At 33.0% G+C, this 72,089-nt stretch overlaps 2 protein-coding genes across 4 annotated transcripts in view; one reads left to right on the top strand and one right to left on the bottom strand.

Annotated features, from left to right (window-relative positions):
• LOC127730062 (uncharacterized) overlaps positions 1 to 1,784 on the bottom strand; it is a 5,938-nt gene extending 4,154 nt beyond the window's left edge. Inside the window, exons 1-2 of one of the 3 annotated variants that reach the window (XM_052238113.1) lie at positions 1,669 to 1,784; positions 1,263 to 1,551 (exon numbers count right to left, since the gene is read on the bottom strand). In XM_052238113.1, the coding sequence (XP_052094073.1) occupies positions 1,263 to 1,518 (256 nt within the window). In that variant the 5' untranslated portion in view covers positions 1,519 to 1,551; positions 1,669 to 1,784. Of the gene's footprint in view, positions 1 to 1,262; positions 1,552 to 1,655 lie in introns of all 3 variants that reach the window. The other 2 variants (XM_052238114.1, XM_052238116.1) reach the window with 2 other exon arrangements.
• A 20,912-nt stretch (positions 1,785 to 22,696) lies between these two features.
• LOC127728995 (type I iodothyronine deiodinase-like) lies at positions 22,697 to 33,214 on the top strand. Its single transcript, XM_052236570.1, is given in 3 exon segments — positions 22,697 to 22,906; positions 32,122 to 32,763; positions 32,766 to 33,214. Coding segments are annotated over 3 exon segments (990 nt in total). The 3' UTR covers positions 32,904 to 33,214.
• Positions 33,215 to 72,089: the final 38,875 nt, after the last annotated feature.

Raw genomic sequence — 72,089 nt, 5'->3', positions numbered from 1 at the left:
ACATGTAAATGATTTCTTTTATTGAACATTTTCCTAGTCAAATCAAGGACATGGACATTTTTACCTAGGAATATTGATGAAATGGACATAAATTCCTAGGAAAATTAGTCTGGGGGACATAAATTACTGACATCAGACTAAATATACTAGTAAATTCTGTAACCATGGACTTTTTATACTATTAATATTTGTCCGCCCGGTTACTTTTTACCAGGACTAATTTATCTCTTACAGTTGCTTCCTCCGTTGCCTCATTGCAAGCTACACCACTGAGTAAATTGAAACACTTTCAAACTCCCCACTCCTGGAAGTTGTTCCTAATGTGACCATTAAAATAAAACAATAGAGTTTCAGTGTCCCCTCTGTTCCACATATTTTAATCGGTCTAAGGACAATAACTAAAATTATTATTTAATTTTTTTTGTTCTTTAAAACTTTAAAATGACAGAGAAATGTAGGCTTGGGAGCACTTACATGTACTTTGTAGTTTTCCATATATAATGAATACTTCCAAGGTGCATAACTCTTTTAAAAATAGTTGATTCACACTGATTTTCGAACTTGTCCAAGACGATGCTGATATAAACCTTTGAAATAAATTTCATAAATAGCTGGCAAGGATTGTACACGTTAGAATGCTAACAATGCAATTTTCCATAGCATAAATATTACCAAGCCTGAAGGGGCATAACGTTTTAAATAATAATTGATCAGCACTGATATTTTTACCTTTACAGACATTGCTGATATATACAGAATACCTTCTATATATATTTCATATCAATCCTTAAGAAATGTAGGCTTGAGAGCGCTAACAATGCAATTTTCCATACAATTCAAATTTTTCTTTAAAAATAGTTGATCGGCACTGACATTTTAACTTGTCCAAGACATTGCTGATACAACTAAAATCTTTTACATAAATTTGATAAAAGTCTGGCAAAAACTGTTCATGTGAATACAATACAATGTAATTTTCCATTCATATATTTCCAAGGGGCATAACTCTTTTGAAAATAATTGATCAGCTCTGATTTTCGAAATTGTATGAGACATTGCTGATATGAACCTTTGTTATACAATTGATGAAAAATTGGCACGAAATGTAGGTGTGATAGGGCAAACAAGGCCGAACAGACAGACACCCTGTATTTCTATGTCCCCTAAAATGTGTCATGTGATGTCAATTAAGCAAAAATAAAGTCTATATGTTCAGTCCACAAGTATATACTTAAGCTAGTCTTACTGATAAAAATACTTACGACTGACTTGTGGATCTGACCAGATAAAACCTTGGCATTCAAAATCTCCTTTCCCTAATCTAACATCAGCACACTTCTCCCACAAACCATTATACTGAATGGTGCCATGAGCATCTGTTACTGATACAGCCCAGTGGTTGGTGGCCATGCCTATTGTGTGGAAGAGGAAGGCTGCTAGCAGAACAACACATCCCGCTTTAAACAGAGAAGAGATGTCCTCCAATTTCAAAGTATCTAAATCTTCTTCACCACCCATTATTATTTACACTTCCGGACTTTTGTTTACTAACTGCAATGAACAACTTCAAATATAAAAAGGAGTTCAGGTAAACAGTAAAAACGGGAACAATTTATTGAGAGTAATACTTATATTATGCAATATTATTTTTATACCACAAAATGATACCTTTGTCTGTGTAATCAGTCAAATATTTCAAATTTTCTATATCGTCGCCATTTTTGAAATACCTGTATTTACAACATGTCAATTTCACCTGTGCGTTTGATTACTCACCTGGACACACCTGAATGAATTTGAAATAAGGGAGACTACTAACTCTTGTCGTTGAGCCTGACTTGTGTTTCGAAAATTAACAATGCAGCCCAATAAACATACATTGGGGGTTGGACCCCTTATTTTCTATATATTTTGTTTTAATGTTTTTTATCTTATTTTCTCACTCATTTAAAGTGTCTCTTCTTAAAATTAACTTCTGTGGGTCATCCTAAGGGATTAAGCTGCAGTGGAAATCTAGTCCATTTCATCCACAGGCACTTGTTTCTGTCAATGGGGGCTTTACTATCCACACTTGTACGATTTTATGCATTTGAATAATTATTTACAGTCTAGTCAAAAGTTAAACTAAAGAAAATTTCCAAAATTTCATCTTTTAAATTATTATTTTTAGTGATCATAACTGTAAGTCATTTTAGTGTCTGTAACTGTAAAATCATATTTATGTCTAGTGCTATATTTTTATATCATTTTACTGTATTGTCCGTCTGTCAATTTTATGCCTTTTATCTTGAATACATATGTATATTCTTCTCACCCATACGATTTTACAATAGATGTAGTTTAATCAATTTGATGCCCCTCAATTCTTATTTTTCACGTAAAAAATAAGAATAGAACGGAATCATATATTTTAAAAACTACATGCAGTGTTATTGTAAAATCGTATTGATAAGATTAAGAACACATTAAATTAGTGTACATTAGTTAAAATATTAAGGAATATTTACAAAAAAAAAAGTAAAAAACAGAAGAATAATATATATGTAGAAAAAGGGAGTCAGTCTATTCCTAAAGTGTCTGTGGTCCAAAAAATTATATAAATCCATATGCGGCCGAAGCAAAGATAGGTCCAGGATATAAGGCTACCAGTGGCGGATTCAGAAGGCGCGCGCGTAGAGGGTATATGCCTTCTTTTAAAAAAAAATGTTTTTTGGAATAAAATCGTTAAAAAATTGACTTGGTACGTTTGGCGATCAATTTTAAATAACATGATAATAATGATGCAAGCCCTTACGCCGCCCTGCACCCCCTGCCTATGATACTGCATTTCTACGTTTGGCACACAGGCACTTGTAGTATTTACCCCAGTTTTTCCCTTTGATTTTGTGTATAATTTTTTTGTGTGTACATATTCTTTAATATTCTAACTTATTTTAACTTATCTTATGTGTTCTTGTTCTTATACACAAGATATAAAATAACAGTAGTCTATATATATGCATCTTCTCTATTCTTATTTTCCATAATAAGATTGAAATAGCAAAATAAGAATACTGTTAGAGAGCAGTATAGATAAACTGAAAAAGGAAAATAAAAATGATTGGGTCGATCCCATCTAGAATAAGAGGGTAGCATATATAAGCTACTGTTATTGTAATATCGTATGAATAAAGAATGAAGCGCAGCATATATAAACTACTGTTATTGTAATATCGTTTGAAAAAGAGCAAGAACACATCAAATAAGTGGAAACATGTTGAAGTATTAAAGAATATCTACTAAACAAATTAAACCACAAAAAGGGAAAAGCAAACAACGGGCTCCATGCCTAAAGCGCCTGTGATTCGGTGCGGACACTGTCCCCTGCATTGTAATTCTAAAATAACTATTTTTAAAAGCTAACATTCGTATTATAGAACTATATAGCTGGTTCACTTTTGGATTTAGATTTAATGTAACCTTTTCTTTTTCAACTTATTCGCTCCTCAGTTTATTTCTATTAAGCCTCGAATTGACCAATGCAAATAAAACGTTTTTTATTCCTTTTAGGGTAACAATTTTAAGCAGTGTAAATGCATTTTATAAATTAATGATAATAAGTAAAGGTGGATTACTTGAATATAAATCTTTAAAAAGTTCTCACGTATTGCATTGAAACAGTATGAATAAACAGACCGACATTCTGGAGCTGTCGTTTCCATATGGAGTAAACGTCGTTACCATATGGAGTAAAACCACAATTGATACCTGTCGTCTTTACTCCACGATTGATACCTGTCGTCTTTACTCCACGATTGATACCTGTCGTCTTTAATCCCTGATTGATACCCCAGTGTCGTCTTTACTCCACGATTGATACCTGTCGTCTTTACTCCACGATTGATACCTGTCGTCTTTAATCCCTGATTGATACCCCAGTGTCGTCTTTACTCCACAATTGATACGTCTTTACTCCACGATTTATACCTGTCGTCTTTACTCCACTATTGATACCTGTCGTCTTTACTCCACGATTGATAACTGTCGTCTTTACTCTACTATTGATACCTGTCATCTTTATTCCACGAATGATACCTGTCGTCTTTACTCCACAATTGATACCTGTCGTCTTTACTCTACTATTGACACCTGTCGTCTTTACTCCACGAATGATACCTGTCGTCTTTACTCCCAATTGATACCTGTGGTCTTTACTCTACTATTGACACCTGTCGTCTTTACTCCACAATTGATACCTGTCGTCTTTACTCCACGATTGATACCTGTCGCCTTTACTCCACTATTGATACCTGTCGTCTTTACTCCACAATTGATACCTGTCGTCTTATTCCACGATTGAAACCTGTCGCCTTTACTCCAGAATTGATACCCGTCGTCTTTACTCTTCTTTTGATACCTGTCGCCTTTACTCCACAATTGATACCCGTCGTCTTTACTCTTCTTTTGATACCTGTCGCCTTTACTCCACAACTGACACCCGTCGTCTTTACTCAACGATTGATACCTGTCGCCTTTACTCCACAATTGATGCCTGTCGTCTTTACTCCACGATTGATACTTGTCGTCTTTACTCTACTATTGACACCTGTCGTCATTACTCCACTATTGATACCTATCGTCTTTACTCCACTATTGATACCTGTCGTCTTTTCTCCACGATTGATACCTGTCGTCTTTTCTCTACTATTGATACCTGTCATCTTTATTCCACGAATGATACCTGTCGTCTTTACTCCACGATTGATACCTGTGGTTTTCACTCCACAATTGATACCTGTGGTCTTTACTCTACTATTGATATCTGTCGTCTCTACTCCACGAATGATACCTGTCATCTTTACTCCACGAATGATACCTGTCGTCTTTACTCCACAATTGATACCTGTGGTCTTTACTCTACTATTGACACCTGTCGTCTTTACTCCACAATTAATACCCGTCGTCTTTACTCTTCTATTGATACCTGTCGCCTTTACTCCACAATTGATACCCGTCGTCTTTACTCTTCTATTGATACCTGTCGTCTTACTCCACGATTGATACCTGTCGCCTTTACTCCACAATTGATACCCGTCGTCTTTTCTCTTCTATTTATACCTGTCGTCTTTACTCCACAATTAATACCTGTCGTCTTTACTCCACTGTTGATACCTGTCGTCTTTACTCCACAATTGATACCTGTCGCCTTTACTCCACAATTGATACCTGTCGTCTTTACTCCACTATTGATACCTGTCGTCTTTACTCCACTATAAAGATCGTACATTGCCACATAATCTAAAGACGTATATTGTTAAATAAAAACTAATAATTACATTACACGTCTGTTTCATTATAATACGTTATTTTGATTGGGTAACAGCAATCTCGCATTATTCTGAAATTAACCTTCATTTCAAAATGAAATGTAACATTCATGATGACACGAGCTTCCACAATAAAGTGCACATGTAAATTAAAGAAAAACTTGATAGAAATCGTGTTTTCATGATCCTAGCAAAAAAATGTAATTATAAGTATTGAATGCTTCTTTTAGTCATCTTATAAGTTAGTAAAAGCGTTGACCGTGCGCACATTTTTATAATGAAGCGCTTCATACAAAATGTACTTCGGTCAACGCTTTTACACCCCAATAAATTTACAAAAAGAAACATTCAATTCTTAAACAACACAATGACATGGGCATATTTTATTCTTGCACGTACTAAATGTTTACTTTTTCAATTGGAGAAATATTGAAAAACCAAAGTAGATTTTGTAAGTTTCATTCCTATGCAAATAAATCTCTGATGAAATTATCCACCATTGTTTTCCCGGTTTGATTGATTTATAGTGTGTGCTCAATACTGAAGGTGAACATTGAGATAGTCCAAATAATTGTGAAATCTTTAAAGGCTATTTTATTTTTTGATGTGACGCCACAGCAAAAACAGAAATAGCATTTCAAAACGTCATAATTATTTGGACTAACACTGAGGATGATATTTTGAACCCTGAAATTAGACTGAACAAGCGAAACCTTTTTGAAAAGAAATGGGGATATGAAACACAAAATTAATCGTCGTGTGATGCAATATTATCGTATGACTCATTTGTTAATAGTGGTATAAGTTTCAATTAACCTTTGGAGTCCCTCTTGCCATCTAAAGGATTTTGGTATCGGGCATGGGCATGCATGATCCGGTTAGACATTTTCATATGCCTATGACGACAGGAAACCTTTTTGAGAAGGGGTCATCTCAATGTGTACAACGACCACAAGCATTTGTGTAATATTTTTTTCTAATTTACATTTGTTTTGAATGATTTGCTTCTTAATTGGCTCTGTTTAGTAGCTGAGAATTGACCGATCTTAATATTGTACGTTGTAAAACAAAGGGTGTGTGTGTAAATGAGTAGAACATTTACTCCGGTTTAAAATGGAATTAAGAATTAAATTATAAGAAATGACTGTAATATTTTTTTCTGTCTATTCGAAATAACATAAAAAATGTGGTGCACACTGTAAAATAACGCGCTACGCGGGTTATTCAGTGTGCACCACATTTTTGATGTTATTTCTTCACAGACAGAAAAAATATTACAGTCATTCCTTAATTACACCAAGAAAACGAATCAATTTCTTATGAATTTTGTACCTGGGTGTAGAATTGAAAAATTCTTATAAAACTTCCACTTCACATTTCAACACCGATGTTGCTGCGCGTCAAATATATATTTTTGTTGGAGGAGAGGGAGGGGGTATAACAAATTTTTTTTTAAGCTTGCTTATTTAGAAATAAGATACTTTATTTAGGAGAACAGCTGACGTCGACGATAAACTAAGCCTGCTCAGATATCACCAATGGAATATTTTTTGTTCATTGGATGTCTCCATAGTGTTCCGAATGCTTTCTAGCAATTAAATTCGACAATTGTTTATTCTACCGTACATGCAACACTGTATTCCGTTTAAATAGTTGCAAACGGAGACAATTAAAAATAAAACAGATGGAATATCACAAATTCATTATTTAGAATAATCCAAAACTAATGAGCTAGAGCATTCAGTGTTTTCTAGCTTCAATTCCGAATAAAAAAATTGTATAAGAAAAATTACACTAGTTATTTTCTACCTCTGCAACCAAGTTTTACAAGGTCATTCATTCAGTATGTTTCGACATTTTGATCGGTCCCTCTATTTTTGTAGTCAGTGTAGGTATCGGTGTAAGTGTCAGTTTAGACGACTTTCGAAAATGTCTATTACACATAACAAGTCCCTTAATCATGCTGTTATATGTGACATAATTCGCTTCTTTCAAACGGAATAATTAAAAACGTTCGGATGGAGATATACCATTTTTAGCAATTTAGCATTCTTTTGGATAATATTGTTTTACATTTTATATTTGGAGTTGTGACACGATAATACTCTATGTTTGAACCACACAGTAAATCAAAAACAAAGTGAAGTATGCGTACCAGATCAGTTCTTTAATTACGTGAATACGATGCGTACGATACGTAATGAAAGAACTGATCTGATATGCATACTTCACTTTACTGTGTGGCTCAAACAAAGAGTATAATCGTGTCAAAACTCCAAATAAAAAAATGTAAAATAGTACGTACATGTTGTTTACGTCATCCTTAAAGTTTGGAAAATGAAAAGTGAAGAAATATCTGGATATAATTTATTTTGATATTCTTTGATAAAGTTAATCAGGAACTTAATTGGATAGATGAATTTTCAGGGTCGAAAACTTAGCCTGGACATTCCTAGTTCAAACTTAACTTGATCTAAAAAATACCGTAAATGAATTAAATGGCGTTGAGTGTGATATTTCATGAATTGAGTCCACTACCTGTATGCTTCTTATTAATGGTTGTTTCTTGTGAATCTGTAATCTTGTTGCTTGGTTGGGGGAATGATGATGAATGATTGACTTGCGACTCAAGTTTGTATAATGTTGAGTGTGACCAATGATGTCTGACTGATGTGTATTGGTATACAGGTAACCGCTGACTGGTTGACTGGAAAAATACAGACAAATAAGAATATGAACTTTTGTTATTGACGGTCACTTTGCAAGAGCATAAAACTATAATATATAATACAATACACAATAGAATGAAATATGAATACAATAAAAAATAAAATGAAATATGAATATGATGATTTCAAGAATCAAAACGATTCTTTATAACGATGCATATGAACTTATTGAACATTTGATCATGCCAAGCAAGAGTCACATTTAATCTGAATAATGATCTGAACATTATTAATGACTGAAATATATAAAAGAATGGGGAAACTGAATATTGAATTACCGGGGGAAATTAGCTCAAAACACAATAATAGAATGATTGAATATGTTAGTTCTACCAGAGACATATAATACAATATATGTCTCTGGTTCTACTTAATAAAACAGATATCAATATATCTAAGCTCCTGTACTACCAAATATGAATTTTGACAGTAAGTTTCAATGCTAAATTTAGACTGACTGTATTTTGCATACTAATATTATAGAACTGGCTTTGTTAGCTTTAACATGAAACTAGGAATCGTGCCTTATGATAATAAAACTGACATACAATTTAAAACAGTACAATAACTAATTAAATGCGCTATTTTCACAAAAACACGGGCCTGCTGCAATTTTATGTACCAAGATTTTGAACATCCTCGTTGATGATCTAATATTTGACCTTTTAACATTTGCGGAACATTGTTTGCGTGTAAACGCATGGTCTTTGACTTGAGATTTACCTACTGAGTCTTTGAAATAATACATTTAGCTTAAAGGATTAACAAAAGAATATAACAAAAATCTGTCGCTTGAGTTTTAGGCTGAATAAGCTCTAATTGAAATGACTAAAGGATTAATTATTCTTTAAGTAAGAAAACTTAAGATCTATGTGAAGCTGTGACTTTATCTATTATTTATCAAAAGTATTATCTTGAAACAGTTTTCCGTCTTTGTGAAAATATACTGACACTTAATTGTTACTTATAACACAAAAATCTTTATAAAGAAAAATCGTTACATGTTAATGAAATTACCTTAACGGACAAAAATAGTGCAAATCAAATGATTTCGATAAAATAACAATTAGTATAACAATATAATGACATTTTATGACCGAGCAGTTTGTCAGTGAAAGTCCAAAAATATCAAGTTAAAGAAAAATACTTTTTAAAAATAGTTTCAAATGAAGATGCACAATTTACACAAATTAGCGCTATCACAAAATCAATCAAAAATAATAAGGTGGTTATTTGAACGCACTGATAATAGGACATAATTAATGAAAGAACTGTAATTTTGAAAAGACGTTTAAACAATAGTTTAGATAAGAGACACAATGGATAAGCGTTGCATCGCTAAACTCACCCTGAGGGTACGTGGTATCATTTTAACGAACCAACGCTTATCCATTGTATCTACTTTAAATAATTCTCTGTTGTCCTAAAATATCACACCAAAATCCACGTAAATGCTGGAGAGACGTCCCACCTTTTACCTGTTTGATATACACAGATTAAAACAAACACTGTTCAGTTTTAAAATTCACTGATTTGACATTAACATCATTGATAATGTAGTGGTAAGTTGGTTTTATCTATTACCTTGAATTTTGCTTTTGTTAAAATAATAGAACAATTTTGAAATTTATTTTGACTGCTGAATACTTACAATTAAACATTGATGCATTCGTTTGTTTATGTTAATTGGAGGGGGACAAGGGGTTTAACTGTTATGCTGTTATGGGGCAATTTAATTCTTTGTTAACTGTTATTGAAAATTGGAATGTTAGCATTTTGAAAGCCAATCTTCGGTAGAATTTGAAGATAATTGAACATTGAGACTCATACCACATCTTCTTATATCTATTGGGGTTTATATAATATATTATTATCCTTTGTAATTCCATTGTCTGTGAACATGTGTTTAGATGACATTTTGCACAAAAAAAATGTGTACAAATTATAATTTGTATTTTGACTTTGTACACATTTTTTGTACAAGTTGTAATTTGTACAAAAAGTGACTAAAATTCACTTATAACTTGTACAATAACTTATAGCATTGCTTTTGTTATAAAAAAGCATTGGTACAAACTATAAAATTTTCATTCAATGACCAAATAATAAACCTTGTGTTGTACAGTTAAACCACTGTCCCTTCAGGAAAGGGGAGGGTTGGGCGCCAATTAACATGTTTAACCTCACCACACTCTGTATGTACCTTTCCCAAGTCAGGAGCCTGTAATTCAGTGGTTGTCGTTTGTTGCTGTGTTACATATTTTTTTTAGTTCATTAATTTTGTAGATAAATTAGGCCGTTAGTTTTCTCGTTTGAATTGTTTTACATTTGTCATTCCAGGGCCTTTATAGCTGACTATGCCGTTTGGGTTTGCTCATTGTTGAAGGCTGTATGTTGGCCTATAGGTGTTAATTTCTTTGTCATTTGGTCTCTTTTGGAGTGTTGTCTCATTGGCTTTTTGACTGCTTCACATAGCGCAAGTTGAAGCTCAGAAATCGTTGTTGCAAATAAAGATGTGTCTCTAACAGCTTCAATTTAATTTCTCGAAAAATGTCCTTTTATAAATTCAACAGCTGTTCCGATGCGGTACCCAAATTCTCCATAGTCAATAATTTCACATAAGATGCAATATTGTTTTACTTGGTGTCATCCAGATTATCACTCGGGCCAATTTCTGTTATATTATCAGAATTAAGTGTACATGTAGCTGGCATGCATGTATCAATTACATTTCCTGTCTCCATCTGGGTATTTTTGTATTTTATAACTAAAGTTTATTATGTGGTCATCAATGTTTTTAACAAAATCCATACTATAAATTGCTTATCAGAAGAAAAAAAAAACGTTCTAAAAATCAAAATTAATATAAGGCGTCACTGGCTTCATTTTCTCGGAAAATTAAGAAAGAAAAAAAACCAAACCACAAAAATTGATCTATCAAATGCCCTTGATTTTAAAATATTACTTTAACAAAAACAGAAGCTAGTAATTTTGTTCAGAAAAATTCAACATCCATACTATAAATTATTGTACAAGTTTTAAGGGAATTTAAGTCGAAATTTGTACAAATTGTAATTTGTACATGCACTTTTTGTACAAATTACAATTCGTACAAAGTCAAAATACAAATTATAATTTGTACAAATCATAATTTGTACAAAATGATGACTTGTACACAACATGTATAAAAGATGTTTCAGTTAAGGTCGTATGGACCTAGGCCTATCCTCTTCAGGTATAGTGGAGATCACCTCTAACGTCTCATCAAATCTGTCAGAATCTGCCAGGAGAACTGTTCTAGGACAGTATGTAGAACTGTCATCCTGACACCTTTTAGACAGTTCTAGCTAGAACAATTCTAACCTAGAACTGATTTGGTCAGTTCTACCTAGAACTGATTTAGACAGTTCTACCTAGAACTGATCCTGACAGTTCTACCCTAGAACAGTTTTAGACAGTTCTACCCTAGAACAGTTTTAGACAGTTTTACCTAGAACTGACCAAATCTTTGGTCAGTTCTACGACTAGAACTGATTTGGGCAGTTCTACCTAGAACAGTTTTAGACAGTTCTACCCTAGAACTGATCCTGACAGTTCTACTTAGAATAGTTCTAGGGTAGAACTGTTATAGGTAGAACTGTTCTAGAACAGTTTAGAACAGTTCTATGACAGATTATTCTGACAGTTCTAATGAGAGGTTAGAAGTGATCTCCACTGTATCCCTAGTCATATGTTTTCCTTTTTTCTTGATATTAAGAATTGTTCGAATTTGAATTTTACATATATATGGGGATAATGTTCCTTGTATCCGCATGTGTACATATTAAATTCAAATCTATTCAATTATTAATACATGTATAACAAAAAGAAAAACATATGGCCAGGATACATGATGAGGATCATAATTAAAATGTATGTATATGTCTCTGTTAAGGCATAGGTATAGGTCCATACAACCAGTTATATAATAAGATCTATTGGATTGGTCCTGGACCGGACTGATTTTAATATTTCATTAACTGTTATCTGTTTTTGTCCCTTTTCAATTCCTTGTAATCTGTTTTAAGCCAAATCAATTAACTGTTTTGCTGTTATTGGAACCCCCCTTGCCCCCCTCTTAATTATAAAAGAAATTGGAGTCAGATAGATATTTTTTTGCATACACTTAGTTATTTGTATACTTCAGTCTATAAAAATTCCCGAAAAAAGACACAGAGCAATAGCAAAATCAATAAGTTCTGTATACCTGTATGATCGCCAGTATCTATTAATATATACTTTGCTGGATACATCTTATATAGACTTGAACATTCAGAGTTTCCTGCATTTGAAGTAAAATTATGGATTAGATTCATCAAAAGGAATTGACAAAGTATGGCTGTGTTTACACCACACTATATACTTTGAGAACAGACAAACCGATGCATCTAGACAAGTTTTAAGCCGACATCGCTGGACCTAGATTTATAAAAAATATAATTATAAACATTTAATGTTTCAGAAAATTTTAAATAACTCGGCTAGATTTTGATTTGCATTTCTTTTCTTTTCAAGTCTGCAGAAGATAGCGGACTTGCTTTATATTCTTGCTGAAAAAGTCAGTATAAAAAACAAAAATGCCATTAATCTCTTTGTGTTCTAATTTTCCATCTAAATAAATATCTATTCCAAAAGTCTTTGGACTCGAGTTAAAATATAATTATTTTGTTTCTTCGAATTTCATTTCGCGCTGAGTTTAACATATCATTTTATTTGTAGATACATTGGTGAATTCCAGTATAAGCTAAAATGTCTGGGTGCATTTATAAATTAACTGTTCTGGTCAGTTTTGTCAAGATTGTAAGTTTTTGGACACTTGTAATGATTCTTCGATGGCTGCCTGGTATAGGAACAATTGTGAATCGACGAATGGCAGTGCAATCAAAGCAATTGTACGGACAAGAGTTACAAATAATCACAAACATAAAAACTTTTCAAACAGTAGTCCAGAAACATTTGTGGGAAATTATATACAAAGAAGCAGAAGTTGGAAAAGCAGCAATTAATACAACAGTATGTAATGTAGAATCGAAGACATTTAGCAAACTTCTAGACTTTGAAAAATCCCAACGCCCGCTAATTATTAATTTCGGAAGCTGCACCTGACCTCCTTTTATAGCAGACCTGGAACGTTTCAAGGAAATGATCCGTGAGTTTGCTTCTGTTGCTGACTTTGTATTAATTTATGTAAGAGAAGCACACCCTTTAGATGGCTGGAACGTCCGTGGTCCTAAATATGAAGACATGTTACAGCATAAATCATTAGAGGAAAGAATTGAAGCGGCAAAACTTCTCAGTAAAGAAGGCATTGACTGCCCGATACTGGTAGATACCATGGATAATAAAACATGTTTGGCATATGGTGCGTTCCCCGAACGATATTACATCATCCATAACAGAAAGGTAGTCTTAGCAAACGGACTCGGTCCACAATGTTATAGTCCTCAAGACGTAAAGGGTTGGTTAGAAGTATACCAGAAAACAATGTAAAATGTAAAAAATTAAAAGTCTTGAGCTTCAGGTTTGAGGCCAACATTCAACATTAGCATATTAGCAAATTAACAAAAAAATGATTGTTAGATATTATTTTCTGAAGAACATTTTGGTCTTAGAATAATAAGAAAATAAGTATACGAGATAATTTAAATAAGGTAACGTTTATTTGTGAATTTTTTTCTTAAAACACATAGTTGTTTATGTGTGTCTTTTTTGTACGTTTTATTTTAAAGAATGACATCGTAAATGAAGGAGTCATATTCAAAGGAAAGGAGAAGAAATGACTTTGGATGAAATAAGATGTTTCTGAATAAAATTTTACATATCAAGATTCAAAGTGTATTAAATAGCTAATTGCATCGATTTGGTTTGTTAAAAGTTCGTGTCAGGCGCATAACTTTTGTATCGTAAATCTTAGGTTGACAAAACTTGGAATGTAGATAAATGATGGACTGGGTGTGTGTCATATACCAAAGTCAGGTCACTCTGAACTTGACCTTTGACCCCTATTTTAGTAAAACCGTGTCCGGGGCATAACTTGTACCGTAGAACTTCTAGGTTTACCAAACGTGGTATGAAGATGCATCATGGGATGGAAGTGTGCCACATACCAAAAGTCCAGGTCATTGTGACCTGGACTTTGACCCCTATGATTGTAAACCGTGTCCGGGGCTTAACTGTTTTAGATCTTAGGTTGACTAGACTTGGTATATGGATGCATCATGGGAAGTGGGTGTGTACAACACCAAAGTCAGGTCACTGTGACCGCTACTTTGACCTTTGTCCCACTGTGACAGGAAACATTGTCTGATTGGTGTCAGGGACGTAACTATGCCATAATGGTACGATAAAACTTATTTCGAATAAACTTGGTATGTGGATTTGATGTAGCTTTTACAGGTTCCGAGATATAAGGGGTCAAACGGGACCAACACCCAACACTGTTACTTCTTTATTGTAAGTTCGATTTCGACAAACCTTTTCATTAATATAGTTGTTTTGATGTGTACAAAAAGGACATGACAATAGAATTCAGCTTTTGTAGAAAGAGGGGCCAAAAAACCGTACTTTTCCAGAACATATAGATTTTTTTATTTTTCATCTTATTTTGATGGGATTTTTTTCATTGGATTTGGCTTTGCACGTGCTTTCAGAATTATGTAAAGGATTTGACACCCTTTCCTAGATATAGTGGGTCAAAAGGTGTCAACACCAAACATCGTTACTTTTTATTATGTCTGATTTCGAAAAACTCACATTTTGAATTTTTTCTTTTTCTTTTTTTTTAATTGACTTGAATCGCATTAATCAAAACTCACATTTTGGACAGTCGTCAGAGATTTGCAATAATAAAACAAGCCTTAATTTCTGAATTTACATTATACAAACCTCAGACTTTGTTCCTGAGTCTGATAGTATAATTGTATCAGATGACTTACAAGTTATATACCATGTGTCAATCTCACACAAACGTAATGCATGTATAAAATGAGCATGCTGAAAAACAAAAATCTCGAAATAACATTGTCTTGATACCGAGTTTCAATCTGCTATTGTGCAACAACTAAAATGTAGATATAATGTGAATTAGTCCCGTTATGCGGACAGTTCTATTTTTTTTAATGATAACAAGAAAACAATTATATATAAAATGATAGGAATTGAAATAGACAAAAATGAGACGGAAGATATCACAGGGACAATGAAAACTAATAAGTTGAAGAGAAACCGACAACAATATTACAATAACGAACAGACGATAGAAAGATAATCGTCTACGTCATAACTAAAGTTTGAGGAACACGAACCCCGTCATAAAACTAAATGTGATCTCCAGAATGGGAATCAGATCCTGCTGCACATGTGGCACCCGTCATGTTGCTTATGGTAAGTACGCATTCGGTAAAAAGCCGATAACAAAATCGAGGAAAATAGGACAGTATTGTTGCTACGACAATTTGAACATATCTGTGGTCATCTGTGACACATATTCAATAACTGTCAACCAACTCATGGCGTACGTAAAACTTTGAAAGGGATTACCTTAACTCTACCAATTAGAACCATTGGTTTAATAGCGTCCTTGTAAGCAGCAACACTCTATTAACGAAATCATAATAGCAAAATCATGCCCTGGAATAAAGCATCAACTGGGAGATATACTCCCTATGCAGGTGCTACAGGAATGTTGCTACATAGACATGGTAAATTCACAATTGAAAAGCTTAATTCATCTCTTTTGTCGTAAGCTTTTGTTCTCAACCGACCCTCATTGTCAATGTCTAGATGTAAGTCAAGATATGAGGCAACCTTAACTGTATCTGTTGTATCCTTTATTTCAACCTTGTTGGAATAGATGCGCTCAACAGTCACCAAACTTTGAATTATTTAGTGAGAGGACATCAATTACATAGCGGAAAGTTAAGTTACATGGTAATGTAATTAGCTTCTTCTCATTCTTTCTGAGAAGCTCTTGTATGAAGTCTGCCTCATATGAATTAAAGAACAAGTCGACAAGAAGACGAGCACAGTTGGTTTCCATAGGAATGCCGATTGTTTGTTGAACGGAACAACTATTTTGTAAATAAACAAGTCAAGCATTCTGATGATGTTAGTATCAAAGAATTTAAAAAAAATTTTTTTTTCAAAGTATGATTCGTCCCTTTCTAAAACAAGATACTAGTATTTAAATCAACAGTGTCCACTCTTTTTATGAAACAGGGTAGGTCTAATTCTTTCGAACTGTTATTGAACTATTCTTTCGAATACTAGTGTAAAGGGTAGGAAGTCAAATGCTGTTTATACTTTTGCATAAGGAAAAAGACTTAGATATTCTTAACAGATATTTTTTATGTATCCAAATATAATTTGCACCCCTTTTAAGTAGATAATTTTACAGTAACTCTGAAACCCTGGCTTTCATTGCTGACAAAAAATAGGTGGGAGAGAAAAAAAGATTCTAAAAGTGGGAGGTGGGAGATAGGGGGCGGGAGGTGGGAGATAGGGGGCGGGAGGTGGGAGAAGGGTACCCCCCCTGTCCACTCCCTCATACCTGTGTCTGTACGACAATGGAAACTAACGCCAACAGTTACACCCCAACTTCAACGTTTGTATAAAGGTTTGGACTTTCAACACATTTTGGCCTTGAACATCTCCGAAAAGACATCGATGGTCGTAATGCGGATTTCATACAGTAAAATTGGTACTGATAATGTAATTGGCATAATTTTAGTCTCTTATCTAACTACTATTGGTGTCATCTGAATATGTACAAACTACATGGAACACATATGCAGGGAATTAAAGATATGCATAGGCTACCGAGGAAGCTATCATAGCCAGTATCATCTTAAAACAAGACATAGCTGTTAAATACAGTATGTAAAATAGCAAACAGGATCCAAATGAGTTTGATAAACATTTAATTTGGAACAAGTTCGATGCAAAGGGAACATGAAAGAAGTAATTATAAATAAATTATTACTACAGAAATATCTTCAAATGGATACATGGTCATTACTCCGTTTACCTTAAATGTTTTTGTTTTCCTTTCGTATCTTTATCTTTGATTTCTTTTTTGACTTAATGTTATCGGTAAAATTTTATGTAAATAAGTATCAAAAAGCTAAAATTTGCGTGTCAAGGAAAATATGCGAGTCTATCAAGTATTCACACAAGACAAACTCGAAGCCTATGATCGATGAATTGGTCACGATTAAGAATATTATTAATTAAAGTAAAAAATGAGTAAAAATAAAAAAGAATTCAATTAAAGTATTTGGCTATGTTGAAACCCGAACAAAATTTTAGCCCCGAAAATTGAACTTTGTTGTACTGAATATTGAACCTCATATGTTCAAATATCAAACACACATAACGCCATTTAAGTACTTTTGAGACATCCCACCTTGTTACCTGTTAGTGGTTATATTTATACAGATTAAACATACGTTGATTTTTTGACATTAAGTTCACTGAATCACTGATAATGTTGTGGCAAGTTGGTGTTTTCCTATCATCTTGAACATTTGCAACTTCTTTACATTAGACAAGAATATATTGACTCCGATACTGGTAGGTGCCATTATAATATACACCAATAAGATGCTATATTTAATTTTAATGTCAATGTCCCGTGAAAAGGATATCTACTAAGTTCCTCATATCTCATATAGCTAGATATGATTTTTTTCAGTTTCCAAGGCAAAAGAAGTATACAAAATTACAGATGGATTCTTTCTACAAAATCAACATTACCATGCCCATTATTTCACATTCATACAGTAGTATGAGTTTAACAACTTTTTTTAGTCGAAAAGATCGAAATTACACTAAATGGAAAGATTATGCATGCGGCCCGATTTCAACAGATTACACATAGCTTGTGTAGCCTTTTCTGCGAGTTGCTTCTGTGCTATTTTAGGATTACCAGTTCTAGATAAGAATATGCGCAAATAGCTAAATTCTGTTACATTTCCAATATCAGTGTCATCTATATTAAAATGTAAATTTGACGACATTCTGCCTCTAGAGACAATCATGACTTTAGTTTTCATATCATTAACTTAAAACTTCAAAACATAACAGTTTTCATTGAAAGAATCCAACTGCTTCTGTAAATCATCAACACTTTCTCCCAATAGGGATGTGTCGTCTGCATAAAGGATTATATTCAGTTTTAGATAAATTTGAAGCTTGAAGTAAATTTTTTTAGAAATACTTTGAAGCCTTCGTAGGCCTTTTCCCCCACAAAAGTGTTCTAGGTCGTCTAAGTATAAGACAAAGAGTATAGGGGACAAGTTTACAAAGATGTATATGAATCAAATATACATCCTAACAAAAAAATCATAGTGGTCCTTGTATGTGGCCAACATCGCTTAAGCAAAAACTATTAAATTTAGCAAAAAATGTAGTGATAAAAATATGATTTTCTTCATACGAATGCACAATTATGACGTCATAATAACATCATAAGTGTTCTAATGCGTCTAACACTTGTTGATTTTGTATATGTCAGATATTTTTTACATATTGCGTCATCAGATGTTTACTATTATTACTGAATTTAAATTTCGCAGAATCATAGGGCCAATATTGACCATCGTGAACTTACTCCTTTATAGATTGTTATTTTTTTTTATAGCACTGAGTCGATACCGCTGCTCTTGGACTATTAGTCCCAGAGAGTATAATCAGTTGAGTGGTCAGTACTGACATGATTTATAACATACTTTTCTTAAATTGTCCTTTACAAATTTAGAAATTATTAAGAAACTATGGTTCCAACTCCCTCCGGCAAAGTTGACTGTAGATGGATTTGGCTGTTAGTTTTAGGTCATATAGCTCTTCACCTGTTTCGGTTCTTATACACAGCTACTTTTGCGCAACCCTTTTGCATAGGTACTATTTTTTTACCAAAAATCTGTAGTACTGGAAATCTACTTTTAATATTCAGTACTATTTTGTTACTTTAAAATTATTGTAATATTTAGGTACCTGTATTTTACAGTACTTGATTTGTACTTGAAATTTAAGTACTACAGATTTTTGGTTACACCGTTACATTTTCAGCATTTTGAAAGTTTGTCTATTTCAAATCTCTTAAAGTTATGATTTTCAAACATGAAATATTGCGATCACTGTTAGTATTATTTCTGTACCAAATTTTTTAGTACAAATCAAGTACTGTAAAATACAGGTACCTAAATATTACAATGATAATAAAGTAAAGAAATAGTACTAAATATTAAAAGTAAATTTCCAGTACTACAGATTTTTAGTACAGAAATAGTACCTATGCAAAAGTAGCTGTATACATCCTTGCAATATTTGGTTTTGAGTGTTCTTGATGAAGGTATATTCTTAAAAACACATCGGACGCAAAAAGAGTATAAAGTGCTATTTTCATTTTTGTTCTCTCTGGCCTGAAAATCTTTAATATGTAGTATATCTTTATACTTTGTCTTTATATTGTGATGTTACACCCACTGTCCCTGGTAAGCGAAGTGTTGTGTGCTCATAAACATGTTTAACCCCGCTGCATTCTCTATGTGCCTGTCTTAAGTCAGGAGCCTAGTATTCAGAGGTTATTGTTGGTTATTGTCGGTCATATTTGTTTTTAGTAAATTGTTTTGTATTGTTATAAATTAGGCCGTTTCTCGCTTGAACTGTTTCACATTTTTCATGTCGGGGACTTTTATAGCTAATTATACGGTATAGTTTTTCTCATGGTTGAAGGCCATACGGTGACCTTGAATTGCTTATATCCACGTCATTTGAACTCTAGTGGATAGTTGTCTTATTGGCAATGGTATCACAGCTACTTATTTTTATATATGATTTTTGAATTCAACTTTCTGTCCTGGATATTAAACTTCATATTGTTTAATCTCAGCCGTCCTAAATATGTCACTTAACAACAATAAAATGCTTAATATACGTTCTACCTTTTCACCGGTTTGTTGATTAAACAAACGTTGATTTGACAGAAAATTGCCGATTAAGTAGTGGTAAGTTGTTTTTATATTTACACCAATATGTCCTTAAATGTAATTGGATATCCTGATTTACCATGCTTTACAATACGTAGGGTCAAATTGCTGAAAGACCCCCTTTTCCTCCTTAATTCTTGAAATATATCATTCTGCAATAGTCATACTATCTTGGTTTAAATAAGATGAATCCAATCGGGTAACATTCTCATGGATGTATCTAATACATGCTAACTTTTTTTAAATTATAAAACAACTAACCTATTATCCGTTTAATTTTTGTTAATAAAGTGATATACTGCCAAGTAATAACTTTTTTACATAATAACCGTGTTAGTTCTTTTGATTTTTACCTATATATGAAAAGGGATCGAACCTGCTATTTTTTCTTGTACGTTTTTCTATTATTTCGGTCGATTTAATTGGTACAAAAAGAAAGACTTAGTCTCTGATGCATGATTTTTTATTATTAATTGATTTTGGCTTTTAACTAGCTGTCAGTAACTGCGAGTACTCTCAAATCATACTTTCTTGTTAATTTGATACTATTTGTAATGCTTTTTTGTTATTTAATGTTTACTTATTCAGGGTTATATCTCGTCTATATACCAGCTTTGATAAGTGTTTGGTATGACTATATTTTTTCACTTCTTCGTACTATGAACAACAAAATTATTTTATTTTGTAAAAAATATTTCCGTTCTCCATTTAAACTGTATACCTTACAACAAAATTATTTTCATTTACCGGAGTATATTATTGCATTTGGCGGCTTTTTGGTCAAGGTTGTTGTTGTTTTTTTGAAATTGTTTAACATCTCACAGCGGTATACTACTGTTGCCTTTATTTATTCACCCCTTATTTTATTGATTTTGTATTTACATTGTATCATAGATCAAATTTATTCGTTCAGTGTATGTTCACTTGTGTTACTATGTCTTTTGATTGAGTTAAGCCATTTCAATTGATATTTTATAGTGTGTCTTTCTATGTTGTGATGTTACACTATTGTTTCAGATAAGGGTGAAGGTTGGTACCTATTAAAACGTTTAAACCCGCTGCAATTGTATGCACCTGTCCTAAGTCAGGAATCTGATGTTCAGTAGTTGTCGTTTGTTGATGTGGTTCATAAGTGTTTCTCGTTTCTCGTTTTTTATATAGATTAGACCGTTGGTTTTCCCGTTTGAATGGTTTTACACTAGTCATTTTGGAGCCCTTTATAGCTTGCTGTTCGGTGTGAGCCAAGGCTCCGTGTTGAAGACCGTACTTTGACCTATAATGGTTTATTTTTACAAATTGTGTCTTGGATGGAGAGTTGTCTCATTGGCACTCACACCACATCTTCTTATATCTATTAACAATGAATAATTGATGTAACCTATATTTGATTTAATAAACCAGTAGCACTTTTAGAATGAAAATCTAGAAGTTTTCTAGTTTGAAAAATTGATTGTCAATATCTAATGAAATATGAATTGCTAGCTATATCATTTACATAACATTCCGAATTTCCTGCGTTTGAAGTGCATTTTTGGATGAAACATTTGCCAAGAACGCCAACAACCGAAAAAAAATGTGTCAATACATATAGGGAGTTACCAAAAGAATAGCCATAGTCTAACATCTTGTGTCTCTTAATATTTGATATTCTATATTTTACGATATCTTTTAAGAGACGTTTCTAAAATATCTTAAAAATTGATATACTAAAACTGTTAAACTTAAAATATGAGGTAAAATACAGACAATATCTACCCTGGTATTTTTTTCCTGAACAAAATTGGTGACTATTGTAGACGTCCATTACCTATTTCAGAAAAGGTGTCATTCCTATATTAACCAAGTTGTGCTTGTATTTTAGAGTGCAGTTAGAATATCTTTTGTTTTAAACCGAGCAATATACAATAAGGAGATTTGATATGATTGTCAATTAGACAACTATCAACCAGAGTCCAAATGACAAAGATGTAAAAACTACAGGTCACTGTATGGCCATCAACAATGAGGAAAACCCATATCACACAGGAAGCTATAAAAGGCCCCGACATAACAAAATGTGAAACAATTAAAAAAAAAGAAAATGACAACAAACCTAGTGTTAATCAGTATTTTTTATATCTCCGTTTATATTAATTTAAGCAACCATTGGGCTCAAGTAGAAACGTATTATGTTTTTTTCTTGGAAGTTTCCATTTCCCGCTATAAGATGTCTTTGATTTAAATTGTAGATACATTGATGAATTACAGTTCTTTGAGAAAACAAACTATGATGTCTCGGTATATTTATAACCTGACTGTTCTTGTCAAATGTTTCAAGGCTGTCTTTTTTATAACATTTGTAACGACTCTTCGGAGTCTGCCTGGCATTGGAATCCTTGTGAAACGACGAATGGCGTGGAAATCAAAACAAACTAACGGACCGGAATTAAATCCAATCATCAACATAAAAACTTTGAAACAAGTTTTGCAGAAACATTTATGGGAAATTATATATAAAGAAGCAGAAATTGGAAAATCAGCAGTTAACACGACAGTATATAATATAGAATCTAAATCATTTAGTAAATTATTAGACTTTGAAAAATCCCATCGCCCACTAATTATTAATTTTGGAAGCTGCACCTGACCTCCTTTTATGGCAGACCTGGAACGTTTCAAGGAAATGATCCGTGAGTTTGCTTCTGTTGCTGACTTTGTATTAATTTATGTAAGAGAAGCACACCCTTTAGATGGATGGAATATCCGTGGTCCTAAATATGAAGATATGTTACAGCATAAATCATTAGAGGAAAGAATTGAAGCTGCTAAACTTCTTAGACAAGAAGGTATTGACTGTCCGATACTGGTAGATACCATGGATGATAAAACATGTCTTGCATATGGTGCGTTTCCCGAACGATATTACATCATCCATAACGGAAAGATAGTCTTAGCAAACGGACTCGGTCCACAATGTTATAGTCCACAAGACGTAAAGGGTTGGCTAGAAGTATATCAGAAAACAATGTAAAATATAAACGAAACACGTCTTGAGCTTTAAGTTTCGGCATAAGCCTAATCATATCTTCTGAAGAACAGGTCGATCTTAAATGTAATTTGATAGATCCGTATGGTATTTCGTGAACGACATGTCAGCTTTTTGCAAGCTTTTTTGTATATTAACGCGATTGGTGTTTTACCACGATTTTGTCATTATTGATATGTAAGTAATATCAAATCGTTCATAACTATGTCGATCAGAATATAAGTAAATGAAGGAATCATTGTTAATTTTTGAGGTAACATATACGAATAAACATTGAATCTAATTCATAATTTATGGTTATATTCTAATGAACATATTTTTATAACAAATAATTATTTATATTTATTTTTAGGCTTTTTGTACGTTTTATTTTAAAGAATTACATCACACAATGAAGAAGTCATATTCAAAGCATAAGATTTGACTTTGGATGAAATATGATGTTTAAAGATGAAATAAATGTAGTACAATTCTATCAGTGTGTATTAAATATTTGAATATATCACGTGCTTTAGTTTATTTATAATGACAATAATGTAACAAAGAACAAGATAACAAATAAATTAAATGAATGTAAATGAAAATAACAATTTGTAAAATTTCGTGCGTCCGATGCACTTTTCTGGGTTAACCTACATCAGAAACCCTCAAGCCCAAAAATTTGAAAGCCAATGATGTATACATACTTGATACTTGAGGAGCTATATGATCAAAAGAGACATAAAAAGAATAGTTAAGTCCATCTCAGGTTAACTTTAACTGAGGGAGTTGGAAACTTAGTTTCTGAATAATTCCTTCATTGATCAGCGGAGAATTTTAAATAGGTACATTATGAATAAGTCAAATTAACAGACACATAAAATACTCACAGATAAACAAAATTCTAAAAGCATGATTATGATAGAAAAAGATATTATAAGTTACACTCTGTAATGCATAACACACTTGAAACAGTTAAGAAACACGAAAAAATGTCAATTATAACAGTTACTATATGTCAAACACAACTTACACCCAACATCATGACAGTGGTTACAAAGCAACTTGTCAAAACCAATTTTATTTTGAACCAGTAATCCACAGCTTCCATAATAAAGTACATTACCTTTTGATGTTGATGTAACTGTGTCCCAAAACTAATACAATGTCATTATATAAATTACATTGTTTCAACTACAATCGCACGCCAATCTATATCATAAAGGACAGTTGATTGGATCATGTAAATGTAATGGATTGCCATGCCTATATTAAACTGATGTCCTATGATAGCTGTCAATATGGGGGATCATATTCCAAACGGATATATTTAGACATTTAGTTGGGAACTAGTATTCGATATTTGAAAAAAAATATTGATATCTCTAATTGTTTCAGTATTAAAAGTGTTGAGTAACGTTGAAGATTAAGTTTGGAAAGTCGTGTACACCCCCTTTTTTTAGTCATTCCACATAAAGAAATACAAAAAATCTGCAGGTTTTGTGGTTTCAGAAGAATTGCAAGTATTTAACAAATATAAATATTCATACAGAATGATTTTTTTTCTTTTTTTCTCAATATTGCCTGCTGAAGAGAGAGAGAGAGAGAGAGAGAGAGAGAGAGAGAGAGAGAGAGAGAGAGAGGTAGGAGGGGTGTCATCCCGAATTTTCTGAAAAAAATAAAAGCTGAATACCGAAACCCCGAAAAATAAAACATTTTTTCCCGAATCCCGAAAAATTAATCATTGATTCCCGAGTCCCAATAAGTGTAAATCCCGAATTCCCGCAAAAATAAAGGCACAACCCGACGTCCCAAAAAGATCTGTTCTAGAGTTATGTTTATTTAGATTTTCAGAAATTAAAATCAAACAAAATATTTTACACAAATTCGTCTTCAGATACGTAAATTGATATAGGTTACTAACTGGTCTGGATTTTGATAGAAAATAGCCAATGAAATGCATATAATATTTTATGCCATGGGTCACGCACGGACTGTCTTACTTTATAGGGATGCTTATGCGACACATCAAAGATAAGATTAGTTTTAACCAGACATTTACCCATTGTACATTAGAATAAATTCACTTGGATACATTGACCTCTTATCTTGTCGACAGACAGTTTGCTTATAGCCACAGTAGAGATCTTGATGAAATTTGAAATTGAAACAACTCTTAATTTTCACGGGAACGAAGTTTTTGCAAGTACGTTGTAGTGATAAGATCATCAATGAAGTATTTTTAAAAATAAGACGTCAAGGTCGAAACTAGCTCTAGCTCATAATAAAGAAAATGTGAACCGTCTTAAAGCAAGAAGGTCTCCTCATGTACCCGAAGTTTTGTTTGTGGACATGTGTTGTTGGCGGATAAAGTCGCACTGACTTAAAGCAATGTAGGGTCTACAGAAAAATGACGATTTAAGGGTTCGAGGTATGTATCATTTGAATAAAAATATTATCTATGTAGAATTATTGCTGTCATTTCAACTTGATTCAAACTCAATTATGTATACTTATTGTTTTATAAAAACAAATTTCACTACCCCAACCCCAAACCCCCTTTCCCCCACCCTGAAAATAATTATTCTTTTTCAAGAAATTTAGAATCAATAAAAGTATCGTAAAAACGTGGCAAACTAATTGTAAAAAAACATATACTTTGCAGTGTTCTGTTCTTTTATTGGGTGATAATTTTCATCCCGGGGTCGTCATATTTTAATGATTTGGAACAGCACCGAAATAAAATAGACAATAAAATGTCCATCTACCGAGTGCAGAAAACCTCCACCAAATTGAATAAAATATGCAAATTGATAGATACAATATTTGGTTCCGTTCCATATTCAAAACATTTCGCATTATTTAGAATTTTCTTTGTTTTAGAGATTTTAATGATACATTTTGTGAGAAATTAAAATTATTTTTTTTAGGGTGAAGAAGATATTGTTTTTCCTTTATTGCACAAACCACCACTGGACTGGAGAGATTGACCTGTTAGTTACTGTTGGAAAAGAGTCAATGTTTATGAATCGACATGTCCAACACTTGCAAGAGTAATTTCGGCAGTGGTTGTGAAAATAATTTCATCTTTTGTGAAAAATCATAATTCGCTGTTTTCCGATAATTCAACCTTGCAGTAATTTACAGTTCAGTTGCTTGCCATACAACTATTGTCAGCAAAATTATTGCACATAGAGGAAGCATACTCTGTAATTTGGAACAGAAAAGGAGCTTAAAATATTTACTGAAAAAGTGATAATTGTTAAAGCCCGTGAAATACATGTGTACATCAAAATAATTTTATTACGAAAATAGAAAATAGAAAATTGTGCAATCAGAATTGTGCATAGCAAATAGTGATGTTTTAGAACTTTTATTGATAAAAGACAATTTTTTTTTGGTGGTCAGAGATCAGGAGGCATTGGGGATAACTTGAAATACAATTTTAGATTTTGTATTTTCTTTAAGAGCAATTTCAATATATGTTTTTTTGTGATATCAATAATAAATTTATGTAGAAAATACACAAATGAAAGAATTGGCTAATGTAATTATTCTGTTTAAAAAATTGATTTGTATTGCAAATTGTTTTACCATACAAAAACTAGTTTTGGAAAGTCGGAATCTTCAAAAGTCTACTTGATACTAAGATGCTGAACTGGAAATATATCATCACTATGAAGGTATACACCTCTTTATCATGCATAGGCAAATGAAAATATTCATCCTAATTTTGATTGATTGTTAACTTTCCTTGTTATATTTGTCATTGTCAATATTTCATATTTGGTTTGCACTGTTTCTTTTATCTGTTTTTTTGTTGTTCTCAAAGGTTAATTCTAATTTCTTCAACATGTGACCTCATCATTCTACATTTGGGCGCCCGCTAACATGTTAGCCCCGCCTCATTATTCATGTGCCTGTCCCAAGTCAGGAGATTGTAATTTAGTGGTTGTTCGTTGCAGTGTATCATATTTGTTATTCGTTTGTTGTTTTATACATTCAGGCTTTTGTTTTCTCGTTTGGAATGCTTTACATTTTGTTATGTCTGGGCCTTTTATGGCTTGCTATGCGGTATGGGTTTTGCTTATTGGTGAAGGCCGTACGATGACCTACATAGTTGCTATAACATCTACGTCGTTTGGTCCCTGGTGGGAAGTTGTCTCATTGGCAATCATACCACCTCTCCTTAGTTTATATTGTACTTATACCAAATCATAAAATGATTGATTAAAATTCCATAAGCTTTCTGAAAAGCTTTAAACTTTATACAGCAAACAGTTACATAAAATTCTTATACCATGTGCAGCTAATTATTTGAAATCGAAACATTTCCCTCTAGGGATTGTAAAAAAAATGTCTTGCAATTTAATGTTAATGTATTTCTCTCTTCCAATATTTTTTTTAAATCAAACAATTTTTGCGAAAAAAAACTTAATTCCTACATCCCAACATCTGTTTGACCTGCGAGTCACATATTTCTGTGCGTTATAAATTACACCACAGACTTTCTTTATTCAAAGAATAAGTTCAAAAGTACATAATTATTACCAATTCACCATGAAAAAGAAGGTTTATAATGTATAATGTCTTTTGGATTCAAATCAATTAAATTTGGTAAGCGAAGCAAAATTTTACAAAAACATGTAAAATTCGCAGTTTTGTAACAAAATATGCCTTTATCAGCGACAGATAATAATTTAGATTGGGAAACAATATTTAAGAAAATGATAAAGACTGTTTGATAATCACTTTCCAGTAGGATTTTGCAACTTTTAGATATTTATCTTGCAAGTTAAAAAAAATACAGGAGAAATTTTCCGCATTTTTTTGCATCGAAGAATATCCGGCGAAAATAATATTTGTTTTATCTATCACATTTTTGTTCATAAAAGACATTGTTAGTTTTTAGTAAAGATTGACATTTAAGACTAGTGTGTGAAATGCATTGCCTCTTTTATAAATGTATATTCACGCACGTAGCGAAAATGTATTAGTTTCAATCGACAAAGAGAGGCACGTTTTTACTGACGTTTATGCAAAAGAAAACTTTCCGTTTATACACAATATTTTCAAGCAAGTACAATGTAATCTTACATTCATACAACTCCTGATCACTCCTCTGTTTTGATGTTTAAATGAAATCAATGGATCTCATAAATTTTACGACTCCTAATATCTTTCACAGTTGATTAGTATTTGAAACATCGGTACTTTTACTGGAATTTTCTTTCTTATGCACCTATTTTTATGTCCTTTTTTCGAAAAGGGATGCATTTTTTAAAAAACAAAATGTTAGACTAAATGTCTTCACAAATTCATTGCTTGTTTTGAAATGGAATGGAAAAAGTAGTTTATTTCTAATGAAAATTATTTTCAATTTGATAAACTTATTTTAAAAATATTTTCATTTTAAGTTGTCCCGAGATGAAGTTCAAAATACGGTTGTCAATCAATCAAAGAAGGCGGGACAAACGGTCATTGGTATCCAATGAATGGTCCACTGTACAAAGTGTTGAAGAGCGGTGATGCTCAAACACATCGAATGACATTGTCATAAATGAATGACAATGTTGTGTAAACAACAAAAGGGGTTACTACATAATAGCGATTGTGTAATCCTAATTCAAAATAAAGTTGAAATTGACAAGTAGCTTTGCAACCACTGTTATAATGATGTGTGTAAACAGTCAGCGATAAAACCTATTTCGGCGTGTATATCGATGACGGACGAACGCCAAAGGGAGGTGATCTATATAAAACAGATTTTGACAAGTAATTAAATTTGCGACATACAATGTATGTATTTTGACATTCTTTATTTCAAGTATAATATTTTGTACTCTTTGAGATTATTATTTCGCCCTGGAAGTTTTAGACTGCAGTTGCAAGTACACAAAGTCGATAAGATTTATTTACAGCACTCGAGCTATTAATAGCCCAATTGACCAACATTAGCTTCAATTATAGATCTAATGAACCTGTCAGTGATATTTACCTGCTCATGTATTAAAGGGTAAACCTACAAAATGAAAAAAAAAATGACAGTGGTGATAATGACACCTTTTTTACCTGAATTTATTTTATTTATCTGGATAATTTTATTTTTAAGTTTGATTTTAAGTCCGTAAAGTTTAACACCAATATTTTTATATTGTAGCATATATCTTTTTTTGTTGGATTTTGTTCAATTCCGCAATTTCGTCTAATCAGAGTAAAGATTTGTAACATCATGCATGCCGTTACCATAGCTAAGCGTCCTATGATTGCATCAGTAAAAACAATGGAAAAATCATGAACATAAAAAGATCTGTCAGGTCACCAATTTTCGGAGTGTTTCACATAGTCCTTAGCATGTTACAATTACCCAAAATATACATTTTTTCACATCTTAAATTTTTGAGCTCTTGTCACGTGAACTTTCAAAATTAAAATATTGTCTTTTCGTGAATGTGACAATTTCAAAGTCGTGTATGTGCAGGTTTAAAAATTAACGATGAATATTTTCATAAAGTAGGTTATACGTTAAAAGATTTTACTAATGTTTTATACAATTTTAAGAAAAGGTCATCTCAATTTATGTGCATGTATTTGCGGTCTTCTCGATCTATTCACTTCTATGTTTACATCGGGATAAGGTCCGTTTGAATTCGCTTAGTAACTTAATTTCAAAAGTGCTTATCTTTGCTGTATATCAATCGATTCCATTGAAATTTTTTCCCTGAACTTCTCTGATCTAGCTGTATAAATAAACGGATAATTGGCATGTTCCAGAGAGGTATACAGCCAGTAGGTTAATAAATTGAACTTGGTACTCAAGGAATTAATTTGCATTGAATCATCTTAAACAAATTTTACACAAAGATCCGATAGACTGCTGTACTCGTCGTTTACCATTTAGGAGGGAATTGATAACATTATATGGAAATTTTATTTTCATTTCTATTCATTTTTATTGTTACTATTTACCAGAGCGTTTTCTAGTTAATTTATAATTAATAGCGTCCTTGCTAAAACGGAACAAACATGAAAAGATCAAGTTTTCATTGTTTACAGGAGAGGTAATATTTTGTCACTAGATTTCCCACTGAGTAAAGTCGTCTGATTTGCAATTTTATCGATTGTGTCCTATTCCTGATTGTGACATTTTTATTCGCACGGCGGATGATGCATTCATATGAGGAAAAAGGAGCAGCGACTTTTCGGAGTTAAGACGATTCACCCATTTTCTATTTGCTCCCCTTGATTTGTCGATTTACGAGATTTGAACATCGGTTAACTACTGTCGCCTTAATATATAGTTGTTTAGATTAATATAAATCTATTAAAATTTTGCCAGAAATACTTCAAAATGATATAAAAAATGTTAAGCTGTGATACTGAACATTTCAGCAGATTTGAAATATTTTTATGAAAGCGTTCCAGGTATGAAACCAATTCTTTGGAAATAACCCTTTCATCTATGGCACTGAAACTAATGTTCTTTCTCCAAAAGGCTAAATGATATTAAAGCCGGTTTTTTTTGTAGTTTCTTAAGCCGTGTTATATGGTTATGTTGTTTTTATAATGGTATTGGAACCAGTATCAATGCCCTACTGCAAGTACATTTCAGTTCAAAAACATGCCAAATTGAAACAAATAAACATTTAAACAATGTATACATGATTTATTTATTACTTGTTATTGGATTTAAACAAGCTTTCAGTTACTTCGAGGACTTTTCGAGCGGTGCTTTGTGTCTTTTGCCTATTATGTTTTTTGTGCTTCGTATCGATCTGATGAGTCAAGACTTTTTTTAAAGATTTAATTTATTGGACATTTTATTTGATAAATGCAAGCCTAGATTTTAGTCATGGTCTTCTGAATTTTAAGTTAGTATATTGTGCATTTTAAATATTTCTATCAGGTAAGTGTTAGATGTACTCAAATGGGTATGTAAAGAGGAAATGTTACTATATTCTATTATGCGTAAAAAGCATGCGAAAATGAAATGTACTGTTTTTTGAATTATAGAAAAAAGTTTTTAACAATATTTTTTATGTAAAATCCGTACATTCTAAAAAGATATACAACAGTATAAATACTCACAAACTTAAATGTCCCTTTGGTATCTTCGCCTCTCTCTTAAATTCACAAACTTAAATAATATTATAAGCTTTTGAAAATGTCAAATTAATTATAACGTTTGAGATCCCCACTTCAATGATGACTCGTCAAATTTACAGAAAACATAGATACAGTGAAGAATCAATAGATTTATGGTTAGTTTTATTAGACTTCAAGTATATGAGGATAAGATAATTTACATGAGGAAGCTTGTCCCCTATCATCGCACATTGAAAGATACTAAACAAAGACGGAAGTCTATTAATATAAGTTTACATTGTTTATTGTTACATTGATCATGCACACCCAAGGTTAAAATATTCATTGACATATAGAAATTGTGACATCCCAGGACAAAAACCATAAAAACAGTAATTCTTAAAGTTGTAATAATCGTTAACGGTTTTATCTAGAACAGTTGATCATTAACACTATAGATTTTCAATAAGTGTCGGACTCTGAATAGACAATTAAAATTACGAGGCGATCTCAAAATGATATTTTAATTATATTATAATAACGCAAATAGAAATCGTCGCAAATTTGTCAAAAGGATATTTTCTATTATGAATACATCAACAAAGTTAGAAATTTACCGCGATGTCGATTGGAATAGGCAAAACCAGAAACATTATTTTAGTAAATATGTTGGTTTATTTCAGAACATATGTTGGTTTATAGCTATTATTGAAATAAGGAGGTATGCTATGATTTAATATGATATGGCATTTTGATATATTTATGAAACTTTATGCTTATTTGAACTTAGCAGCTCAAAAAGTTACATTATACCTTCTACTTTCCAGGAAATAATCAAAATAGTTGGTGAGTCTGCATGTAAGGAAAAATAATTTCTCAACCATGAGAACTTTTTTTTTATTTACGAAAAACTGTTTTAATTTGATCCAAAGGAAACTTCATTGATAAAAGATATGTTTAATTTTTTGCAGACAAGTGTGACAGTTCCAATAAATATGACACTACAAATACTGCAATTTCTTCAAAAATGTTTAATTCTACTTCAAGGAATCATGTTTGCGATATTTTTAACGGTAATTATGATATTACAAAAAATACCGTTTGTATGCAAATTAATGGAATACTTACAGGCCAGAGCAGCAAAAAAACATATCGGTCGCGAAATTATTTCAAATGTTAATCTGTCAGCTGTAAAACAGTGTTCGTGGTTTTATTGTGATGTTATGCATAAAGAATCGGAGCTCGGAAAAGAAGCCAAAAATTCAACAGTATATGATGTTGATACTAAGACATTCCGGAAATTATTAGACTTCCAAATAAATGATCGTCCTTTGGTTATTAGTTTTGGAAGCTGCTCTTGACCACCGTTTATGGCAAAGTTGCATCTTTTTAAGGAAATGATGCGTGATTTTGCCGGCATAGCTGATTTTGTCATTGTTTATGTATCCGAATCACATGCAGCAGACGATTGGAGCATACAAGGCACAACGTACGATCATATACCACAACACAGATCTTTAGATGACCGAATTGCTGCAGCGTCATTGCTTCGAAAGGAAGACATACACTGTCCATTGCTAGTCGATACAATGGACGATAAAACATGCATTTATATATAGCATACAGTGCCTTTCCAGAACGTTACTACATTATTCAAGATGGGAAAGTTAGCTATGCGAACAAGTTCGGTTCTCACAATTACGACCCAGAAAGCGTCATTGTGTGGTTACAGATGCACAGGAAAACATTGTAGTTATCGACGTGTGAAAATTAAATTTGATATGTTGACGTTTAATCCTACTAGCTAGTTTTAGACTTTTACGGTAATAACTATTTAGTATACTGAAATTGAAATCATAAAGATTATAAAACTGCTAATTATCTTAAATTTTATTCAAAGAAATCAATGATGTGTGCCCAACAAACAAAGGACAGTCGATGCTCATATTTTCAATTTTTCATTATTATTTTGAAAACTTTATGTTTTACTTTAAACAATGCGTTGGGAAGTTTTACTTGAACACCTTCATATATAACTATTTATTAAAAGCATACGTTTGAAATACACTTTTTTTCTAATTTTTGTTATTTTAAGTACATTTTTGGTATATTTTATCATTTATTTCTTCCGTTGTATTACACAAAAATGACCAAGAGACACCATTTTCCCATCTAGAAGTTAAGTTTCTTCAGTATCTCAAAAGTAATCAAATTGACCTATTTTCATATTTCCATAATTTTTATATACACTCTTTACTGAAAAAGAAATCATTTAGAATAGTGTTTGTTTAAAGTATAACATGTTCTACTAATATATGAATTGTTTAATTAACATGTGTATCACGTCACACTAATTAGAAAAGTGATAAACGAGAGCAAAGAGAAGGAAAAGTTACACCTAAGTGAATAGTAATGAAAAGGTCATTCTTAAACTTTGAAGATGACTTTTGATGTCGATATTCACTTATTTAAATGCAGGGTTTCTCAAGTATATTTTGTAAAAAGGATGTAGTGGTACAAAAATTCCATTTTAAAATTGTAAGATTGTATCTTTTATCTTAATGAGAGAGAAGAGCAAACGGTTGACAATTTTCTATGGTTTATATTATATTATTTTAATAAAAATACAAAATGTGATTCTACTGTTTTTTTTCCTAAGTAAAATATTTACTTCCGTTTTTACAAAAAGAAAGAACAAACCCAAAACACACTACACATACTAATATAAAAAAAAATCTCCCAACCCCTCAACAAATATTTTACAATTAAGTTCGATTTGCGTACTCACGAGTTTTTGCATGAAATAATCTTAAACTGAACACGACAAACAATCTTTATCACATCTCTTTTTTTGAAAATTTTATTTATCTTATTGTTTATCTCTATTTAGAATTAGGTTTTGACGGAAAATGTTTGTTGGTCTCAGATGAAATAAGACAAAATATGTCTACAAAGAGGCAATATAAGGCTAGTTGTAATTTCTGTGTCATTGGTCTCTTGAGGAGAGTTTTCTCATTGGCAATCATACCACATCTTCTTATTTTTATATTGTCATATCTGGCTTAGACACTTGTCTACTGAACATACTGAAAACATAGTATGTATCATATTCTATGATATGTTTTTGGACCATTCTTTACATAAACTGGTAGTAAATAAAAAACAATGGCAAGTAAATAAGATCAGTATAATTTTGAATTTCCTGAAAATGATATCAAAAACATTTTAATGCGAGCGTCACTGATGAGTCTTTTCTAGACGAAACGCGCGTCTGGAGTACACAATTTTAATCCTGGTATCTATGATGAGTTTATTAATATCAATTGTGATTTAATGAAATAACATTCCAGATATCTGTATTCCAAAACTTTGCGAATCCGACAAATTAAAGAGCGCCCACTCATCCATAAAACTTTTGAAGATCATTCCATCGTTCATTAATCTATTCTGCAATATATTACCTATAGCTATGACTGTATCTTTATAACAGGGTAACTTGCATCTTTTTATCTTCTTTGGTATCGAACTATCTGTCCTTTTGAATATCAAATATCACATGACTCGACTATCAAGTTCAATTTGAAAAAAATAAAACTTATTCTTTATATGTCAAATGAGTACATTGTGTATATTTTGCAAATACACCCACAGTAAAAGCACCATATGAACGAACTTTATATTTGCATTTACATACATAGCCAAATTTACATATGTGCATATTTACATGCAAGTGTAAATTTTCACCAATGGAACGTGATTAAAAGCTCACATGTATTCACTGTATCGTTAGCAGCATTTGCATTAAAATGTAGTATTTAAAATAAATAATGTAGCATTTACTGTATGCTTTATGCATTTGCATAGTGATTCGATATAAATAAGATGTGGTATGAATGCCAACGAGACAACTCTCCATCCAAGTCACAATATATAAAAAGTTAACAATTATAGGTCAAAGTACGGCCTTCAACACGGAGCCTTGGCTCACACCGAACAGCAAGCTATAAAGGGCCCCAAAATAACCCATAAAAGTTACATTACTGCACATTTCCTACCGACTAGAACAGAGCAATGATTAGAGATATAGTGCTACCATGATAACAACTCTGGTAAAAAAATACAATCATGGAAGTTTGAAAGCAGAGTTTATAAATTGTCCATGGTAAATCACATTAACAAAGGTGTGTAGATAAAATACAATGAAGAAGGTATGACGAGGCTTCTTTTTTACCCTGTAATTCCGAAAATCATTATTTTAAATCTTCCAAATAATATCCCTCCGATGTTCAAAAGACATCAGTATGTCAGATATCTGTAAAAAATGCTTCATTTTGAGATCTCGTCATTACTATTAAGATTATCCATCGCTTTACCCGAAAAGATATTGTGTTTCAATATGTTTTATTCAAGATGTTAATGCGGGCAAAGTATCTTTTGCGGTAAGACCTTGGCTCATAAGTAATTTTACCAAAAACTGTTTGTAAAAAAGTCATTTTTTGTTAATCCTTTAAATTTCAAAAGGTTTATGACGTCATAGAAGCATCACAGCTGGTATTTTGAAACTGAAAGGTCCAAATTAGATTATCTTATTCCTTTATCAAAGAACTAAAAAGTAAAATAACAAAAAGACCAAACTCCAAGGAAAATTCAAAACGGAAAATCCCTGATCAAATGGCAAAATCACATATTTATGAAAGGACAGAAGAATTTTGCTCTCATCATACTGTTTCTTCTTCATGGCCTGATCAATTTACTGTACCGAATACCTCAATTTTACCAAGAAGACAATACTTATATACCCTAGTCGATCACCCTTATCCTGAAAAAAGTTTAACTGGTTCCAACTCTGATTATTTTAGGATGCTTGATAAAAAAAGTTCCAATATATACTACTGGACAAATAGCATTCCAACTGTTTCATATACAAATGAATTAAAAACAATTGCAGTCTTTGGAAAGGTACACGCATTTTCATCATTTCGTTCCTAAATAAACTAGTATCGTTCAGGGTTTAGTTTATTTAATATTGATTCATCAGTATCTAATTTATTTAAAAACTCTGATATTTGCTTGTTATATAACAATAACGCTAATAAAAGGAAATACGATGGTACAGTCATAAACCAGCAACCAGGAATGACAGATCACCAATAATGAACATCTACAGCTAACCATACGATGGGAAAACCCTAACCAAGATCGTCTCTGGTCTTGGTAAGTTTCTTAAGAATTCTTAAGAATTTAACGTTGAAAACCGAAGATCTGTGATAAACACTACACAGACAGCAATAACCACTTATCGGTTTTCCCTGTGTAAACACTGTTCGGTTATCGTAAAATCCCATATATCACGATTATGTGACGTCAGATGCGTTTGATCTGGCCTTAAACACTTGATACGGACTTAATCACTGATGACATTATTTTTGAACCAACGTATTTAAGTCTGAACCAGTTTGTAAGACTTGAAAAGACACTTGTTTCGAACTTAAAAAACACAACAACACAATCTGTTAAATCGCGATCATAAATTTTCCTAAAAATTTATTTAAAATACCAGCTTGTCGACATAATCAGTATAATGCTTTTTGAGCTCGTTCCCTTAGCTCACTCGTCGAAGAAGATTCATATCACAACTCGCAGTAGATATTTACAATATTAATGACGATATTTCCGTTGTGGTAATGAATAATTGGGTTTGTGAGAATTCCTTAATTTCCCGATCTTGCCGGTACACAATTAAAATCAAAACTCCAAAAATCACTTTATTTGTCAGTCTTTAGTTTTCTATGTTGTGTGTTGTATATTGTTTGTCTTTTGATCGTGTTTCATTTTTTTGCCATGGCATTGTCAGTATGATTTCGACTTATGAGTTTCATAATTCCTGTGGTATCTTTCGTCTCTCTTTTTTATATCTAACAATATTGCATAACACATGACCAAACAAAAGCAGCATATATCTATCTATTAACCATGAAATTGTGCAATTTTACACACAATATTATTTTGAAAACTATGTTTTCAATAGATTTCATCGTCATAATTGGTATAACAAAGGACATAAAGTAAGCTTCTACAAAACTTGTCTCTACAAAATTACTAAATGATCTCTTTATAAACTTTTTGCTAACAGATAAATTCAATTAAGCGATTTTCTTCGTTTTGAAGCATTTTAAAAGCACAATCTTCATTAGATATACAATAGAGCAACATATGTACTTTTCTAATAGTGTACATACCTGGTGAAACATTTCGACATATTTCATTTAAAATCACAAGAAAGTCAGGTTAAATAATAAGAACCTATTTTAGCGACTACCAAGGTCTTGTTCGTCTAGATAAATATAGAACGCAGTGCAATTGCACGGTTGTTATTTTAGGAATGCTACATATGAATGATTTATAATCGCATTGTAATCTTCCAAATAAAATTAAAGGCAAAGTACTCGCATCTGCAAATATAGAAATATCGCAAATACAGGCAACAGTAGTATACCGCTATTCGAAATTCATAAATCGATTGAGAAAAAAACAAATCCGGGTTACAAACTAAAACTGAGGGAAACACATCAAATATAAGAGGAGAAGAACAACACAACAGAAACTCAACACTAAAATGCAACACACACAGAAACGAACTATAATATAACAATGGCCGTTTTCCTGACTTGGTACAGGACATTTTAAGAAAAAAATGGTGGGTTGAACCTGGTTTTGTGGCTAGCCAAACCTCCCGCTTTTATGGCAATGTTAAATATAACATTAAAATGACAAGATTACATGACAGGACTACAATACAAATAAATGGGAGAACATACAGGACAGACATACACACAAATAATAGCTATCAAAAAGTACCAGGCTTATGATTTATTACGCCAGACGCGCGTTTCGTCTACATAAGACCCATCAGTGACGCTCAGATCAAAAAAATTAGAAAGCCAAAACAAGTACAAAATTGAAGAGCATTGAGGACCAAAAGTTCCAAAAAGTTGTGACAAATACGGCTAAGGTTATTTGCCTGGGATAAGAAAATCCTTAGTATTTAGAATAATTCATACTTTTGCAAACAGTAAATTTATAAAAATGACTATATAATAGATATACATGTTAACACCGATGTGGTGACTAACTACAGAATAAAAACGAATACATAAAACAACCTAAATCAGTACATAAAAAGGCACAGCCGAACAACGTATTATATGTTAGCCGAAGAAATCGACGCACAATGTGACGTCACATTTAAATTTCTATAAATTTCCAAAAAATAGGATAGAGTTCAAGATTAGGTTTGTAATACTGATATAACATGTATTAATAACAATGAAAATTGCAATACTTATTAATATAAAATTGTGGTAGTAACCAAATACATCATATAAATTTAGTTGACCCAAACTAATATCTTATAAATGAACTCGGTGATTTTAAAATTATCTTTACCGTAACACACGAATAGAACAGAAAAAAATAAGATTTACATCTACAAACGATAAGACATTTGACAAAATCCGATGAGAATAACAAATATAACATCAAAACTAAATACATGGATTTTGGATAGAAAATACCGTGACACGTCTTATAGCAATGCGAATTCACACTCAGCAAAACAGTCACAATCGGGAATAAGTCACGTTCGGTACTTAAGGATGTTCGCTCCCCTTGTTTTTGAAATTTCGGAATCCTTTGGTTTTATCCATGTAGTGCCATTAGGAAATGTTCCCCGCTAACCCCTACTTTTCTTTTCATAATTTTATTACATATAGTTTAAAAAGCCATATTTGAAAATCCTATAAAATCCTTGTTATTTTTTCGTATTTTTTAAAAGAAAAAGATTGCCAATGTTAAATATATGAAAAATCTAGAGAAAATTGTTTCCCGCCAAATTTTCAATGGCTAATATCTCGAAAACCAGCACACGGACCCTTCATTTTTTTTTGCATTTTTAGTTCCTTTATTTATATACTATCAATTTATAACAGTCTTTTAAAAAGCTTGTTATTTTGAAACAGAGTAGCGAACATCCTTAAAAGATCAGACGACGTAATGGCAAACCACAATCTAACACGTGGTAAAAATGTCCTTTGTTAGTTTGGACAAAGACACATCGTATGAATCAACCAATTCGTGATGGTGTCCATAAAATTTACGGAGTGTCATTTTTAACCTGTCCTCCTCATAATTTTGTTGGAGCAGTTTCTGCGTTAGGAGCACACTCTTGTATATGAAGTCCGTATAGTGTGAACATGCACGAGCATAACGTATCAACTGAGATATGTAAACAACATACGAAGGGGCAGCGGGTATGTTACTGCTGAGAAATGGGAAATTGATAAATCGTTTAACCTTTCCAAAAATGTACGGATTGCTTCGCAGTATCATATGCTTTTGCAATCGTTTTAGGCGTGTGTTTTTTTTAATAGAAAACGACAGTTTAAAAAAAACATTTTCAGAAGTAGTTGTTATTTTCGAATACTTTTATTAGAGTTTCAGTTTCATATTTAGTAGTTATATAATACAAAATGCGACATTTGAAACTGTGAAAGCAAAACGTAGCATAGTTCAACAAGAAATTATTCATAAGACGAAGGAGGTTATTTTCGGATCACCGTGATTAAACTGACACGATGTTCCCTAACCAGAAAATAATGTGAGTTAGACAGATTAAAACAAAGAAAATATGTAATAATAAATTTATAGATTGTCACTATCAGCGCTAATCCAACAATAACTGATCCTTTAGCAACATTTTCATCGATCAGGTCCCGAATGTCCATACTGTCAGACCATCCGTATATATTTTGTTTTTTTTCCTTAATGACGTGCTCCCAATTTTATAATTCGTTCAAGACATTAGAATCTTAGCCACATTAACAAGCGATCAATAAGAGCTAACTGTTGATTGGCAATAATTACAAGATAGCGTGCATATCGACTGAAACTAATAGCTTTACATCATGATGCAAAGCCAACAAGACTGCGATTTATAGTTGTTCTTAGTCTTACTAAAATGTTTTCAACAACAAAAAAAAGTATATAAAGTATTAACTATAATGCCTTACACCAAGGTCAAGTTAGAGTAAATGGATCATGTCACAGATTTGTGTCAAATTTTGCATACAACTGCTGCTACAGTATGTTAAACTTTAACTTTAAGTTTAACAAACAATGCATTTATCTATTCTATTTTCTGAAACTAGTATTACAGAATGAACTCTTTCGAAATAGGTGAACATTTGTATGTAAAGCACATAAAATTTGGCGAAAATCGTTGTTTTGATTTATATTAAAATCATTTGATCTGTATTACTAATGCATAGATTTTCCTTTAAAATTGACAAATTGTAGATACATACATTCCCATTTGATTATTTTAAAATAATTATAGGGTTGATTTTATGTGCTTTCTGTACAAATATATATCTATTTTGAAAGTTAGTTCAACGGGCCAAAGTTGAATGCATACTTTTTGAGTTGATTGCAGCTTCTTTGTTCTTTAAATGAACACACACGGGATATAAACTTGTGTAACCTCCTCCCGAGGTTTATTTATTCAATCTTTAACTTGACTTTACTACATTTCTCTATTGTCTATTTATTGACAATGGTACATGTACTGCTATTTATACTGTAAAAACACCCCAAAAAACCCCGAACACACTATAAAACAACTTGTCATTATAATATTTGCTGATACAGGGTACATTTACAATACTGAAAGGCAGAGCTGTGTTTACATCATTAGTAATATAGTAGAGAACATTACATTACCCAAAATATATGAAAGCAACCCAAGATTATAGAATTGTTAGCTCCGCTTATCTTATTAATCAACACCATTTTTCGCATTGTTCGTATACTACGTGCATAAGGATTATACCTCGAAGACATCACAAATTTTATTCTTTTAAAAAAAAGCAGTTGGTAATATATCCTGAAAAATGGATTATTGATATACATTTAAATATAACAATAAATTATTAATCTATGATATATATATGTACAATAATGATTGACATTTGCTAAATATTTTACGAACTATCTACTTTGAAATCGACATGTTCAAATGCATATTTCAGCTTTGACTTGTTATGATTGATTTCACATGGTATGATACTGCCTTCATCTCACTAGACAATTTCTGCTGAAGTTTTGCGTTTAAAGTTTTACTATTAAAATATATTTTTATTTGGAAAAATCTGTAAGTATAAGATTTAAATGTTTTTAAAATTTATACAAACAATGAAAGCAAGTGACCATCACATGTTTTAGCAAGAAGCTTAAGTAAAATGGGATTGTCATTTGCTTTCATTTCGAAGAGCCATTCTAAATAGAGGTATGGGAACTATATTTTATATATCGCTAAGCTTTCTCTATTTGTATATATAACATTTTTGGGCTAAATTGGAGTCGTATATATATATATATATATATATTATGGTGTTAGTCTTGTATAACCACGGGTTACCCGATCACAATCACAATCACCTTATGGTTTAAGGTTTTATTCTTTAAACTTAGCTATTACTATGAAGCACCGATTTTTAACTGGTTTCTTTTCATTTTATACAACCACATACATACTCGTTTGTTCAATCTTTCATTGTCAATTTTACAAAATATGGACCATAATATAAAAACAGCTGTCCAATACTTTACATTGCATTGGATCCAGCCCACATTACCGTACATAGATAAATTTGGTGTATATTTCCCTACACCCATAAAATATATATTGCTATATTTTTAACTGCATTTATGCGAGAGAATTCCTTTTCTGCCCATATTGAAGGAGCATTATCTATGACTGATCATACCAGTGTATCAAAAAGCTTAATATAAGTTGAATAACAAAAATCACTATTTGATTAACATCAATAACACAAGAGCTCTACTTGCAGACTTGGCAATAGTTTTTGCCATTAAATCATAATTTAGAAACTCTGTAAGATGTAAACCAATGTAAGTATACTGTGAAGCAATTTCAATGTTACCATTTCCAAGCATACATTTATTAATAAATCTTTGATATGAAGGTGTTCTAAAATGAATAATCTTAGATTTATTCAAATTAATACTAATATATCATATCTATTTCACCATAAACGTAAAGCATCTAAGAGAGTCTGTTTCATTTTCAGCAAGTAAAACTATACCATCAGCATATAGCAAAATATCTATTTTCTCTTCTTAAACTGGAATGCCAAAATTTAAGCTTTTCACAACATCTACTAAATTATTTTAACATTATTGAACAAATATTGAACAGAATGTACAGCTTGCAGTTCAACATGAATCTCGCTCCACTACTTATTTTGTCTTCCTGCGGAATACCCATAATCATTTCCATTTCCTATAACTATTTAAATCCATTATTAGCTCGATAATATCAATAACCACATTTTAGAATAAATGTGATTAATTTGTATAATTAATATGGAATTACTAGTTTTCCTGCTTTATTCAATGTTTTGTAAGTATTGTTTTCAATGTAAACACCCAGAAAAAAAAGGTATGGTAGAAAACATTGTGTAAAAAGCTGTACAGGAGGTCCCTTTAGTAGTTTTCTAATCATTTATCATACATTGGGCAATTTTACGATACAAATAATGGTGTACAAATAAACGTGCGTAATTTTCGCATAAATAGGAATATCGCCTATGAGCGAGCAAGTGTTTACGTTACAATTCAAACCTGTACCCTCTTAGCAGGTGATATCTTCTTTGAAAAATTCGGATAAGAATTAAGAATATAAAACTAAATAGCAATCAACGAACAAATGATACCTTGCGACTGATTACATCAAAACCGTGCAGTTTCGGTTCTTGAAATATCGAACACGTGTCAACCAACACGAATTGTGATGGAAAATTAAAGCAAGTAGTCATATTTGAGCAAATATCAAATTATTATTACTGTTTAATTTATGTGTCTTCGTGTATCGTACTGACGGTTTATTTCCATTTTTCAGATTTCCTGGAATGTTCTGGTCGTGTTTTTTTAACGACTAAGGTTCAAGATGACTTCATTCTGCTGAATTGTACTGTTGAGAAATTATACTACAGAATTTCATTTTATAATCCATCACATAAAGAAAAGGCTTTTTGTTTACCACCAATCCCGTCATCTTACTGTTTGCCTTTGCAAGAAAATTTAACGATTAATCAAACACTATCGAGAAATGAAACTTTACTTGCAATACGAATGAATATTTCGAACTATACGAGTGGAAATTGGACCTGTCTTCATGGAACTAATAACGAAAACGCCAGTGTCTATGTAGAGACAACTACTGTCTATGTAGAAACAACTACATACGAAGGTATGTTGCATGAAAATTTCACACATCGCTGTCATTAAAACATGTTATTTTCCTAGCCACAACCTTCCACAATAGTTCATTATTGTCAGTTTTATCCAGCCATGATTCACATAATTGGTGGAAAAGACTTGTGGTAATTTGGAAATAAGGACAATTTCGTCATGGTATGCATTTTTTTGTTGTTGTACTATACAAAACTTATTTCTTTCTTATATAGAGATGAACCAATTGGCCGATGTAAGATTTCAAACAATGCAACTAAAAAAAGTCATGACATATTAAGGTACCCATAACGTCACAGAAAATTGTTTGAAAACGTTTTGAAATCACTTCATTTATTAGAACGAGTCACTTAACGTGGTTTCCCACACCATATACAGAAACAATGAAATGCTCACTCATTGATAATACGGACGGAAAATTATGTAAAAGCTTCCTTACAAGGGAACATTTACCTCCCCTTCTCGAAGATTTGATGGATGGGACAAAATAGGAATTATATTATCAAATATTTCATGCATATTCGGATGATAACAAATAAACAAAAAGTCAATGGATGGATTCTGGAACGTTGCTTGATCTGGATGAAGGGTGGAAAATTTGGACTACCACTGAAAAAAGGCTATGTAGGATAGTCGCATACAGCAACAAGTCATCTACAGATCCCTCGAAGACTTGCTTCAATGGATCTCTCACATATACAGAGCATTGTAATATTCCTTCACAGGGCATCATTTTTAACTGCCATTCCGATTTAAGACTAGAATGTATATGTATAACATCCGGCACATTAGTAAGAACGTTGCTTGCAGTAGTTTTACTTCCCAGTCTAGAAACTTGGGCCCGCCAAATGTTTGTTAGAAAGTGATTTTTGTGCATAGATTTCTTCAAGGCTGCTGCTATTAATTAAGCAACAAAAAATAATAAGCTTGCATGAAATTATTGCAGGAAATTACTTTCTACTGAAGATAGTGATATCAATTAAAAATGATAAGAAAGATAAGAAAGATACATGAAATAAGTACCGATTATCAAGATGTCTGCATATTGGTATTTTACAATATAAATATGATAAAAATCTGATAATCGATTTATGAGTCTGAGATTCACAGTGTAGATACTATTCTGTACGCTATCTGGAAGTCGCGATTTTCGAAGCGATGATTTCCGACTGGCTAACAGGACGGTTTTGCCTACGGTGACTTTTCTCATCATTTGTTTACTCCTATATCTATAAAGTGCTTTGAACATCTTTAAGGTATGTATAGCATCATAAATATGAGTAACTGTAACAAAAAACATGCATAAGAATATAATATATACGTGTGCATCACACCAACTTGATAGAAAAAAGTGAAATCGATGGACAATTTTGCTCTCGTAGTACAAAGCAAATAATCTTTTAATGCAAATATTTGCATCAGTTTACAGTTAAATATATACTGTTTCAATATTCTTTTCGTATTTAAGTAGAATATTCGTATTTCCCATAAAAAAATATGTTTTCCTTGAGGATCCCAAAATAAATTACTGTACGATCAGTCTAGAACTGACTGTATTCTAGAAGCGATTTCAGATTTTTTGACTGTATGACCAGTCGTGATTTTGAAAAAGAAACAACGGCAATTTGAAGGTATATACGTGTCTATGTGATATTATGAACTGTCCAGGGAACTATAACATGTAATTTCTTTCATCAGACAATACAAATATATTTCTGATGATTTTTTTCTCCTGGATTGAACCCCCTCACCATTTAAAAATGGCTGGAACCCACAATGTATATTAAGTGGTTTATGAGGAGATGCACTTACAAAACCGACGAAACATATTGTACCGGTCCAACGGAAAGACGGACTTCATTATCACTATAAACCCCCGCTTTACAAAGTGATGTACAATTGAGTGTCAAAGAGACAGCTCTACATCCAAAACAAAGTGAATGAACTGTGATCAATTATAGGCTACAGTACGGCCTCGAATGTGTGTAAATACATGCTTTTTTATATAACAATTAAATCTGTGTGTTTGTACAATTTTAAGTATAACGGAGGACATTTCTGAAACTTATATATACAACAAACCTTCCTCTCATTTTAGCAACATTTAAACATCCTTATACTTAATGTAGTAAGTCGAGTACACCCCATCAAGCTAAAACATGTTTCATAAGTTTTCAGGATGTGAATTTATTGAAATATATTTGTGTTATTTAGAAAAATGCCACCTTCTAATGTATCGTAAATAACTTTGAAATCACCACTAGAATACAGTGAAATAAAGACTGATCATACAGTTTCAAAATATACAAACGAGACTGATCGTACAGTGAGAAATTCAAACAAGTGTAATTTTCTTATTTCTGGCTTCAAAGATCTGGTTGAAACTTTTACCACCACTTGAAATATACTTCATTTAGTTGATTACGTCTGGTTTTTACGTTAATTTGTACACTAAGAGGGTAAAAAGATTGTTTTTAGGTTCACCGACTGATTTATCTTAGTGATGCACTTGAAAATCTCTTGATTAAGGCAAAGATACGAATAATGAATGTGCTGAATTTAATTCTAAACCATTTGAGAATATCGATGTCAGCTGAATTAATCATTAAGTAATGTACAGATGATCAACTTACCGTTTAATTCAGTATATCCATCAAATTTAAAATGTGATCCAAAAAGTTCTCGCTTCAAAAATCGCGACTTCCGGATAGCGTACAGAATAGTATCTACACTGTGAGATTGTATTTGTGTATTTTGCATGATAGAAAATAAGTGTTTTTCTTTGTTTCACAAGCAAACCGGAAGATGAATTGATAAGTTGTGGTCAAACTTATCAAAGTCAGTTAGTTCATTATGACGTCAAAGTTATTTATTAAGGCCGGTGTTATATAGCCATTTTCCTTCCGGGGAAATTTGGATCATTGCCATTCTTTCCCCGCGGAAAGTTGACAATACGTATACATATAGCCACTTTTCCCCTATGCTCATATTTCCCCCACAATATAGATTTCACTATATATATACATCAAATTATGGCCATTTGTTGCATATATTTTTCGTATTTTCTTAAGAAATGATTGATTCCTGTAATGCTAAAATAATCTGTTTTTCGGCTTAGATTGCATAGAAGAAATGTTAGGTACAAATTATGTTCGTTTTGTTGACACGCATGTCACTAGAAAGGTCTGGGGTCGGGGAATGGGGTGGGGCACCTATATCTTGTTACTAGGGTTCTGTTTGCATTCGAAAAATTTCCCGATTCATATATGACTGTCCAAAAATTCGATTTATTCGTATGGCTTACCTGAAAACTATCACTTTCACCGCAGGAATAAATTTATCTAATATTCATTAAGATATTATGAGCCATTGATATATTGTTAAATAAAATTGCCATCCATTCATATATTTAACATCATGACAAACGGTATAGAACTTATGGACATCGGTATAGAACTTATTAAAGGAGTTACCCTACATTAACATTAAACATTGAACTTTATGTTTGTTTTGTGCAGTCGTCTATGTCCGCTAGCGTGTGAATGCTAGATAGTATGGTGATTTCATCACATATCCATAAATCTGAGTCCATTTCTGCATGGCCACTCGTCTGTCTAAATGTCCATTAGTACGTCTCCATGTCCAGTAGTCTGTTAACATGTCCACCAATCTGTGTATATGTCCACCAGACTGTGTGTCTCCGCAAGTCTCTCTATATGTTCACCAATCTGTCTACGTGTCCACCAGTCAGTCAACATGTTCACCCACAGTTCAAGCGATGTGTCCACTATTCTGACGACATGTCTACAAGTCTGTATACATGTCCACCATCTGTGTGTCTCTGTACATGTTCACCAGTCCGTCTATGTGTCCACCAGTCAGTCAACATGTTCACCCACCGGTCTAGCTATGTTACCACTTGTATGTCGACATGTCTACAAGTCTGTCTATGGATCCACCAGTCTGTTAACATGTCCCAATGCAGCCTTACTACACACCCACCAGTCCGTGTGTGTGCCCACTAGTCTGTCTATGGGTCCACCAGTCTCTCAATATGTTCACTGGTCTGTTTATGTGTCCACGATGATGGTTTGGTAACGCTAAACTACTTAAAAGAAGGTTGCTATCCTTTAATGTATGATTAATTCCTTACTGACGTCGCCGACGTTACTACAAGGGAAAAATGAGCTTTTCGTGTTAAAAGGGGGAAGAATAGGCTTGATCCTGGTTTCCCCCATCACGCTGCGGGGGAAAAGATGGATCATGCCAATTTTTCAGGGGGGACTGGATCGATCTAGTTCTTACCTAAGGAAAATATTAGCATGGGGGAAAATGGCTATAGGACACCGGGTTAACGCATTTGACGTCACAAAGCCGTGATATGCAATTTTATGAAGAGCTGAGCACTGAGATACATTTGATTGAAAAATATGAAAAGCCTGGATTTTTGCAAGTTTATCAGAACAAACATGTCATTTTGCAAGCATTGATATATCAGTAATTCGTTATTTTTCGCGATGTTGAAAAATTATTTACCACTGTGGATGAAAACCCATTGACCAGCAAACACAAAAAGACAGCACTTAATAGATATAGGAAGATGTGGTATGAGTGCCAATGAGACAACTCTCCATCCAAGTTACAATTTATAAAAGTAAACCATTATACCCTTTCTTTAACTGTAGATCATACATAGAAATATGTGAAATAAATGAAACCAATGTAAATTCAAAAAGAGGGGAGGTAATTGTAACGTTGATATTCATACCTCTTGCACCTGTGTTGAAAAGGATGATTATTGTTATCAAAAACACTCATATTCGTTTTTTCAGGGAAATAATTAAAACCCTAAAAACTTACAGATTGTGACTTTTCAAACAAGTGGTTGAATTATATATTTGTCAAATTTGTTGAGCTGATTCCATACAATATAACGTTGCATTCATAATGATGTATATACTGCAGCTGTACTATTTGAGCAGTCAAATTGCATTGGCCGTATAATCATTTGTGATATACAGTCACTGATCGTATATCGCCTTGTGTATGACGTTGACAATGAGTTTCCGTAGAGTTTTATTTATGACGTCATTAAAAGGTACAGGTTCGCGGAATTTTTACGACGTTCGCTCAAAATTAAAAAATGATGGTTTTTACCCTAAATATTTCATATGGAACAGTTGTAGGATTTGCAGTATATAAAGAATAACCGTACATTGTCTCGAAATATAAATTTTATTTGTACTCGGCTGAAAACAGGATGGAAATGCTCGGCAAAGCCTCTCTTTCTGTCTGTTTCTAAGCCTTGTACAAATAAAATTCATATTTCGAGACAATGTATGGTTACTCTATATGTAAAATCTAGAATGATAATTATTTGTTTGAACTAACGTCTATGACTTTACGTTATCGTATCGAATTAGGTATCTTTCGAATGCAAACATATTTTTGAAATTTTTTAACAAAGACATATCTAAACCTGTCGTTGAACTAAGGATATAGAGGTGTGCAATGAATCATCAAACATAAACTTATATTATTTTTTTTAACAAAGACATATCTTTTAGAACAACCTGTAATGGAATTAAAGGATGAAGAGGTGTGCAATGAATCATCAAACATAACCTTGATATGCTCTTTTGTCGGGAGGTTAGAGCACAGCTTTGACAGATGGACCCATACATTTCAAGGAAGAATCATTCGTTATCTTGATGGGATTTTCACTGACAACACATCGACCATCAATCTGAATTATTGCACGATTGAAGACATGGGAAACTATACATGCAAAATTAGACTATCTACTTTGGAAGGAATCGTTTGGATGAATAAAAGTGTCGACTTGGTTGTTGCAGGTATACTTGATATGTTTTAATCAGTTTTGTTAATCAATGATATTGAATTTTGCCAAAATACACAGGTATAACACAACTTGATATATGAAATCCAATCCTTAATTGTTAAACACTCTAATGACGTGACGCACGATGTTCAGTTTAGCAATGGCAATTTATTCATTTTGACGGACATTCTGTACTATATGTCACAATGTTGCACTATTAACTAGTAAGATTTGAACTATCCTAAATTATCATGGTACTGAAAAAACTTGAATGCAATAGCTCTTTGGTAACCATTAAGGAAGACACGGAAAATGATGAAAAAATTAAACTGAACATGACATGATTAAGATTTATGTTTGTAAACTATATAAAAATCACATTTTTATGTTGAGTCGATATACCTTTTCTATAATGTTTGTGAAAATATTACAATGTCGAACTGTTGGCGGATGTATTTTTGTTTTCAAATTTTCAAATTTAACAGTATAACGGCATGTCGAAAATGGCCACTAGACTTTGAACTGACTTCACAAATGAATTCACAGTTATTATTTCCGCCCTAAACAATTTTATCGATACTCATCAGCTTCTTCGTTTTGATTCGGGTAGTTGGTTTTGAGATAAAAAATTCGGTAGAAATATATTGGATACGAAAATTAAAACCACTGGCACCAATCGGTATAATTCTAATCGTGCAGTGCTTATCACAGCGGTTGGCTGTTTTTTGTTTTCATTTGGGATGTAAACATACGCAGTTTCGTCTATCGTAATTACTTAATTTACGTAAATTTCCATATTTTGAATTCGACAAACGCTGCTCAGTTTTTAATGTGTATTACGCTCAAGATTTTTATGAAAAACAGCATTGATTAATTAGACTCCATTTTACGTGATAATGATGAAGTTAAAGTATGGGTATTCAAGACCCGATCAACAATTATTAATTCATGATCATATTTTGATACATAGTGTTGGATGTGCACTGAAAAAAATTACATTTTGGATAATCAGTTTTTGCCTGTTCAGGTAATATTTATCAGTATCGATATTTGATATGAAATATATAAGAATAAGATATTAAATTAAAAAAAAGAATAAACATCCAACATGAAAATTATACCTTCATATTGACATAGTCTAAACACTACTTAGTGCTATAATGACTTGACTTGCTCAAAATCCGACATCCACAACATCCTGTTTACCAGGAATCAATCACTGTCTGGCAATCGGTACATTAAACAGAAACATATATGTAATAAATAGAATGGCTTTTTTTACATATTGAATATTTTTATATGATTAAAATATAGATATTTTACATGTAATTTACCTTTAAAAAGGATGATTACCCCAAATGTCGACTTTATGATTTAGCCCAAATGTCGACTTTACTTTAGTCCAAATGTCAACCTTATTATCTAGCTCAAATGAAGACTTGCCTCTGACCCAAACATAACATATTTGTAGCCCAAATGTTACATCAATTAGCCCAAACCTACATCTCCCATTGATACTCGTTCCCTTTTCTTAATTAATCTGCATTATACAGGATTCGTTTTCCTATGTACGACACTTTATTATATATCGCCAGTCATACTAATTATATACGAAAGGATAAATAGCTTTAATCACTGATTCGTTTAGTAAGTTCTGATTCATAAATGATTATAAGATATTTATTTTTTATTATTTAACTATCATATTATACAAAAAAAAAGTAAATAACGTCATCTATGTTTGTGTGTACATTTGTAACCCTTGAATCACGGTGAATGCTGCATACATTTAGGTGTAACTAGGGGTATTCCACGGGATATATAGTACTTGTTCAATTGATAATTATGCTTTCTCTAGTTAACATTGTTATATGTCGATTGGGACTATTATTCTTGCATATAGTATTAATTCTCAAATGTCGCATCATACTAGAACTAGTGCATACAGTAACATCAGGATTGACAGAACATCAAAATTCTTTGGTGATGTCATTCCAAAATCTTTTTTTTTTTTATTTCATTTTTTTCTTTTTTAAATTTCTTTATTTCCATCAGTTGCTTGTTACATTGTCTTCAACAAGTCCAAGCTTCTTGTGAAGAATAAATATAATTTTTAATTCTATTATATTAATAAATAAAACATCAATCTAATAAATGTTTCTTAACATTAACTAAAAATTTAACTTCTTCTAACTTTTTTGAATAATACATTCGTTTTGTAAATTCTCTAATGAATAGACAAAAAACATCAAGTCTTTTCATTTTCTGATCAGATACATAGTAGGATTTATAAATTGAAAACCCAATTATAGTAATAAGATAGTTAAAGCCAAAATAATATTTATCAGATATTTTATAGCCAAAAACAATATCTTTCAATGTGATAGCTTTTTCTATATTTACTTTTTGCAATAAATTATGAATTTTTCTCCAAAAATCGTTTAAAAAAGAACATGACATAAAATAATGTTGATAATCTTCTTCAGTAAAACATTTGTTACATAAATCATTGTCTGTTACCTTCCATCTAAACAATAACTTTTTAGTAGGTAATATACCTTGTAAAAGTTTCCATCGATACATCTTCAATTTATTTTCTTCTAAATAGTGAAAAATAAAGTTGTACAATGGTTTCAAATGAAATTCTGTCTGTAATGGTAGTACATTTAACCATACATTCATACCAATCGGTTTCACAACTTTTTTCTTTACTAATCTGTTATATAATAACTTATTTGACAAAAAAGAAATGTCAATATAATTACCACTTATTGACAAACATTGTCTGTTTACATTGACTATACTTCTCGTGGAATTCTCTGATCTAAGACATTGTAACCAATCTTTTGGAATTGCTTTTTTTATGGATGTCAACTCAGCTATCCAGTTGGATTTATTTTCAATTTTTTGCAAAATTACCTCTTGTGAAATTTCCCCATTTTCATCTAAAATATCATTTATATAAATCAAATTACCTTTTATCCAATTTTTGAAAAAAAGACTTTTGTTATTAAATTTAATGTATTTATTCCCCCAAATAATTTGTTTTCTAATTTCGTAAAAGGTTTTTGGTATATCTGTCTGTCCTCCTCCTACTTTCATCCAGCATTTTAATACATTTTTATAAAATTTTGGTAAATTATGTAGATATTGATCAACATTATTATAATCCATATTCATATAAACTGCTAGGCATTTTTTTCCTGAGCCTTGTAAATATTTTAAAGGTATAAGTTGCCATCTGGCAATATCTTTATTTAAGATTCTACCTATCCATGATGCTTTTAGTGATTCAAAGTGACTTTCAATGTCAATCATATTCAAACCCCCGTTTTCATAACTACCAATCATCGTATTTCTTTTAACTTTATCTGGTTTGTCATTCCAGATAAATTTAAAACATTTTCTTTCTATGTCTTTTTTATATTTTTCTGGAAATACACATGAGCTAGCTAAAAAGGTGAAGAGTGGTATAATCAAAGACTTTATTATCAAAATTTTCCCTAATATAGTGAGATTTCGCTTTTTCCAAAGAGTAAGTAATTTATCCATTTTATCTATTTTATTTTCAAAATTTAATTTCTCACATTCTTCATTATCATGTCCAAAATAAATCCCTAAGGCTTTTACAGGTTTATCTGTCCAGCTAATATTTGCAATTTTGTCTTTACTATTTTTGAGTTTTCCTATCCATATCCCTTCTGTTTTATTTTTATTTATAATTAATCCCGAATAAGATCCAAAGATTTCAATTTCATTCAATGCTAGTTCGATGTCATTTTTATCATTAAAAAATAAAGTTGTGTCATCAGCTAATTGGCTTATTTTAATACAATGTGTTTTTCTATCAAATTTTATCTGAAATCCTTTTATATCTTCGTTATTTCGAAGTCTCAGTGCCAATATTTCAACGGATATTACAAAAAGTAGAGCAGATAAAGGACACCCTTGTCTAATCCCTCTTGAATTCTTAAACATTTCTGAAATCCACCCATTATTAATAATACATGTTTGAATATCAGTATACAAAGTTTTAATCCAATTTATAAATGATTCATTGAATCCAAAGTGATATAAAGTATCTAGCATAAATTTCCATTCAAGAGTGTCAAAAGCTTTTTTAAAATCGACAAAAACAATAGCCCCTTCTATATTATATATATCTGCATAATCTATAATATCTTGTATTTGCCTTAAATTAAATCCAATGAATCTATTTTTTATGTATCCAGACTGATCTGTGTTTATGAGTTTTGGTAAAACTTTTTTCAGTCGTTGAGCTAGTACATGGGACAATATTTTAAGATCGACATTTAATAATGAAATTGGTCTATAATTTTCTAATTTTAATGGGTCCCCCTTTTTAAATATTAACGACAAAACACTAGACCGCTGCGAGTAAGTCAATAAATTATCTTCATGACCCTTATTATATACTTTAACAAGTAAATATTTAAGCTTCTCCCAAAATGTTTTGTAAAATTCTACGGTTAGACCGTCAAGTCCAGGAGACTTGTTCAATTTCATATTTTGTATTGCTTCAGAACACTCCTCAAGCGTAACTGAACCATCACACAATAGCTTATCTTCATCATTTAATTTTTTTTCTAATTTTGTATTTTTAATGTATTCTTGAGATAATGTATCATTCGGATTTTGTGATGAAAACAATTTTTCATAATAGTTTTTAATTTCAAGTAAAATCTTACTTTGATCCTTTAAAACATTGTTTTTTTCATCTAATAACTTATTTATCGATTTCTTAATTTGCCTTTGTTTTTCAAGTCCCAAAAAATATGCATTATTTTTTTCTCCAAATTCAACCCATTTTTCTCTGGCTCTGATTTGTGCACCAATGGCTTTCTCATCATAAATATTATTCAGTTCTGATTCTAAATTTTTGATATGATCATCTAAATTAGAGTAACACAAATTTAATTGGTCTCTTTCAACCATCTTTTCTTGTAATTCTTTTTCTAAGGTGCGTGTGACTTCTCTTTTGGTTTTAGCTTTTGATTTACAATATATTAAAGTAGCTTCTTTAATTTCAAGTTTTAATATATCCCAAAAAATCCGACAGTCTGTATCTTTATTTTGGTATTGATTTAAAAAGTTAGTAATCACATTGTTAATTAAACTTTGATAATCTTTATTTTCTAAGACAGAACTATTTATTTTCCAAAATCCACGTCCTTTTTCTGACGCCCCCGTTTTAAATGTTAAACAAACACTCAGATGATCAGTATACTGAATCGTTGCCGGTTTAATTTTACATGTATCTATCTGAGGTCTTAAATTGCTACCAATCAATATTAGATCTATTCTACTTGCCTGAGATTTATCTTTTCTCCTCCAAGTAAACTGTTGTACATTTTCATTCATAACTCGCCAAATATCAATAAGATTATTTTCTTTTAATAACGATTTCAAGCTTGATACTGGTTTACTGTTTTTGTGATTGTTAATTGCACTTATTCTGTCAATATTTTTAAATGTTTCATTAAAATCTCCCCCAATTATTGGGATTCCAATTCCATTTTCTTTCACAAAGAGATCCACCTTTTTAAAAAATGACTTTCTTGCAGTTGTGTTGTTTGGTCCATATAAACAAACTATTGAGAAAATTGTGTCATTAATTTGGATATTTAATAAAACAATCCTTCCATCTTTATCTGTAAAATGATTTATAATCTCATACTTTAATACATTGTTTATAAATATCGAGACCCCCCTGCTTGCTGATGTACCATTACTGCAAAAAACATCAAAGTTAGTTTGATTTTTGATTTCATTTTCAATATCTAAGTCTATATGAGTTTCTTGTATTAAGGCTATTGATATTTTTTGAGATTTTAACCATGTCAAAACCCTGTTACGTTTTTCTCTTGCGTGCATGCCATTTACATTAAGGCTGCACAATTTTACTGTGTTAACAAATAACATATTAAAAAGTTTTCAATTCTATCCACAAAATAAATCATGCATTTTCTCCATACACATATATCAATTTGTTATACACACATGTTGTAAAGAAATAGCAATAATTATAAACATCATAATGCGGGATCGCATACTCATTTTTTTTAATTGTACATACATGCTGATTGATATACATGGATTATTATTATTCTGAACATTTTTTGTGTAACTGTATTCTATGTTTCTACAACAAAGATATTCATAATATTCTCTTGTAACATACATTGTTGGATTGGATATATAAATTTCATTTACACACCTTGAATTTGTGAAACTGGTATACAATATGTGTGTATAAATTTACACGGAAATCATGGAAATTACTTTTGTTGAATGGATGTTTTTGCACAACTGTTGAACAGGTAAGTAATCTATCTCTTTTATTATCAATATTAAACACGGAAAAGTATTTTTAAAAACTATATCTAGTATGTGTGTGTAAACTATTTCACTGTTTGGAGTAAATACCGGTTTGGCAATAACATTATGAACTTTAAATGTTTGAATTAGGCATTTCGTTGTTATAAATAGTACAGGGAAAAACCTATATAATATGTAAACATAAACCAGCTGTTTATACATTGAGTTCACACTTTTTCTGTCTACATATATTAATATCATCACATAACTACGTGTTACTACACTTCGTATTACTTCATTACAACAACTTGCACATAATATAACATACAGCAAAAAAATACATTGTTTCCAAAATCGTGTATATACATACACGTATGTCAATTTTGAAAAACGTTGTACATATGTTAACTCTTTCAGTTTGAGCTTTATATTTTCCATATTTTTTAAATTTTTATATTTTTGATAAGATAAAATTATTTACATTGAGATGATTGTTTTCATTTATTATATTCGTATTAGATGTTCAAGTTTTCCCTGTATTTTGTTTCTTTTGCATTTTGTTGTGACTGTTTTTGTCATGAAGTCTTTCTGGTGGTGGTGTCATTCCAAAATCTTACTCTGGAATGAAATCACATACGAATTCTTAAATCGATAGGATAATTTTCGCTCATTCCTAATGTTGCGTAAAATGTTTTTAAGAATTGGAAAAAAAAAACAAAAGAGATTGTGTACAAATGCGGACGGGCGGACTACGATATACCATAATACGTCCCATCGAAGACGGATGTTTAATATCGCACGTACGCTTATATACACATGAAGATAGAAAACACCTTTCTATACTTAAACAACCACATAAACCACATCTCAACTAAACTGAGTATGACACTCCAAAGCTTTTTAGAAAGTTAAAACTTGTATATATTTATACAATATAAAGTCTTTAAAAACGACTAACAATAAGAATGGGATCGTCTAGAATAGGCGATACTATATATCACAGTTACTTGAATTTCTGTCCTTAATTGAATAAAGAAGATAAAAAAAAAGTATTGGGGAAGTTATGAATTGCGTTTTTTGCGCCAAAATGTAAATAAAGCAGATTTGATATGACAAACACCAAGGGGTACTCTTTTGTCATTTCTCTCAAAGTAGTGTAAAAATGAGAGTTCTACACCACCCCCCAATTTTAAGCACAAATCCTGCATAGGGACCCCAACCTCAAACATAAAGTGTAAATTCATTGTGTTTCAACTAGTCTAAGGGTAAAAACAAAAATATGGCTTTTTATAAACAATTATAGAGACGCCTTAAAGGGGATGTAATCCTAGGGTAGATACAAAATATGGCTTTCGTACAAAACGTCAGAGATACCCCAGCCCCAAACACCTTAGAAGGAAGCACCCCTCCAATTGATATAAATAAAGAGATGGCATCCAATAGTGTTGATATGGATCAGATCAAAGATTTCATTTTTGAGAATGAAGAACCCAAAACTTGTGGCGCTCCACTGAAAAGGAAAAAGGGACAGTTCTGCAAGAGTAAACCAGGAAAAGATGGGTTTTGTTGGAGACACAGTAAAGAACCACGCCAGCAGGAGGAGGAATAGGATACCCCAGTCGGAGGGAACATCATGGTGAAAGCCACCATGAAAGAACTCCGAGAAATCGCGAAGAAGGAGGGACTTAAAGGATACAGTAGGAAACCCAAGGGGGAATTGGTAAAGTTAATCGAGGACAAAACCGCCCACAAGTTTACCCGTGAAGAGGTTTTCACCAAAAAGGAACTGAAGACCATTGCCAAAAGACGGGGAATCACCAACTATTTCCGACTTGCGAGGGCTGCTCTGACTGAGCTGGTGAAACGTGATATCGAAAATGCACCCGTCGAAGAGGAAATCAAAATTGTCAACCGACGCAATGCATTGAAAGGTGTATTTGGTACAGTCACCATTGAACCACTCAAGCAGCATGATTTGGAAACGTTTTTCCAGATCAGCCGAGGAACCATTTCCAATGAAATCAAAAGTACCGTCACCCAAAAGAAAGCATTGAAGGTGCAAATAGCATTAACAGTAGAGTTAGTGAAATCAAACCCTGCAACCGGAGAGAATATCTACGTATATCCCATCTTCAAATCATATCAGGTTACAATCACCCAATCATCAGACCTTGATTTCGAGATTTCCCGCAGAGAAGGTTAAGGAAAATTTGGCAAAATACATGCGAGAAGGTAGTGGATGGACATTTGGAAAGATCGATCAGTTAGAAATTCACTTGAACAAATTCAAACCATTCGCCGGCAGCTCATTCATACCAACCCCATCAGAACTGGCAAAAAAGAAGGCAATCGTAAATGTTAGGAATGAAGATAATCGTTGCTTCCAGTAGGCGTTGCTGTCAGCCCTACATGAAAATGAGGTGGATAAAAATCACGCCTACCGACTGAACCAATATAAGAAGTGGGAAAATGATCTTAATTTTGATGGGATTGATTTCGCGGTATCGCTTAAGGCCATTGATAAATTTGAGCGGCAAAATTCAGACTTAAATATCAACGTTTTTGGCTTTGATGGTGTGAAGAAAGGAGAAGATGAGGAAGAAGATATCAAACTATACCCTTTGAGAATTTCCAAGAATACTGGCACACAACACGTAGATCTCCTGTTTTTGACCAGAGATAACAAACAACATTACTGCTGGATCAAGAGCTTATTAAGCCTTTTGTCGTCTCAGGTGACAAGTCATAATGGAGAAGCATTCTTCTGCCGCAAGTGTCTGTGTCACTTCACCAGACAGGACATCCTAGACGAGCATATGGAATATTGTAGCCAGAAAAAGCCGGTCAGAATCGAGATGCCGGAAGAAGGAACCTTCATCAGTTTCCAAAACCACCAACGCCAGATGAGGGTTCCATTCATAATCTATGCAGATTTTGAGTGCTTTACGGAAAAGATGGACACCTGCCAGTCAGATCCATCGCGAGCCTACACCAAGGCATATCAGCTGCACCAGCCATCTGGATTCTGCCACCGCATAAAATATGTCCACGGTGACAAAGATTCAGTCGTTTACTGTGGAGAAGATGCAGCCAAGAAATTCGTGGAGTGTATGAAAAAGGAAATCGGAGAAATTGCCAAAACCTATGAAACCAAAATTGCGATGGTAATGACGGATGAAGATAATGAGAATTTTGCGGCGATCACACTCTGTCACATTTGTGGTAACACTTTGCATGGTGGGGATAAGGTTCGGGATCACAATCATCTTACTGGTAAATATCAAGGTGCAGCACACAATGAGTGTAATTTAGCGTTTCAGCTACCCAAATTTGTCCCCATCGTATTTCATAATTTGAGTGGGTATGATGCCCATTTATTCGTGAGGGAATTAGGATTCGGGGAAGTAAAGATTAACTGTATCCCCAACACCAATGAAAAATATATCAGCTTCTCCAAGAAGGTTGGAGATATCGAGATGAGGTTTATTGACTCCATGCGATTCCTACTCTCCTCCATCGAAGACTTGGCAAAGAATCTGACCAAGGATAAATTCAAGGCAACGCAAAAGTGTTTTGGTGATCACACCGAACTGATGATTAGGAAGGGAGTATATCCATACGATTATGTAGATAGCCCCACCAAGCTGGAGGAAACAGAGCTACCACCTAAGGAGGCGTTTTTCAATAAACTCAGCGGTGAACATATTTCCAATGAAGATTACGCCCAACCCCAGCTGGTGTTCAAGGAATTTAGTTGCAGGTCGATGCGAGATTATCACAATCTTTACTTGGAAAGTGATGTAGCCTTACTAGAAGATATTTTCGAGAATTTCAGGGATAACTGTATGAAAACGCACAAGCTCGATCCCGCACACTATTTCACATCCCCATGGCTATCTTACGAAGCGATGCAAAAATACACCAGGTTCCGACTGGAACTTCTGGCCGATCCAGATATGCTGTTGATGTTCGAAAATGCGACTGGGGGAGGTGCGGCCATGATATCTCACCGACTCGGAAAGGCTAATAATCCATATATGAGCAATTACGATCCATCGCAGCCAACCAAGTTTATGACCTACCTAGATGAAAACAATTTATATGGGTGAGCTATAGCACAACCCCTTCCCACAGGAGGGTTTGAATGGGCAGATCCAGAAGAGATTGATGAGATGTTAAAATATCCAGCAGATCATAAATATTCGGCGGTATTAGAAAGTGATATGGAATATTCAGCAGATCATAAATATTCGGCGCTATTAGAAAGTGATATGGAATATCCTCAACGCCTTCACGATAGCCATAACGACTACCCTCTCACGCCGGAAGCCATGGAAATCGACGGAGTTCGTAAATTGGTACCTCATCTGGACAAACGTGAAAAGTATATCCTTCATCTTCAGAACCTACAATACTATATCTCCCAGGAAATGATCTTGAAAAAGGTTCATCGGATCATCAGATTTGAACAATCCCCATGGCTCAAACCGTATATTGACCTAAATACCGAACTCAGAGCTCAGGCTACAAGCGATGCTGAGAAGGATTTTTACAAACTCATGAATAAGTCAGTGTTTGGAAAAACGATGTAGAATATTCGAAAGAGGGTTGATGTTCGACTGGTGAACAGTGAAAAACAAGCCCTAAAACTAGTGTTCAAGCCCAATGTTGATCGCCGGGTCATATTCAATGAAAATCTGGCAGCCGTTCACATGAAAAGAACCAAGCTGAAATTTGACAAGCCAGTCTACTTGGGAGCATGTATCCTAGACATCTCAAAGCTCCTGATGTATAAATTCCATTACGGTTTCATACAGGAGATGTATGGTGATAACGCCCGGCTGTTGTTTACCGATACAGATAGCCTTTGAAATTCAGACCGAGGATTTTTACAAAGATATTACCCCCCCACGTTCAGGAAAAATTCGATACCTCGAACTATCCAGCCGATCACCCTTCAGGAATTCCATCCGGCGTCAACAAGAAGATAATTGGAATGTTTAAGGACGAATGTGGTGGTAAGAGTATGACTGGCTTCGTGGGACTTCGACCAAAATTATATGCGTACAAAATGGATGATGGGAGACACTACCACTAAAGCAAAGGGAGTTACAAAGGCTGTAATCAAGCAGCATATTACCTTTGACAACTATAAGAGATATCTTGACACCCAGCAGGAAATATACCGACCGATGAATATTTTCCGAAGTTACCGCCATCAGATCTACACCCAGGAAATTAACAAAGTCGCTCTCTCGGCCAAAGATACCAAGCAACACATTCTCCCCGATGGAATTAACACCTTTGCTCACGGACATTATAAAATTGAGGAGTAACATCGCCTGCAGTATGGGTAAAACTCAGAAAAAAAAAAGAAATAGCTCGAGGTGCACAATTTAGTTCTCCCCCACAAGCCTCTGTCGAATAAGGAATTGGAGAGAGCCGTCACAGCCCTAGGAATCCCAAGTTTTAGAGGGGTGTTTATGCGAGATACCCTACCAGCCAGCCCGCGCCGCATCGAATGTGGAATCTTGAATCATGATAGCTGGGAGGGTCCTGGAACACATTGGACTTGTTGGTGTAAGCGCGGGCCGAAAAATTATTACTTCGACTCTTATGGATTGCCACCGCCTGCAGAAATGGTGAACTATTTACAGCCTGAAATTCGATATAGCACCGATGAATTACAACAGCGAGGCTCGGTGGTGTGTGGTCACTTTTGCCTATTCGTGTTGAAAGTGTTGGCGACTGGAAAATCGCCGGAAGATACAATCTTCTCACTCTATAAATAAATTGATAAGTTTGGATCTCGTGCAAGAAAGCGCGCAACCCTTTTGCGAATGCTGCAGGATTTAGATATGAACGATAATCGCATTATTAGCCTAGGATATCCCAAGAACAGCTCGGATGCTGTGACAAAACGGTGGGTGACCTAACAGTTGAAAGATGGTATAAAAGACATCAATGATCTGGAGGCTGCGCTCGAAGCAATCTCGAAAGAGCTTCAGGTGGAAAAGAAATGTTTAAACGGCATCGAGAAAGATGTGGCGAAGTGCTTGCCTTCGACTGGGGAGGGGTAAATGGTGAAATAGATATGCTGGGATACCCAATCACCAATCTCCCAACTCCAAAATCGGCCAATGAACCTGTGACTAAAGGCTGGTACGCAAAGAACTGGCAGGAACTTGTCATGAGCCTCACCGGTAAGATAAACGATCTCGAAAAGAAGATTAAGAGAGGAAGGTCACGGCGCGAGCTTGATACTGCGTCTGAAGAGGATAAACACATTGATAGGATTAAGGAACTCTTGGGGTAACCTCAACAACCTTTCCCGTCCTGATTGAAAGGATGGGAAAGTTTGAAACTTGATACTGTTGTACATCTGACTCTTTGATCCAAGAGTTAAACTCTGCAGGATAACCCTTCCACACAAACCTCATTAATCCTGTTCTTGGTTTGCCTGCGGAGGATCTTTTCTATGCGGTAGACGTCCTGATCAGTCTTCTGAAGTTCGGGCTCATAGAAGGATCCCTGAATTTCTTCCTCATTTAAATCCTTGAGATGATAAGTGGTCGGCTGGGTGGAAAGACACCTCGAAAACTTCCTCGGTCCAGCGCGGTGTGTAACCCTTCTCAAATGTGCCTTTCTTCTTGGTAATTCGAACCTTATCACCTATACGAAACCGTGCCTGCTGTATGGGAGGGAGGTTTCCATACAAATTCCAATACACCTTGTTTTCATGTTTCTTGAGGCTTGCAATCACAGGAGTCATTTAAATGGATCTATGTTTGGTGGTGTTGTACTGGCGAACAAGATCATCCAAAACATTGAAGTAGGTGCGTGTAGAGTTGGCTGAGAAATGTTTGAACATCTTCTCTTTCATGGTGCGATTCCAGCGCTCATCAATACTCGACTTCTCCTCATTCTCGGTGGAGTAGAGCTCAATATCATGCTTTTGGAGCAGCTGCTTTACATCCTTGTTGTAAAACTCAGTGCCTTTGTATGTCCAAAGCTTCTTGGGAACACGCTCCTTGAACACCACTTGAAAGGCATCCCGCACCGTCACCCCCTTCTTGTTTTTGAGTGGTATCAACCAGCCATATTTGGAGAAGACATCGATGATGCTCAGGATGAACTTATTTCCCTTGTTGTCCCTGGAAAAGGCACTCATATCAACAAGGTCGGCCGCCCAGGTCTCATCCACACCACTCACTACCACACGGCGTTTCTGAAACTTGCGTCGAACAGGTTTGTGCAACTCCTCAGCTAAATCATCGGTCCAGCGAACTTTTTTTTTTAGACCAAATTGGACCAAATCGAGCTTTGGTACCGATGATGGGTCCGACGATGCTGCGGGCCATGCGTTCGCGTGTGATAGGGTTGGGAATGGTGTTGAGCGAGGCTAATATAGCTTTATCACAGATGGAGTTGCGTGCGGTTGTATCCTTGTGCTGGGCAGATGCATTTCCATGGATAATTGGTTGATTAGTTTGTTCATGAACCCTACACCGGTTGTAGCAACAAACTGAGACTTCTTGGCACCGCACACCTTGCAGTGTTTATTTTTTTATAAATTGTGACTTGGATAGAGAGTTGTCTCATTGGCACTCATACCACATCTTCTTATATCTATCATTCGTAAATATAAATCAACATGCAGACATCTTATACGTGCAGGTATTTCACATGCAATCTTTTATGGTAATATTCTATACAAAGCACAAAAATGTCGCCATTCACCTCAAAAGCTTACCAAACCTTTAAACAGACTTATTCAGAAGGGATATAATTACGATACTGCTGTCAGGTCATTAAAGATGGCATATTTTGGTATTAATATTGATTCACTCATAGGGTCTTTGCATCGAAAATAAACACATTTATTCTAAAACCAGTTGTTGGCATGATACGGGTTATGTTCTTCTCATATATTTTATGATGGTATGATACTAAACCCCTAACGAGAAGGATTGTGCTTGCTTTTCATATGATAAGACATAATCTTTCAATCAGTTTAATTGAGGTCTGGAGCTGGCATGTCAGACACTGCTAGTCCTTTGTTAATTTATGTATCATTGTCATTTTGCTTAGTTTCTTTTGTTACCTATTCTGACATCGGACGCGGACTTCTTTAAAACTGAGTTTTACTATGCGTATTGCTGCGTAATTGTTTATTTATTCTACATTGGCTGGAGGTAAAAGGGGGAGGGTTTAGATCTCACAAAACATGTTTAACCCCGCCGCATTTTTGCGCCTGTCCCAAGTCAGGAGCCTCTGGCCTTTGTTAGTCTTGTATGTTTTTTTAATTTTAGTTTTTTTATATGTTTTGGAGTATAGTATGACGTCCATGTTCACTGAACTAGTATACATTTTTGTTTAGGGGCCAGCTGAAGCCATTCTCCGGGAACGGGATTTTCTCGCTGTGTTGAAGACCCATTGGTGGCCTTCGGCTGTTTTCTGCTCTTCGATACGGGTTGTTGTCTCTTTGACACATTTCCCATTTCCATTCTCAATTTTATTTCTTTGTTTGACATTTAATTTGTCCTCCCTGTTTGACTTACGGTTATGCCTTTCTCAAATTATGACTTGCTTATACTGGTTGCCAATGACAACTACAGACATGGTACATCGTGAGATAAAATGGGATAAACTGCATTTAAATCCGACCTTAAATTAAAAAAAAACTGTCGGTCCCATTAGTCCTTTTAAATAATCGGTTCCCATAAGCCCTTTCAACGCATCGATACCCATTTTTGACCTCCAAATATCTTGGATTAAAAGAGTAAAATCGATAACAATTAAATTGCAAAGCATCATTACATCCAAAAAGAATAAAAACATTATTAGATATACATTTTAATGAAACATAATGTTCAAATATCACGAAAACATCATATTTTGTTACCTTTAGTAATCTTTTGAAGACGTAAAAAATGTATAACTCCAGAAAATCTAAAGATTCTTCATGACATAGGTCATGTTGTTGAAATATCACAAGCATATATATATAGCATTGACAATGATAGAAATATATACTTACATATATATAAAGTATGACATAATATTTTTTTTTCAGGATGAGAAGAAAGTTGCACATGTATTTAGAATAAGTTTTATCACGCAGTTAAAAGATTAAAATGATTGAGGGATTAATAGCAGTAAAAGAAACGTATATACCATTGCTCCACAATTCAGAAATTCGTGTTTTTAAGAGAGGGCAGAAGTTTTATTTAAACATGAATAGCGCTAATAGTTCAATTATTCGGAAAAATGACTTTTAGTGAAATAAACAATGTCATGAACAATTTGTACCTAAAGGATTTCTTACCAAAAACAACACAAAACATAGACATGTGACGCTTATACATATATTTTTCTAAGAATGAAGTAAACCTGCAGTTCTCAAAAATGTCTATTGTAGGACTAAAACTTCTTGATTAAAACGATGCTTACGTAGACCCAACCATTTGGCGATAGATTGAACAGAGTGAAGGTTATACATGATCATTGATGTGTCCTCGGTGTATATCCGATCCCTCTCTTCTCATAGTGCCTGATGTCTTATTTCGCTTTTACCCCTTTACCTGTTCATTTCCTACAAAAAAGATTAAAAATGGTTCAATATTACACGAGATAAACATTTTGATTTTCATTGTACCCTGACGGATATACTAAGCAGATAGACATGCATGCCAAATAACTCCTTTTTTCAGACATTTTAAAATTGGAGAAATTGTTTGACTTAAGAAATATTAACATCCCATCGAAGTTCTTATCACGGGTGTCATTCGGTTTATCGAGAGAAATGATCGTGAAAGAATACCTAACGGTGGTCAAGCATTGCGATTGAATCGTGAAAAATCTTGTATCGGATCGTGAATGTAATTAAATGTAAATTCGACTTCAAAATCTGTGAAAAAATCGCTAAATTTTCAAAACGCGGAACAAATCCGAAAAAAATATGTCTGTCAAAATGATTCAAGTTTCTCAACATTACTGTGCAATAAGATAAAGAAAATATGCATTACTTTATGAGAAAACACAAAAGGCGCAATACATGTCTATAAGATTCATATTCCAATATATCATGATAAATTTGAAACTTAATCTTTGGTGTGTCCGATAGTAGAGTAAAATAAAAGTATGATCTTCCCTTGAAACCGTTCATTTGTTTATGAAAACCTTGAGTTTGTTGATTTTTCATCAAAGTTAACTCGATCGTGAAAGATCAGGCAACGCATTATTTTGATCGTGAAAGACAATGCGTGACCAGACTTAGTAATCAGAAATCAATATTTCTTTTACCATTTGATATACTTACAACTGGTTGAAGCGTGTAACTAATTTGAACATTAAAACTTTCATTTTTTTTTTAAATTCAACCCTTTACCTCGAAGGTTAACAAAATAACTAAAAACGTGTCTAGACCAGTTGATTCCAAAATTGAAGTCCTCCAGGAGCGTACATTGTCGAAAAGTAAAGGTATATATGTATCTATATATGCATGTGTACGCATTTTTTTGTAAGGGTTGTTACTTTCAGTTATGTGGAGTGTCGTTCGTGCATACATAGTATTGACAAATCTATTGTTATTTCGTGGCTGCGCTGACACAAACTAAAAAGGTACAAAAATAAATTATTTCTAATTAATTGTTTGTTCAGTCTTTTCACAATAGCTATACGTCAGTGTACCCAACTTATCATTCAACGTTGTTCGACTGGGATGCCAACCTTGAACTGTAATTTAACCGATTAAGTTCTATTCTCAATTGTTACAACTTTTACTGAATCTGCATTAGCATGTCTAGCGATATCATACCTTTTTCAGTTCGCGTGTGAAAAATTCAGCTCTGAGAATCGGTCTAGTACAATTCAGGCAGACCTATTTACTTACCGCCACTATTTAGCCAATAATATGGGTATGCAACGCTTAAACCAAAAAGTTAACCATCTACTATATCTAATAGCGAAAACAGCATCTTTCATTAACAATTTGAGATTGAACGATAACCGACCTTTTGTGTAACAGTACTTTCTTAAGTTCTATGTATCTTTATATACAACGTAGCAGATGTGGAATGATTGCCAATGAGATATCTATATATTACAAACTAAAGAATACCATAGCGCAAATGCTGAAATGTCTCGTCTGCTTTACTTATGATAGTATATATGTTGAAGGTCTGTAATTTTTACTAGAAGTGTCATATACGCTAAAGATTATCAATGATTCATAAAAAAGAGGTCGAGGTCAGATGAACCATGCCATACAGACCGGTACAAACATCCCGTACACCAAATATAGTGGTTCTGATGCTTAAAGTACCTTAGAAACTGACATATCTAAAAGTTATGTATGGCCAATTAATTCGGAACATAAGGTCGAAAGTATATGAACCCTGACCGACAGCCAGACATAGACATCTTACTATCATTCATTATATCAAATACAATTGAACTATTGTTTTTAATATCTGATAAAGTGACAAAACCATGAAAACTAACAAAGACCAATGAACCATGAAAATGAGGTCAACGTCATGTATGAAACATGCAGACAGAAATGTACACCATACACCAAATACAGTGGCCCTATAGCATACAGGTATATAAGCAAAAGACCAAACCACAAAAAATAAACATTGCCCAGTGATGCATGATAATGAAGTCAAGGTTAGTTGAAACCTTGCAAGTCGAAAATGTACACCTTACAATCATAACAACATACAGTTACCCTATAGCTTAACGAATCCGCGATACGAACATGACCACAAAACTAAACCTTCATCCATGAATGACCACAGTCGAGGTCAGGTGAATCCTGTCTGACGGACATGTAGATTATAGGATCCAATATACAAAATATAGTTATCCTATAACTCATGATAAGTGAGTAGTTCACATGACAATAAAAACATTTATCCTGCAATCAGCCAACTATTATACAAATAACATGTTCACAAATAATTTTTTGCAATATTTGTACTTGTACAAATAAAATCTCCTGTTACCCCGCTTATATCTTGAGCAAGCGATAATATGGATATGTCGTTTTGCGTAACAGTTCATTTCGGGGTCCTCTTCGAGATCCACGTTTAAATTATGTCGATTTCTTTGAAAAATTAAAGATAATGATTTGAATTTTAACAACCTAAGGTTCAAGTGCCGGATGTAAATTGCAGGATAAGAACAATATACGTACATTGGTGGATAATATAAAATTTAATTGTACTCGCTACTAAACAGGAGAAAAGTTCGGCGAGCCTCGCTTTTTGTCCTGTTTCTAAAGCTCGAACAAATAAATTTTGTATTTTTAGACAATATACATATATTGTATATATACTTTTTTGGGTCACCCCGAGTGCATAAATTTCATAAAATAGCACGCATTTTGTTTGGGTATGGGTTTCATTTACTCAATAAATTCAAGTAAACCAACTACTCAAAAAACTAATACATAGTGCATTTAATTTGAATATAGTTTCTACCGTGCCTGCAGAACAAAAAAGTTCGGGTTTTTACTTTTTTTGGCGACTGCACTATGTCCTTCAGTGATATCGAAAGTTGGATGGCACCAAATCATCATTCCAGGTAAGATTGATTTTGATAATTTTATCATTTCAACATATATAAGTCAGACAATTTTGCTGCTCTTTAGATAAAGAATAAACTATTGTATGAAATCTTGTTAGCCATAAAAAGATATTCAACATTTGATTTATATTTCGCGCTTCATTCTGAAAAAAGCACTGTAAGCAATATGATATTGAAGCTGGGAAAAATAAGGCACATCTGATTTAGTTACACTTGCGTTCACTTTATATATTTGTTAGCATTAAACAAATGTACTGACCTGTTAATATGGCTATACTAACAATTTTTGACCATTCATTTAATGATGACTTTCCGTTTCATCTATTATAGTCTACATCTAAAACGCAGTTTCATTATAAAAATATCAATTAACATTGAATTTTCAATACAGACTCACACTATAACCATACAAACAAGGTTATAGAGAATTTTGCTCATGTAGGTTTTTTTGGAACTTAGCCATGATTTTGCCGGTCTCTTTTCGATTGAAGAGTCTATTTTCTTTCTTTCGTCTAATATATTCCACCTCATCTTTAGACAATCTTTGTTTAAAAAATTACACTCTACAAAATTTGTAAAGCTGGAACTTATGTATTTGCAGTGTGAAGTATGTGACAAAATATTTGGTCAGAAGGGCCATATACAAGACCATATGCTAACCCATAATTATGTAAAAGAATTCCAGTGTGATCTTTGTAAGAAGAAATTTATATTTGAAAGGAATGTTGCCAGACATCAGAAAAGTTGCCCTAAAATGCGAGGTATGTGATTAAAATAATATTATTATGAGAACAAATATTATGATAAAACTATAACAGTTTTCAAAACCTTCATGATTCTTTATTATCAACCACAGACAAAAAGTGTACAAGATGATTATTACAAATCGATGATAATACTATAATAAATTTATGAAAAGAAAATAAATCATGAACAATCTAAATATTATAATATACTTAAATACATATACAATTGCATAATGTTATATCAATTGAAAAAGAATACTCTTACTGAAATATTATATTTTCAGAAACAACAGCCGTTACATACAAATGTTCTGTTTGTCCTAATGCAACAGTCAAGCAAAAACGGTACCTGGAGGAGCACAAAAAGGCAAAACACTCCAAAGAAACTTCTCTCCAATGCCAGGAATGTGGGGCAATATTTAGATGGAGATCGAGCCTGTCAAGACACCTTTTTAAAAGTCGATGTCCTGGAAATGTCCACGTTTGAATATGTTAAAAACAAAAGTGAATGTCTTGATAGTTTGTTGATAGTTACATCGCTTATCATTTTGTTAAAACACCATTTGTTATCTCAGTAATTATGGTATGTTATGTTTGATATCATTGCTGTTGTTGTTAAGTAGTTTGCATATAAATACTTATTAGAAATATTTATCTGTTTTTAGTTTGAAATGTAACTTGATACAATTTGAATATTTTGGCAAATGTTTATCTTCCATTGCCGGACATATCAGATCAATCTATTCCAAGGCGCTTTTTTTTTGAATGCAGAACTTTGGATTCGTCAATTTTGTAAAATGTTCTCACAGGCTGAGTCCCTCTAGCAGGTTCATCTGGATTGGATAATCCTCCAATGATTTTGTTAAATGCTGATTTGTCAGTACATTCTTTTTTATCAAAGTTGTGATTCCCTTAAACAATACAGAAACTTTCGTATATATATATATATATATATATATATATATATATAGTTTATTGTTTTCTGTTTAGTATTAAATTTATAATTAAGATCCATTTATTACATCGGTGATCCGTTTATTTGGCAATCGCCAATGGCAGTCAGCAGGGTTTAAGAACATTTGTTGTTCGACCTGTTAGTCAAATGCGTTTTGTTAAAATATACTTTTTCACTTTTTAGGTCTTTTGGAAAATGTTGTTTGTGCTGTATTTAGACCCCTCTAACAAGAAATTTGTTTTGCATCCACACGTATAAAAATTGCGGTTTTTATCCAACGCAATCATAGGTTTGAACGTTGTTTTCAATTTAGACTTGTTTATATTTTTTCGTTTGGGCTTGTATTATGTTTGCCTTCGGGTTTATATGATCCGTTCATCCTATTTCGACTCTTCAAAATTCAAGAGTCTATCCTAAATTGAGGTAAATTATATGGCCTTCCAAATACCATTTCGATTCCTAACATCACTGAAGAGACATTAATTGTCGAAATCCGGATATGGTGTACTAATTTTTGCACCTCATGTTTGCGGTATACCATCTTTTCCGCAAGTTTATTGTTTTCTGTTTGATAATAAATTAATATTGAAGATCCATTTTGTTACATCTGGTGATCATTTTATTTGGCAATCGTTAATGGCAGTCAGCAGGGTTTAATTACATCCGTTGTTCGACCTGCTAGTCAAATGCGTTTTGTTAAAATATACTTTGGCACTTTTTTGGTCTTTTGGAAAATATATATAAATCATATATATTTAAGATACACCTAAGTACTACACGAATATTTAAAAGCAAACAAATAATTACTGAAATATACACTGTCCGTAAAATTGATCACTATTGATATAAACATTTTTGCGCCTGTCCCAAGTCAAGAACCTCTGGTCTTTGTTAGTCTTGTATGTTTTTTTTAATTTTGGTTCATTTACATATTTCGGGATGCTTATGAGAAGTTCCGTATGAGTGATATACATCATTAAATGCAGACGCGCGGATATATAACAACATCACGTTATGTCCCTTTTTTGTAATTCTGCTTGTTTTGCCATTTCTTTAAACGTTCTAACTGTGCTGATGACATAAACGTTTAGACATATAATATGTTATATTTTGTTCATGTGAAGTTATTTACCTTGGTTCAATGTCCATTATATATTTGCTGTTCTCGGTTTGAACTTGTTTCCGTAGCTTATCACCTTTCCGTCCGATGGTTTAACAGAATAAACAGGAGCAGCAGCTGTAATTCTCATATAAAAGTTCCGGAAAAATAAGAACATATTTTAAGATGAAGAAAAAAACAATTAATTGCATTAAAAAACACTGTCGACGTTAACCGTGTTCGTGTTGCTCAGTCTTTAGTTTGTTTATGTTGTGTTTTGTGTACAGTTGCTTATCTATAGATTTTTTACTTTTCTGCTATGGCATTGTCAGTTTATTTTCGACTTATAAGTTTGAAGGTCCCTTTGCTATCTTTCGCCTTCCTTTTTAAACGTCGTCATGAACTTTGCACTATTGAAATTGTTTTTCTTTTGTTTTGTTTTATTAGAAATATTTTACTCCTCTTCATATATGTAGATTTTTTTTTGTTTGATTTAAAAAGTATTACCTGTCTGGGTCATGGTGAATGGCGTGTAGAACACACACAGATTTCATATGCATTCTTGCTACATGGGCTGTCAGTACTCCATTCCTTGCCCAGTTATCCATGTAATCGATGTCACTCATGAAGGTCTCGGCTACTAAACTTGTGACTGCTCTCCAGTTATATGTTTTAGCTAATGCAAGATTATACAAATATAGATGGGCATCTATGTTGCATACTATTACCTCAAATGTAACAATTGGAATGCCTTTTATATATTTTGCTGGTGGAGGAAATTTGACAAATTTAACATCTTTCAAAAGCCACTGTTTTAATTCTAAACTGTGTTTTATTCTCTTACAGGCATCTAAACCAGGCTCATCTTCAGCTCGAGTCCAGTTATTAATAAGTTCGCAGAAATCTGCTTCCTGTTTGTAGACCAAATTTTCATTTTCATCAATAAACGTTTTCATTATTTTCTGTACCTCAGGAAAAAACAACAACCGAGCATATTCCTCTATCTGCTGATTTAAGACTTTTCCGTCTGCTTG

The sequence above is a fragment of the Mytilus californianus genome, unplaced genomic scaffold, assembly GCF_021869535.1.
Source record: "Mytilus californianus isolate M0D057914Y unplaced genomic scaffold, xbMytCali1.0.p SCAF_2, whole genome shotgun sequence".
Classification (NCBI taxonomy): Eukaryota; Metazoa; Mollusca; class Bivalvia; order Mytilida; family Mytilidae; genus Mytilus; species Mytilus californianus.
This window is presented reverse-complemented; position numbering and strand designations above follow the sequence as displayed.